Here is a 68528-nt window from a genome sequence, read left to right on the forward strand (position 1 = left end):
AAATCCAGCACTAGACAGCATTTCATCTCAAGAGAAGTTTCGTCCGTGAAAAATCCTCTCAGCAAATTCCAGGCACTCACAATGGGCATGCCTGTGTGCTAAGTCACTTCAGTGGTGTCCAACTCTTTGCAACCCAATGGACTCTAGCCCGCCAGGCTCCTCTGTCCATGGGCTTCTCCAGGCAAGAATTCAGGAGTGGGTTGCCATGCCCTCCCCCAGAGGACCTTCCCAATCCAGGGATCAAACCTGTATCTCGTCTCCTGCACTGGCAGACAGGTTCTTTACCACTAGCGCCACTTGGTAAGCCCCTTCACAATGGGATGTTACACCAAAGGATCAAGGGTGGATTTGTTCATTCTGGGTTTCCCATAGCGTCTTAAGGAAAACCCTGAATGAACTTTGTTGCCAACTCAATACTAACACCTTTCAGGAGCTACCCTTCTTTCTCAAGAGCCTTGGTGAGCCTGTTCTCATCTTGCCTGTATTTCTATTCCTCTGTCGGCAAGACATGTCTGTCTCTACCCTAGTGAATCCCACATACGGAGGTCTTGCTTGGTCATGCATGCTGGATGCTGGCTGCTGCTCAGTTTCATCTCCCAGTTGAGCAGAAGCACATGGGTCATGTGAGCTGTGGGACCTTAGGCACAAAGGTCACTTCTGTGTCCACAGCTCTATTTGCAGTAGCCTCTCAGGGCGGTCCTGAGGGACAATGAGCCAAATCAGGTGAATTCAGTTAACATGGCAGGATCCTAGTCACACAGCATGGCTCGTAAAACGTGATTACAATTTCTCAAAAAATTGAAAAGCTGTCCTCTTCCACTGCCATGAACCAATGCAGCCCCCTCCCTGCCTTGCTAGAGCATATCCACACTGGCGGGGGAGGAAAGCCTTTGCCCTGGTGTTTCCTCCTGTAGACAATCTCTCCTCAGAGCTGGTGAGGGCAGAATACCCCACATGTCTGGGGGTACAACTTGAGCCTTGAACTTGTCCTGACAGCCACTGTCAGCAATGGCAGGTCGCTGAGTGCCCAGCTCAAGTCAACTCAGGTTGCTGACCTCCTCAGAAAAGACTTCCCTGGCAGTCCAGCTGCTAGGACACCACGCTTCCACTGTAGGGAGGCGGCGTGGGGCATGCAGGCTCAATCCCTGGCCAGGGAACAAAGATATCACGTGCCATGTGACTTGACCAAAAAAAACCCAAACCAAACAAAAAAATACCACCCAAGACACTACGTGAACATTTTAAAGTGTAGAAACCCATCTCATGCAAGGCATAATGAGATATCCGATGGGCACCTAACGGAAATATCAAGCCAGGCATGTGACCCAGTTTTCACTGAGACCTACATTCCCCACCCCCAGGGCTTGGAAGTTTAATAGTCATTTACCCAAGAATCAAAAGGAGCCACGATTCAAACTTAGGGTTCAATTCCTACAAGAAACGATGGAGGCCCAAAATGTGCGACCCTTATTCAAGGTCAGTAAACCCAGGTCTGATTCCCAGACATAGGCACTTTCCAATATACAGTTTCGCCCCTCCCCCCAACCAACCGCCTTCTTTGAGTGGTGAAGGGGGGAAAAAACATCAGGTCCAATCAAACCTTCAAAAGCAAAGGAAAATTTTAACTCATTAAAATAAAACTAGGCAGCGCTGACATCAGATCTGTAAGTTTATTTGCTCAATGTACGACAGCTACATAATGACTCACATTCATGATATTCCATCACTGAGGAAAACTGCTAAGAATGGTCCGTGTGTGAAAGAATTCCTTAGAGAAACACGGAGTTGGAAAAAAATAACCACTGATTAGACCTTAAAAATAGTTCACTGCATAACATGACAAAAAGCACAAAGGCTCATTCAGAGAACATATTCGGTGTTCTCCTACACCGTAATAGTTATAATTTCACCATGACAAACACCAGACATTAAGATTAAGCTAACACTGGTGTTTCTTTTGCTCCCCCCCCAAAAAAAACAAAATGTATAACTGCATGTCACTATAGCAACATCCAAAACAGATCAATTTGTTACGATCACTATTTGGTAGAGCAAACTTTACCCCCAAAAGGAAAAATTAAATTAAAAAACTTTAAAAAATTTGAAGACTTAATTTTTTTTTGTCATAGGAATACATAACACCTACAGTATAAGTTAATAAATTTCAAGCTACTGTATAGAAATACAACACTAGCATGCACAATATTGTATCAATAGAGTAATGGAGGAGTAATCATTTCACTGGAGAGACAGTATCATAGGCAAGTGCATTTCTTTAAAAATAAAGAAAAGAAAAGAAACCATTCAAGCTGCTTAAATATCAAGTCTCCCATTCCCTCTTCATTTTTTTTTAGCCCTCAGATGTGGTTTTTATCTTGCATTATTCTAAAAAGCAGCCAGAGCCAAAGCTGAAATTTAAAAGAAAAATAGGTTTTGTAATTCCAGTAAATCATTTCCAAATGCCACAAGGGAAGGACACAACACTGCTCACTGGACATGAAGATAAAATTAAGGGAAGTCCCACCTGCCTCCCCCCTCCCCGCCCTCAATCTCTTCCCATCCATGGCATTGACCTTAGGCCCCTGCTAGGGCGCAGAAGCTCTAAAGCTCTCTTCTCTTAGTTCTTCTGGTAGGCTCAGTTAACTGGGACCCGCTCTTGCGCACATGGAGGGGGCCTTCTAAGGAAAGTCATGCTGGGCAGCCTGTGCCACGTGGCAGGGCATCGCCACTCTTCTATCTTCACTGTCACCTGGATCCTGGTCACTGTGTGCATCTCACAACTGGAAGCTCCATTTTGGTTTTAACAAAAGCAACTGTCAGGTTTTTCCTCAATTATGACTCATTCCTCTGCCTGCCTAAATAAAACAAAGAAACAAACAAATCTGGTGTTGTTACCTATCTCGGCAGTTCATGCTATCACTTGTAAAAATGCCTAAACGCACATGCAACAGGTCGTGTTTTCAGAAAGACTTATCCAAAATGAGAACGAAGGACCTAAGGCTGATGGAAACAAACTTGTGGAAAGAGTATGGTGGTTTCCATCAATTCTAAAACGTGCAAAGATGGCATAATCCAATTTCCAATTTCTATATTTTTATTAAAAGGAAAAAAAAAAAAAGAAAAAATTGTGGTCAAATAGGAGTTAAGAATTTATTATCTGATAATGATGCTATTTTATTTTCCTACAACAATTCTTTGGGGGAAGGAGTGTTTTAACGGAGGAAAAACGGATACACGAGGTTCCCAAAACTGGACAGAATGTTCATGGAGAGAGCTCTTCCTTCAGGATTTTTCTACCAGTTAGCTCCTAGCACCTGAATTTCCACACACTGCACCACGAACCTTCTCAAAATGACCGCCAGCTTCTACAACCCAACAGCTTTTCAACCCGTCCATGCGCATGCTGTGGGCACGAGGTACAATGAGGAAGACCCAAGAGAGGAGACAGATGGCAGTGCCACCCGAGGAAGCTGTGGCAACTGAAAAAACCCAGCACTTCTCTGAAATATCAGCACGATAAATGACATACAGACCTGAATTTTCTCTAGTTTTGTGGTGTTCAATGTTTCTATTAAAGTGATTAATCGTTTGTTGTGGTGGATTTAAGAAGAAAGAAGGACAAAAATCCCACAGCCACCTGCCAAGCACCTATTAACCAAAATCTAACAAGTAGTTCTGATTCTCCTCAGGCAAGCCTGTTGGCCTAGGAGACAGAGAACAGCAAAACCGACCTGGATAAGGCTGAACAAGGATGTAAGAGCCAAAATAAAGAAAAACACACAATCAATGGCTTGATGTTAACATATGGCTGTAATGTAGAAATACTGTAAACTGCAATTTAGTGTTAATACTGTCAACTAATCTGAAAACTGGCATGGCCTAAACCATAAACAGACCTTACGTTCTATCAGCTTGGGATTTAATATTCCATGTCTGCTAAGAGTACACCCTGAAAAACAAAATGCACAGCTAAAACAGATGAGCTAGGAAGTACCCAAAACTTAAAAGACGAGAGCATATGTACATAAAAATCCTTACTGGAACCACAGAACTTATTGAATGAGGGCCATTCTGTTTTAAGTTTTCTTTTCATCTTAAAACCCTATTTTCTAGCAATAAGTTAAATTAAAGACAGCCCCACTTGCATTAATCTACAGAACAGTCCATATGCCAGTGTGAGGCTGCTATTCCAAAACCAGCACAGCTAGCCTGACTTTCCACTAGTGGTATTTTGGCAAAAATGTCAAAAGAGGCGATCAAAGACAGGACAGGTCGTGGGTTTCTCCCTAGGAAGGTCATCCCTCCCTTTCCCTCCCCCACCCGACCCCCGACTCATGGGAAAAAAATAAAGACTGCAGTAGTAGCATCAGCGTGCGCTGCCAGTCCACCTGGGGGCCTTAATTGTTGCCTTCGCCGCCGTCGTCGTCTTGCTGGTCGCTCGTCCAGAGCGTGAGGTTGTCACGGAGCAGCTGCATGATCAGCGTGGAGTCCTTGTAGGAGTCCTCGTTGAGGGTGTCGAGCTCGGCGATGGCGTCGTCGAAGGCGGTCTTGGCCAAGTGGCAGGCTTGCTCCGGGGCGTTCTGGATCTCGTAGTAGAAGACGGAGTAGTTAAGGGCCAGGCCTAATCTAATGGGGTGAGTGGGCTGCATGTGCTCCTTGCTGATCTCGTGGGCTTCGCTGTAGGCCTTCTCAGACGACTCCACGACGGTCGCCCTCTTCTCGCCGGTGGCGACCTCAGCCAGGTAGCGGTAATAGTCCCCTTTCATCTTCAGGTAAAACACTTTGCTCTCATACTGGGTCTCGCTGCAATTCTTGATCAGGTAGTTATCCAGCAGGCTCAGCACATCCTGACATACGGCCTCCAACTCCTTCTCTATTTTTTCACGGTAAGCACGGACCATCTCTATTTTCTTCTCGTTACCGTCGGCAGATGTCTTCTGCTCGATGCTACTGATAACCCTCCAGGAAGAACGGCGTGCCCCGACTACATTCTTGTAGGCCACAGAGAGAAGGTTTCTTTCTTCATTGGACAGTGGCTCATTCAGCTCTGTCACCTATTGAAGAGGAAAGAGCGAGCTGTTATGGCACAGGTGATGGCAAGTTGGGCTAATCCTAACTTTTATGCTACTAAAACACAGAGACGGATCAGCTGATTACAGTCATCAACACACTGTGTGAGTACGTGGGAGGGAGATGGAGAGGGAATCAGCAGCAAGAAGGGGAGAGACTGCAGCTGGCTCAATGGTGCACGAACCCCCTGCCTCCTCCCTAGAGGAGGACACACATGCTCAGCTGTTTCCGGAAAGAACTATCAAGTCTAACACTTAGATGAAAAGCCAAATTTTGACCTAAGTTACAAACATCAACAGTTCTCTTGAGCAGCATTACATACACACCAATGCCAGGGATTTTAATTAGAGGTGCCTTTTATACCTCATCAGTTTGTTTGTTCGAAACAGAAACCAGAATGACAGCTTCCTCCTACTCTTGCCCTGTCCAGCAAACATGAGTCCCATCTCTTTTGGGTGAGGGTATCTTGCATACTCGGTGAGAAAAGAGAGTCACCGTCAAGTTGACTTTGAGAAACACAAGCTTTCTCTGCTCTTAGGAAGATATAAATTCCAGGCACTGGGCTGACTGATCACTGAGATATTAGCAACTTGGGAAACACATGTTTTAGTGTTTGGATACAATTACCAACAAGATGAAGAGAGGAGCAAAGCACTTCTGAGCTGAGGTGGCCAACAGGAATTAATGCTTCTCTCAACCGTGCATTTCTAAAGGGTCTCCACGGTCCCAAACACCAAGAGCCTTGAGCAAACAAAAGCGACAGCACACCTATGTTGCATGTTTCTATGACTACCGAACAACTGCATGTAATAAAGAAATTAGATCAAATGACTGAAACTACATTTTCTTAAGTGATATTACCTGATTTCTGTGATGTCAGAGCCGTACACTTTAGGCTCTTATTGCTCTTCCCTCTTTTTCCTCCCTCTTCTGAGGTCACATTTTTACTTGTTTGGTTGACTACCACATCCAAACCGGTACCTACAGTCACTGGCAGAATCAGAAAGCCCAGACCATGAGCTCTCTCCTCAGATTTTCAACAGAGATGTCTCCCTTCCTTCATCCTCTCAGGTGCCTGCGCTCGAGTAGTAACCTATTAATTGCAAGCAACTTCTGCTCTTTGTTCTTCCTCTGCCTAGAGCATTTACCTGTGTTCCTGCCTGGAAAATACACAAGAACCAGGTTCTATCTCCTGTGAAAGCCTGCCCACTCCACTCCTCCCACCCGCAGTTAAACTGGCTACTCTCTGTTTACCGCGTAGATTACAGCATCCACGTCATGTTCTATTACTGCCAGATATGAAAGGTGGTGGGACAGAGTCCAAAAAGATATGCTGGGCTGGGATTCCAGGAGACTTGTGTATGGATCACTTCCATGTGGTATACATAGTCCTCTTTTATAAAGGAAGGAGTCGAGTGGGAGACAGTTACTCGTAATGAAACTGGTTATGTGACTGAAACAGTTCCTCTTAGAATTAAGGCTTCCCTGGTGGCTCAGACAGTGAAGAATCTGCCTGCAATGCAGGAGACCCAGGTTCAATCCCAGGATCAGGAAGATCCCCTAGAGATGGAAAAGGCAACCCACTCCACTATTCTTGCCTGGGAAATCCCACAGACAGAGGAGCCTAGAGGGCTACCATCCATGGGGTCACAAAGAGTTGGACATGACTGGGCAACTAACACTCTCTCAGAATTAAGTCAGAATGTAAACCAGACTTAGAGGTTTATATGTTTGCTTACTAATTCTCACAACATCTGGCCAATAATACATACTCAACTACCTTCTAAACTTAGGGGTTTTGTATGTTACCTTTTTATTACACGTTACTGATTCCCCACCCTAATGTGAAGCACAAACAGCTCCAGCAGAGGTGGCCGAGGGGAAACAGGTGCACGCTGGGGGACGAGGTTTCGGGACCTCAGCAGTGAAAGTGCGGTGTCCTAGCCACAGGGCCCCCGGGGACAATGTCCCGCACTTTAACTCTCCGTGCAGAAGGCCTCTGCATTTCTTGCATCATCCAGGCTGTCTTCCTGAATCAAGCCTCGCCTGTCTGCTCCAGGTGGTTCTCCAGTCCTTAGCTCCCTTATATCACTTCCTTTCCCTGAACTTTAGTATCACATAGCCTGGAATAACTCCCTAGACTGGCTTTCCAACAGGCTGCGGCCTCTGTAGGCCTGAGCCCTGCACGCCACAGGCCACCCACCCATAGTCACTGAATGTGCAGATACTGAAGACTAGCTGCCGCTGGCTCGTGTAACCTGAGAACTGTCTCCCATGCAAGAAGCCCCAGTGCCTAAGGCCACTGGGGTCGCCTTCAGGCCTTTCCCCTAAATCATACCATATTTATTTCAAGAGCCAGCAACTATTTAAAGTCCCAGTGACCTCACCAGTTCTCTATACCGTTAAGTCTTTTGCTGCGGGGCTGTGGAGACCAGAGCTGGCCATTTGCACTTATGCAACGTTTGTCCACTTGCCTCAGACAAACTCGAACATGAAGATTATGAAATGCCAACATCACCTTTAGATATAGTAACTCAACCACATTTGGAACATACCCAGATGTTTTCTCTGCTACTGCAAAACTAAGTTAGAGGGGAAAACCTTTAACACTTAAAAAAAAAAGTCTGCTCAAAGGCACTAAGATGTCTCTAAAAACCTTAAATCAGGTTTTTTTTAAATCCTTAAGATTAAAATGACTTGCATGAGAGGTAATCTGTGGTTTTTAATTAAAATAGAGATCCCAACCATACTAGTTTCAAAAGTCAAGATAACTTTTAAGATCAAAAAAATTATTCACATAGTGTCCTAAAAAGGTTTACCCAAGATAGAATGAGTATTCAGTGTGGGAGGGGTGTGAGATGTGTATCATTTGGAAAGGAAGGCAGTGTTTTTCAAAACGGCCACTGAACTGTTTCTAAACACACCACTGGCCTATGTGGTTTCCCAAATGTACTGTCATGGCTACTGGAAAACGTGGGCAGTTTGCAAATTCTCCAGTTTTACATTCTGTTTAAAAATAAGATTAAGGTTTCTCTTCTCAACTCCTATGATACCAGCCCAAGTTCAAATTTCTTTCAGTGAGTTCAAGACAGCTTTTAGCAGAAAGGTTAGAAAAATCTGTTATTCTCACCAACAGTAGAATCAGAATGCCCCAAATCCCAGCTGCTAAGGTATCCAGATATTAATTAGTATCAACTGTTTTCCCCTAACAGTTTATGAGGGGAGAAACCTTCTCCCCCTAAGATTAGCAACTCTTGAGGGGGCAGGGGGCATATGGGACCTCTGTGCCTTTCTCTGTGACCCCAAAACTGCTTTAAAAAATTGTCTATTAAAAACATATATATATATTAGCAGACACTGGGTGTCACATTTGGCCCCTCAAGCATTTTTGGTCCTCCTGTGCTTGGAGTGCTATCATCTCAAAGGGCCAAGAGGCTATGAAAAGAGAAAATGAACACGCTACACCAAAAATAAAAGAAAAACACGAGAAGGTACAAGATGAGCATTGGTGTCCATGTTATCAATATTCTGAGCACACAGCAGAATAACCCACTGCAAGGAAATGCGCCACTGCTCTGCTTGCATACAGTTAACCATATAGCCTAGAGGATCTGGTGGTTTAGTCGCTAAGTCATGTCCAACTCTTGCGACCCTGTGGACTGTAGCCCACCAGGCTCCTCTGTCTGCGGGATTTTCCAGGCAAGAATACTGGAGTGGATGTCATTTCCTTCTCCAGGGGAATCTTCCCAACCCAGGAATCTAACCCCAGTCTCCTGCATTGCAGGCAGATTCTTTACCGACTGAGCTATGAGGGAAGCCCAGAGATGGCTTACTAAATATCAATTTAAAAAATTTGAAAACAATCTGAAGTTCATGTCGTGCATATCCGGACAAGACGCCTTCAATTTAAAGTACAGTGTGTGCAAAAGAAGAGTTAACACAACAGGCTTGAGATTGCTATCTTTAGAAAGGCCTGCTTGCGAAGCTGACCCTTGGCTAGCATTTGAGAACTAGGATTCTGGAAGGGTTCCCACTACCCCCGATTAAGAATGGCCCATTGGCCCTAAAAAGTTTGTCCAAACAATGTGTTCCTTCCAGAAGTCTTGAATTTGGTATGTGCGAGGCACAAAGTGCTCCGCAAACACGCCTCAGTAAGACCTCTGGGAACTGAGTCTCTAATGAGCTTCCTTCCCAATAGACATTTCACACACACAGTCCACCTCAGTCTCCAGAGAGAGAAGACTCTGAGACCTGGCTTACTCTGCTCTTCACCCCAAGGACCTTTTCTCTTGGCTGCTTTAGCTTTGCATCCTTCCATTGTAATAAATCATAGCCAAGAGTATGGCTCTGGGACTTCCCTGGCAGTCCAGTGGTTAAGAATCTGCCCTGCAATGCAGGGGACTTGGGTTCAAACCCTAGCTGGGGAACTAAGATGCCACATGCTACAGAGCAACTAAGCCCGTTTGCCACAACTAGAGAATCTGTGCACCACAAGTAAAGATCCTGCATGACCAAAGATCCTGCGTGCTTCAACTAAGACCAGACACAGCCAGATAAATAAATAATTAAAAAAAAAAAAGTATGGCTCTATATGCTGAGTCCTGGCAAACCACTGAACAGGGAAGGAGCCTTAGGGACGTCAATACCTATTCATTCTGGGAAATTTGATAACATGTCACATAAGGTCTGATGACAAGAAAAACACAGTTACAGGCCACTGCTTACCAGATAAGTCACCCGGCGCTCACCAGGCACCTAGCGTGCGTCACATCATCCCTCACTGTGCCAAAGACAGAACATCTGTGAGATGCCCTCAAGGTACTAGTTCATGAGGAAGAAACATAAATGTACTCATGTTAGATCACCAGTCACAGAGACACTCTCAAGGCAGCCAGAGTCTGCCTGGGAAACTCATTCGTTAGGCTTTTAAAAGGCAGCAGCAATGATCCTGGATAAAAATTGTGCTGCAGGGAAACATTCCAGGAGAGGAATGTCCCGGAAGAGTCAGGGAACTTCCCTGGCACACTCAGGGCTGAGCTCAAGGCCTCAGCGACGAGGAGAGCTGCTGGAGAACCTGGCCTTTCTGACAGCTGTCAGGTACCGTGTTCTCGCAATTGCCCCGACGTGGTGGACCTTATACTCAATAGGTGTGCTGCAGAGCAATGAATAGACTTTCCCCTCAAAATCAGTCCACTAACACAACAGCAGGGCAGGGACACGAACTCAAGTCCTCTGGTTTCAGATCCCGAGTCTCTGATGATGTAAACCCTGCCGTGTACCAGAGAAAGAAACTAGAACTCAAGTCCTCCACTTTCAGATCCCGAGTCTCTGACGATGTAAACTCTGCCGTGTATCAGAAAAAGAACTAGAACTCAAGTCCTCCGGTTTCAGATCCCAAGTCTCTGACGATGTAAACTCTGCCGTGTATCAGAGAAAGAACTAGAACTCAAGTCTGCTGGTTTCAGATCCTGAGTCTCTGATGATGTAAACCCTGCCATGTACCAGAGAAAGAACTAGTTTCTCCAACACAGGCGACACCTTGTTTTACTGTATTTCACAGTACTGCGGCTTGTGGAGACTGATGGTTTGGGGCAGCCCTGTTTCATCAGATTGATGGCTAGCAACTTTTAACAATAAAGTAATTTTTAAATAACAAGAACCTACTGCACAGCACAGGGAACTATACTCAGTATCTTATAATAAACTGTAATGGAAAAGAATCTGAAAAATATACACACACACATATATAAAACTGATCACTTTGCTCTACTCTTGAAACTAACACAAAACTGTAAATTAACTATACTTCAGTAAAAAAGATGTACTTTAAGACATGCTACTGCTGGGAACTCCCCCGGCAGTTCAGTGGTTAGGACTCCATGCTTTTACTGACAAGGGCCCAGGTTTGATCCAACTAAGATTCCACAAGCCGCACAGTGTGGACCAAAGACAAAAAAACAAACAAAAACAAAAAAAACTCAGCCACTTGCTAAAAGGAATTTAAAACCAATCGGTAATAGAAAAGTGAGCAAAACGAATTGTAAAAAAGGAAAAAATCATATATATATAGTTATATATATATATAAAACCCAAAGTCATTCATTTTATAAATGTTTTCTCCAATCAGACTGGCAAAACAAATATTTTGATGACTGACTGTGAAGGCTGACGGTGTGGATAAACAGGCACCACTACCATCCATTGGTGGATATCATAGATTAGTACAAACTTCAGGGAGGGCAATTTGGAACAACTATCAAAATTAAATACTAAAAAACCTTCTGACTCTGCCATTCCATTTCTAGAAATGGATTCACTGTGTCATTTCTAACAGTTAAACTCTGGAGCCACCTAAATGGTGGTCAATAGGAGTCTGGTTTATGAACATCCATACAAGGGAATTCTCGGTAGTCATTTTAAAAGTGTTTGTATATTCTCACTGTATCTCTAGAAATGTTTCTAGATATTTCTGTATCACTGAAAACAGAGTGGCTGAGAGGCAGTCAAGGTTGATAAGGTTCAATTTTTGACTACCAGTAGTACCTACTCAAACAAAACCTCTCCATAATTTACTCAGTTAATCACATCCACCAAACTTTTTCGAACCAAGTTTAAAAAAAAAAACAAACTTAAAGCCAGCAGTTTTATATAAGCAAGGTTACTAATGTAGTAAATTACTAACTCAAGCCCACATCTGCTGCTTTGCACTCACCACCTCACTTCTACCAAGAATACCTTTAAAAATAAACTTAGTTGCATAAAAATCTTTCATTATATCTTTACACAGATTAGGACTGATATACAGTAGTATATAAACCACAGATTTTCAGCCCCGTTTCATTGAATTAGTTACTAATTTAATTCTAATATTTTCCCAGTTTATTCACTACCTAATCTTATGATTCCCAAATACCACTGATATTTGATATTTGTGCAAGGATATCTGCTGCAGAAACAAGGACAGTATTATGAATGCTATAATGTGCATCTTCGTTTCATTCTGAGTTTAACAGAATACTTTCAGGGTTTCATTCTTAAATCCCGACTCTTTGTTTAAAAGATATTTCTTTTAATAAATACTCATATATTCCGTATTTTTCTAAATAACTTTTGTAGTATCAGAAATGAGTTCTTTGACCAAAATTATAATTCCTCTTTGGTCCTCCAGATAGCTCTTTGTGATTCAGTATTGTTATTTCCATTTTAAAGAGTAGAAAATTAAGGCTCAGAGCCAAAGAGTGGAACCTAAGTCTCATGGCTTAAAATCTCATATGCTTTCCACTATATGATCAGTTCTTAACCAAGGAGGAGCTTCTTGTAAATTACTCTCCCTAGCAGCCCTAACCCTCAAAGACTCAGTACTGCACGGGACCCACGTCTTTCTCCAGGTGAAGCACTGCAGGTGAACGTTCGTCAGAATGCTGAGTCACCACATGGCTCAGGCATTCCCCTCCTGCGGCTGCTAAGTCGCTTCAGTCGAGTCTGACTCTGTGCGACCCCATAGACGGCAGCCAACCAGGCTCCGCGTCCCTGGGATTCTCCAGGCAAGAACACTGGAGTGGGTTGCCATTTCCTTCTCCAATGCACGAAAGTGAAAAGTGAAAGGGAAGTCGCTCAGTTGTGTCCGACTCTGCGAGACCCCATGGACTGCAGCCCACCAGACTCCTCCATCCATGGGGTTTTCCAGGCAAGAGTACTGGAGAGGGGTGCCATCGCCTTCTCCCCATTCCACTCCTAGGGATACACAAAAGAGATGTCCAAGTGTTAACAGCGCCAAGGTAGAAAAAACCTTGCTCCGAGTCACCAACACCCAGACCCAGGTCCCACAGTCTTCCTCACGCTACATACTCCTCTGCCCTCATGGTTTCCCTATCGCCCCAAAAGCACTTCCAGAACGCATGACGAAGAATTTTCTGTAAGTCATCCTTTAAGCCCTAATTCAAATACCGCACTTACTTCCTGAAGCCTGAAAAACTCGCAGGCAGAACCAATTACGTTTACTGTGTTAGTAAGTTTCACCATGCACTTGTTACACTGCTTATTTCTCCTGCCTCAGGGTGTAACCCTGCACCTTGTTTCCGCCTCAAGACTAAAGTCCTTAAGAGCAGGGAGCACACTGCACTTATCAATCAATCACCACAGTACCTAGTCACTTCCCAATGTTTGCTAGGTGACATCAATGTCACAGGATGTATCCAGCCCAGACTAACTGCATGAATGGCCCACAGAACTCCTTCCAACTCTGTATGTGTGCGTGCGCTTAGCTGCTCTGTCGTGTCTGACTCTTTGCGACCCCTTGGGCTGCAGCCCGCCAGGCTCCTCTGTCCATGAGATTCTCCAGGCAAGAATACTGGAGTGGGTTGCCATGCCCTGTTCCAGTGGATCTTCCCACCCTAGGGATCAAACCCAGGGCTGCCAGACTGCAGATGGATTCTTTATCGTCTGAGCCACCAGGGAAGCCCGACTCTCTGTGTATAGCCCCTTCCTTTTAAGTATGACTTTGAGGCTCCTTCCATCAAGAACAAGCATGTACTTCACCTCTATCATCTGAACTTGATCATGCGACTTGGTCAGCAGAGCATTACCAAGTATGAGGCAAGCAAAGGCCCGAAAAGTGCTTGTGAATTGGGGCTCGCTGCCGGGAACCAGGCCAAGGAAGCGTGGTTCACCCGGAGACGAGAGACTATGTGCAGAGGCCTCAGCCTCTTCATAGTTCATCTGGCCCCGAAGGAGCCTCCAACAGACCCCAACTACCTGGCCAGTCCACAGAACTGAGACAAACATTTGTCTCCGGTAGTTTGATACAAACAAAAACTTAACTAATATTAAGCTGGCTATTGTTAGGTGCCACCAGCACCAAATACAAGAACAGTTGAACTTTAGGGTCAAGGTACAGGACTTGAAGCAAAAATAAGGCCACTTCATTAGCCCAGATTCCACCCATTGCTCCAGTCCGATCTCACTTTTCAACAACTGGGACATAAGCCAAAGCTCCGCAGCATGCCATTTAACCCCACACGTCAGGAAACAGATATGCTATGCTCCAGCACACCCTTGGCTAGCAGTCAAATAATCCTATTCTAAAAATTAGCTCAATCAAAATTAGCTTAACAGGTTTTTATACATACAAGCCCATACTGACTCCCTCACAATCATCTCCTCTTTCTTGCCTTTTCTTTGCTTCTCAGATTTCTTCTGGAATTGATGTCATGTTCCCTTTCTTTGGGATTGTTGACTTGTGTCCAGACCTCTGGCCGACTTCCTTATCAAGGCTATTCCCTCAAATTAATTATAAACAACAGTTCGCTTTGATCTCATCAATTCTGACAACTTATCTTCAAACCACACCTTTGACCTAAAACCTAAAACCATTCATTTTAAAAATTACTTTATATTGGATTTTCATTAATTTACCATGTTGTGTTAGTTGCCAGAGAAGGCAATGGCACCCCACTCCAGTACTCTTGCCTGGAAAGTCCCATGGATGGAGAAGCCTGGCAGGCTGCAGTCCATAGGGGTTGCGAAGAATCGGACATGACTGAGCAACTTCACTTTCACTTTTCACTTTCATGCACTGGAGAATCCCAGGGAGGGGGAGACTGGTGGGCTGCTGTCTGTGGGGTCACGCAGAGTCGGACACGACCGAAATGACTTAGCAGCAGCGTGTATATGGAGGGGAGCATGGCACCCCACTCCAGCGTTCTTGCCTGGAGAATCCCAGGGAGGGGGAGCCTGGTGGGCCGCCGTCTCTGGGGTCGTGTCGGACACGCCTGACACGACTCAGCAGCAGCAGTGTTAGTTGCAAGTGCACAGCAAAGTAATCCCGTTGTACATATACACATATCCATCCTTTTCGGATTCTTTCCCCATAGAGATTATTACAGAATACCGAGTTCCCTGTGCTATAGACTAGGTCCTTGTTGGCTGTCTATTTTCTATATAGTAGTGTGTATACGTTAGTCCCAGACTCCTAAGTTACCCACCCCCCAACAACCACCACCGCTGAAATCAAACTCCTGGGAGTCCGCTGGCGGTCCAGTGATGAGGACTCAGAGCTTTCACTGCCCTGGCCTGGGTTTCAGTCCCTGGTCAGGGAACTGAGATCCTGCAAGCCCATGTGGCACAGCCAAAAATAAATAGAAAATCAAACTCCTACCCTCTAATATTACCAGGCCTCACTCCCACCAACTAGATTTGCTCTTGAGCACTCTCCTTTTTCTTTCAGCCCCTTCCCTTTAGGCTTTGTTTCCTCCTTGTAAGGCAGATCCATCAAATTAAATTATTTCTGCATGAATATCAACTTTCCTAAGCCTCGTCCTGCTGCTGCACCATCCCTAAACCCTCACTCAATACAGCCACCCAGCCTGCTTTCTGCTCTTACACCCAAAACAGAGGGGAGAGAAGAGGATGGAGAGAGACCAACAAAAAAAGCCAGACTGTAGTCACTAGGAATTAAGGCTTTTTTTAAACCTCAGGCTGGGCCCCTCTTTCCTGTACTTGCCCATTAACATGTAGTCCAAGCTCAGGTTTACAGTAAGTAAATGACCCCTTTGAATTACATCTCCTACTTCCTGCAACACCAAGTTTCTGAAAACAAGTCTAACTTGTTACCATTTCTCCACCTTTCATTCACTCCTCAGCCCATTATTACTGTCCCAACTGTCTTCCTACTTCACACGTCCTGTGTTCTCCTGTCTTCCTCTTACATCTTGTTCCAGGCACCACAGAAGTGTGGTTCCCTAGGGTTCACATTTTGACTCTGACTCTCCATTCTGCCTGGATGACCTTATTGTGCCTGGTTTTAACTGGCATGGATTCATAGGAGATTCCCACTAGACTGTCAGTTCTATGAGGGCAGGGGATATTACATTCTCCAGGTCTGAGAGTAGTCTGGTCATTAGTGGTTCCTAAGTAATTTGTTTCCTTAATGGAGGAGTAATAAGTAACTCTGAGAGCTTAACCTATGCCATGCACTCTTCTAAGGGCTTTTCCTGAGTTAACGTGTAGCCATGATGTCTCTACTTAAATGTTTGCTCTTGAACACTCTTAAATGTTTCCTTAAATACAGCATGACAGCAACTGCCTTCATCTCCATCATTTCTCCTTCTATCTCCAGCCATCAAATTCTCTCTCATATCCGCCCTCACGGTCCCTGCCCTGGTCCTCATCCTTTTAGACTATGCCCTGCGATTATTTATCAGTCTTGCCCCACTCTCCTCCCATTCAATTTCCACACTGCTGCCACGGCTCTCAACAAACCAAAACTGGGATGAGGACCCCTTTCTGCTGAAAATCCTTCAATGACTGTCCGTAGCCTAAGAAAAATCCAAACTCTGTAAGGCCCTTTGTGAACCGCCCCACTCTGGACTCATTTCCTAACATTCTCTCAGGGCAACCAAGAGTGAGGGCGTGAGTCACGCAGCAGATTCAGCTGTCTGTACATTCTGAACCTGAACCATGCCACGTCTTCTGCCTGGACACTCCTGCCTCCAGCCGTCTCCCCTCCACACCCCCACCACGCCCATCCCCACACCCCTACCTCTGCTATCATTTCCAGGAACCGTCCCGACACCCAGGCTGACTTCAGTTGCCCTCCCACTCCACAGCACTGAGCTGTGACACTTCTCTTCCTGGGTATTGGATATTCCCACCCACTGAGGTTCAGTAATCCCCCCCTCTCACAGCTCTATCTCCCCTGGGTGATTTCTGGATCAGTCCACTTCTGGCAGTTCACTGAGCATCTACAAAGCATTCAAGTTAACATTCTTTTCTTCCTTTGATCTTCACTGATATCCCCTCGAAATGTGTTTCCAAAAAAAACACAAACCAACATGTTTCCACACTCCTGCTTGCGAATTCCACATAAGATAGTATTACTTTTGATGAACAAAAAAGTCACAGCTTCCTCCCATTTCTTTCAAGTGAGGGATACTCTTCCATTCAGCCTAAGTGGGCATACTTTACTTCTGGGCAATACCTGTAAGATTCCAATGGCAAAACCATGGTACTTATCTCCTTGTGCTAAAAATTACAAGTTCTCCTTTGGTAAATGATACTTAAAACATACCAAGATCATGGGACCAAATATTTTCTAAAAGAAACCAGGTTACACTCATATGCAGTCTTAGGCTCACATTTATTTATGATAAATACACTCACGTTTATCTTAGTGATGTCCTAAAGAAGTTCGTTCTGTATTTAAAATCTAGACTAAGCAACAACCGTCTCAGGGACAACTAAATGGAAAAGTATTAAATATACAACAGTTTGAAAGAATTTCAAAGCTTCTGCAAACAGTGGAACACTGACTAAAAATTAATGAAAACAGGTCATTGAGACAACAGCTTAAAGATCATCAGTCTCCATATATACACCCTATGACTCCTTTTTGAAAACTAAAAAGCCTTTAAAAAACAACAAAACTTTGAACTCAAGACTTAAGCATATTAAACATTTACGCCTATAAAATGGGACCATCACTTTTATAAAACTGTTGTGAAATTAAATGGGGAAAAATACAGCCAAAGTGATAGCAAATGTTCAATTATATTGGAATATTTTTATCTAAGACTGTGTAACTTAAAATATTTTTGTCTTCTCCAAAAGATCATAGTCAGTGCAGAAATCTACAGAACAGATGTGAAAAAAGTCATACCAAAAAGTACACTAGCTTTTATACTGCAGACCAGATGCTTAGTTTAACGCACCAACATTTCAGGGTAATGCTATGCCGTAACAAATTATAGTACTGATGTGATTTTCACAACAGATATAAACACTTGCTAAAAAACTGGTCTTAATCAGTCTTTATTAAAAAGTTTATGTGTATAAAACCAGCCAGATTAGGAAGAGAATAACCTGACCAAAATGCGAGAGTGCCATAAATCCAAAGCAAGAACGAGTGACAGTATCTGTTTTGGGGAATCTATATGCTAGACATAATTTTAAATAAGTAATACCAACAGAAATGTATTTTATGCAAGTTTTAAACTTCACTTCGTTACTACAGCTGCTTGAAGTTTTTACCATCTTGTTTTTCGTTCCTCAATAAATGAGTCTAGTTCCAAAAATCTAGCCTTTTTCTGCACGACTTTCAAATGGTAAAAAATAAAAAGGCAGTATACTCACCCATTATTACTGATGTCACTAAATTGGTCAACTCCATACTTCTGAGCACGGATTCAAATTCGGGATGTCTGGGCCCAGACGGCTAGTGTGTATACTTTCTGCTGCTGCTGCTAAGTCGCTTCAGTCGTGTCCAACTCTGTGCGACCCCATAGACAGCAGCCCACCAGGCTCCCCGGCCCCTGGGATTCTCCAGGCAAGAACACTGGAGTGGGTTGCCATTTCCTTCTTCAATGCATGAAAGTGAAAAGTGAAAGTGAAGTCGCTCAGTCGTGTCTGACCCTCAGCTACCCCATGGACCGCAGCTTCCCAGGTTCCTCTGTATGTGGGATTTTCCAGGCAAGAGTACTGGAGTGGGGTGCCATTGCCTTCTCCAGTGTATACTATCTACCTACCTACTTTTACTTATTCACACATACAACCAGTAGTATGCTAACTTTAAGGCAAAATGATTTTTAAAAAGATGCTTGGCAAGCAATGAGATGGAACAAAAGCAAAACTTGTTTCCCCACATCGTTCTTAACAAATCAACTGGGTTTTAGCGCTCCTATCGAACTGGTGGGACTTCCCTGGTGGCTCAGTAAACAACCCGCCTGCTTATAATGCAGGAGATGCGGGGTTTGATCCCTGGGTAGGGAAGATCCTCTGGAGGAGGGCATGGCAACCCACTCCAGTATTCTTGCCTGGGAAATCCCGTGGACAGAGGAGCCTGACGGGATATGGTGCAGGGGGTTGCCAAAGAGTTGGACACAACTTAGGGGCTAAACAACAATCAAATTGGTGATAACAGTCACAACTGAGAAAAGGTATCAGCCTCTCTTGAACCCTTTCCAATAAAGACAATAGAAAAGAAGTCCTGTAATGAGAGAACCCTTCTGTAAACCTACAGCCACAGCATCCTCTTTCCTCCACCCACTCAAGAGCCATCTAGTCTTTTTCTCCTCCTCACGAGCAAAGGCTGATGGGAAGCAGTGCTTTGGATGTCAACCGAAGAGAAACACTTCTCTGAAAATCTAGGAAAAACTTCATCTGCCATCTGGATTAAATGCTTTAAGCAAGAAACTACACTCCGAGGTTGCCAAATTTGAATGTAAAGCGATCTTGCCGGTAACTGGAACATTTGCGGGAAATAAGGGGTAATTTTAGGTCAATAAAAAGCCATCATGCAAGATGGTAAATACCAAGGGAACCAGAGAACAGTGAAGTATACAGATGGATGACTGGCCAATATGCTGACAAATGGTGAAATTGGTTATATGGGGTTATATCATGCTATTTATCTTTATTTTGCATATAAAGTTCCCATACTAGTTTTTATTTTTTCAACTTCTTTTTTAAAGGCACTCATTCCATCCATCCTCACTAAAGCAGCAAAAGGGAGGCTTGGAGCACATAAGCTAGCGGTTAAGCTTTCCCGTTTCAACCTTATTTTTTCTTTTTGGAGCCAAAAGGGCAACAAAATATCCTTGACCTTTGAACCATGTGTATGTAATATCTAGCTCAACAATTACATCGTCCAAAACTTTTGAGATAAAAACCACTACTGGTGACGGTTTCAAGTTCCTTAAAAATTCTCAGCTGTTCTTGCAACAATTCCACTTTTGGGTCTCTGTCCTAATATGCAATCTGTGTTGAAAGCTTTATCCACAAAGACTCTCATGCAATATCTATAAATTTGGAAACAGCTTAAATGCTAAACAAAAAATACTTAAAATCATGACACATCTGCAGGTCTGTTCAGCTATTAAGATACTGATTAACATCAAGGGAAAAATTCAAGGTACAAAACCCTGTAGAATGACATGATGGGAATATCCCTGGCATATGGATTATGGTGATACTTGTCATCCCCCCAAAAAATTTTTCTAGTGTCCTAAAGGCCAGATATTTTGTTATCAGTTGTCAGTTTCAATGGTGACAGCCTTCCAACAGCCAGACTCCCTTAGAAGATCACAGCATGCCCAAATTCAAGCTGGACATAGTCATCCAGCTTTCCTTGTCTCAGAATGCTGTTCTGCTGTTCTCATCCTATCCTGGATAATGCTCCTCATCCTCATGGATTGGGTCATTTTCAACCTACTTTAAAAAAATAAAATAAAAAATCCAGGGTCTGAACTCAACGTCTGTTTTTATTACACAGATGTAGTGAGAGTCCAGAGATGAGTCATACTTGCAACACAAGAGTATGATTTGAAAAGAACATCTATCCGTGGGTCTAGCCATGCCAGACAGGCCCTCAGGTAAGAATGAATGTCCTGGCGGGAGTGTGGGATTGGTTTGCAGGTTTCCATGCCGGGCCTCTGCTGCAAAGACACACTCATTCGCTACTTCACATTAGACCCGCACAAAAGGAGCACTGTGCTCAACCGAATGGCACGGATTGCAACCATCAGTCGAAAACTTTTAAGCTGATTTTGACATCCTGTAAGTACCTCGCTCATAGGCAACTTTTCCCCTAGATCTTGGTTAACTGAATATGGCAGCTTAAGTGTCATATTAGTAACTCCTTTCAGAAAGCTCAAGAGGTTTGAAATGATCTCTCTTCAAAACAAACCTGTTTTTCAAAGCATTCCTCCTGTTACCTCTTAGCCTTCTCTCACTTCTCACACCGCCACAGCTGCTCTTCACACTCGGCCGTGGGGAGGAGGGGAGGGGATTCCTCCCGCGCTACCGTCATTCCACGTTCAGCTGCCCACTGCCATCACTGCCATACTCCCAGCTCTGGCACCCCTCTTCTAGTAACAGAACTTTCAGGAGGGAAAAGCTGACACTACACCTGGATCCTGCTCACCAAGTCCGGCTTTACACCTCTCCAAAAATAAGACACTGCTACAAAGATTAAGACCAGTGAGTTTACTTGCAATTTTATGTCTCATATGTAAGAACACTCTCATTTCTACCTACCTATTCACAACCCAACTAAAGCTATGCACCCCATTAACAGTGTTCAACGTAGATAAAGGAAAAATCTACCTCCTGGGACACTCTTCTAAGTAATATGCTGACAAAAATTTGGTTTAGACTTATTCAGTTCTTTCAAAAAAGCGAAAAAAAAAAAAGGACTAGTCTTAAAAGATTTACAGATTTTTATTGTTTCTGCAAAATCATGGAACCAATCCAATGTAACCATTTATTTAAAATTAAACCTCTCCTTTGGGAATTTTTGTTGATTGCTCTTCCTGTAACTATTTTTCCCCCCTAAATTAGCAAAATCAAAAATTCAAGGATCTCTGCAAGTGCCAATCTAAAGTAAGATAACAGGGCTTCATACTAAACCAAAACTAATACCTAAAAGGGAATTTGGGGAGGACAACAGAAAAATGGTTATGAGAGCAAAGGCCATAAGGCAGCTTCTTGGTAGACTTTATAATCTAGAAAGTCAATGGGTGCCCCATAATCACAGTCGTTGAGTCTAACAAAAAGAGCTTAGAAAATAAGACAAAAGAGAAGACAATGGCTTATATACGACTTTTTTCTCTATTAAACGTATATAAGGCCTTTGCCTACTTTTCTTCCTCATCTCATGGAATCTGGGAGGAATACAGAAGTAATCAGATGCCCTACCAGATAAAAGTGTTAGAACTGATCATACCAGAGGCAAAACATTGCTCCTGGCCACTCAGAAGCACCAAAACAATATATTTAGCATCTTACTTATGAGAAGCCCATGTGTGAACAGCTCCTGACTCTCAACACTGCAGGAACTGCCGCCACACAGCAGGGCAAGTGTGTCTAACAAAGTCAGTCAGCCTTGGGGTGGAAAATGAGTGATCATAAGAACACCAGCATAACTCCTATAATCTCCAAATAGTCAATAATAGTTTGCTCAGATTTCAGGTAAACTGTTCTTATTTGGATGAGCATCACAGTTTTTAAGCTCTGGAACTTTTAAAATGGAAATACAAACCAAGCCAAAAGAAGTGCCCCCTCCTTTTTTTTTTTCAGTTTAGGCTGAAAAGGTTCAGATGTTAGAAAACAAAGACAAAGGGATACTGATTACCACTGGCTGAGAGTACTTCATTACTGACACATTCCTGAATCAGTAATCATGTGCTGAAATCCAGCCAGCTATGGCCAACCATGGTCACTTTTTAAAAATATCATTTTTCCCTTTTCTAGAGTGCTACTGAATAGTACACTTGAAAAGGGTTAGTTTATGCCCTGTGACTGTTACCTCAACAAAAAAGACTCAAATCATTTTCTCCACTCTTTTTGGTAATTTAACTAGAGTTTGGTTTAATAAATAAATAAGGCTTCCTCCAAGTACCAGAAGATGAAATCCTCCCAGGGTCTGCAGTTAATCTAATGAACTGTAATGAAGATGCACATTGAGCAACATCTTTTATCTCGATAAAAAAACCCATATGAAATTGTTTAAATAATTAGAAGAGGCACTTAGCAGTCATTTAAGTTATCGGGAAGGTGAACACAAAAAGCCAACTGTTATCTGTATTCTTCCACTCCAAAGAGAACAATTGAAGCCACATGACTTCGATTATAATAATGGCTGGCAGAACTCCACAAAGAGGCTACAGAGGTGTCATTACTCCATTAGTGATAATGGCTATTGATCTAGCCTCCTGGAAGAGCTAGTAGAAAAAAACAGAATATTTAACATAGTTAAAAAAAAATTTTTTTTAAGTATATAGATTCTGCTAGGAAGACATTTTTACATAATTAGGATAGACTTTTGCCACTAATGCCCCTCTGCCGCCAACACACCATAAAATGTTTATCCCAGTAACTTCAACATTAGTTGCCTAGAACCTTTTCTCCCCAGCCCCTCCCAAGGCAAATACCAGTAGCTCAAGAGGCTGTTAAAATCCAAAGGACAAGTCAGTATTGTCTAACAAGTAGGAAATATCTAGGTGATTGCTTCTTTTTAGATACAAGCCTACACGTGTCTGAAAAGACTAAACTTCCTTCTTTCCTCTTTTTCAAAATACGTATTATTTCTATCTTGGTTGCACACCTATAACTATCACAGGTCCCGTTTATTACTAGGGTACCTTCACTAGATAGGAATAAATTTCACCACTCTAGCATCTGGATGAGTTCAACCTTAGAACTCACTTTAGTGGTAGGACTGAGTATTTTCTATCTTCCTGTATTTTCCAAATTCTGTGGTGACTTATATAAACAAAGAAACAAGGCTTAGTTACCTTTTTAAAGCATCTACATTGTTTATTTAATCCTCACAACTGTTTCAAGTAGGTGTTGACCCATTTTACAGATGAGAAAAGGAAGGTCAGACGTAAGACCAATTCCTCAAAATCACAGTGAACAGATTTGCTTGGAAAAATGTCTGCTTTATTTTATAAAACTGTTTTCCTTCCTCCATACTCCATTAAGGAGCATAAGCATAGCAAGAGAAGCTTTCCAAATCTCAAGCTGGTGTCTGTAGCAGATTCTCATTCCCTCACGTTTACTGAAAATGTCCCAGTAGGAAGTCATAATCTTTTTTAAGGTTTCTATTAAAACTTGCCAAGTTAATAATCTGCAATAAACCCACATATACCCCTACACTATGAGTATAAAACATATTCTTGTTTTAAAATTTTCCATCTCTAGTCCTTCAATGCCCAAGGTTATTATTGAGATGAATGTTTAAAAACATGACTGTATCTTATAAACTTTCAAGAAAATTGGAAATAGGAAAGGTGAACAGGCATATCCAGAGATCCCTGGTGTGCCTGTGTCAGGATAAAGGACATTCTTCTTTGGGGGACCAATTCTCATCTGGCGGAAGAGGAAGTGCTCAATTCCACCTGGCTTATCTGCTAATTTCTGCATTACCCTGGACAAATGCCATTTGCATACTCCCTACCAGCCCTGAGGTGCATTGCAGCCTCTGTGTCATTGTGTGTGACATCACTGGGTTGCTATGGATATAGGTGCGAGGTCACTCGCTTTCCTGTGAAACTAGAAATATGGAAAAATTAGAAGAGTCTAAATAACGCGATAAATGATATTGATATCCACTGAAGTGCAACTTATCATTTGCACCTTATAAAGACAGCGACTGTGACAGTATATTAATACAGCAGTACTCCCAATTTCAGAACCAATCCTCTTCCTTAATGAGATAATCTTCTCTGCTAATGTAGCTGGTTTAAATGTAAAGGCATCAGCCTTGTCATCTCCTGTGAACCAGTAGAGTTATTCGAGAATTAATTAATCTGTGTAATGCCTATACCGCCTCATTAAAGAGGTTTCATGTGCAAGGTACACTCCTGTATCCGCTGCACACTGGAGATGCATTTTAAAACCTTTGTTACATAAGGCAGGAAGTTAGATATTAAAATAGTGAGACTGAAATCATTAGATATATATGTTTCATTTAGTAATGCTCAATATGTCCCCCTCTAATATCAAACCGGTTGACCGCCCATCAGATAAATGTAGCATTACTGACAAAGTGGTGCAATACAGGCAGGAATCTGCAAAATGCGACAACTGGAGATCAGTATTCTCTTTTCATCAGCATTGAAGATGCGCTAGCTTTTTTTTTTTTAAGCTTCAGATGTGTCTAACAAAACAAATTAAAACAAAAAAAAAAGACTTTTTCCCCTTTAAAATAACTCCTCCCCAGCCTCCACCCAGTCTAGGCTCTCTGCAATATGACAAATGCAGAATCTTCTGGAATGACTTGATACTGCCTCCCACCACCGCTTTGTTTGCAATATCAGATCAGAGAGAATATTTTTTCAACTTAAAGGAATTTCAACAGATGTGTGCCTGTATTTAAAAAAGAAACAGCATATGTCACAAATTGAACCAGTCGGCTAAATTCACAACCTTTATTTTAGAGACAATACCTACCCTTTCAGTACGAGCACAGTAAGAAAAAAAATGGAGATGACATATTGAGAACAATCAATGAAAACGCTAGCGAGACAAACGTGCCCCCCTTCCTAAAGGCAAGAAGAGGGCTTGCTTTGGGGAATGGAGAGAGGGGAGCCTTTTGTTAAGAAAAACGTGAGCATGGAGGTTTCGATTTTGCACCATTGAGTCCAGATTTTCAGGAGACCCTTCATTTTTTCTCGAGGAGGTTCTAAAGGATCTGTCTGCAGAAGGTAGTGGGAACATTTGGGGAGTGGGGTGGGTGGGCGGGGGGGGGAGTATTAGAAAACCCGGAGACCTGCTGAGTGAATGGGAAAGGCGCCGCCCAGACATCAGGGAGAAAAGAGGAACCGCATCCATGCGGTCCCCCGCCCCCACACGCCCAGGCTGTGGGAGGAGGGGGAAGTGGGGCACAAAGGATGCGCACGGCCCCCCGCTCAGGTCCCCAAGCCGACCCGAAGGCGCGGCAGCCAGAGACCCCGCTCCCGAGACCGGCCCCGAAAAGACCCCGCCCCAGCCTGGGCGCGCGGGGAGGGCCGAGGCGGCCGGGCCGCCGGCCCTAGGGGACGCTCGGGGAGAGGCCGCGTCACACACCTGGTCCTCAGCGTTGTCGGGACCCTCCCCGGCCCCCTCAGGGGCATCCAGACCTGCAGTCGCCGACGGGCGACTAGTCCCCGGGCAGAGCCCGCGAAGGCCCGCGGCCGCGAAGGGGCTGGGGCGAGGCGGAGGGGGAGGGGAGGGGAGGGGAAACTCACGTTCTTCATGGCAGCGGCCATGTCGTCGTAGCGCTCCGCCTGCTCCGCCAGCCGGGCTTTCTGCACCAGTTGCTCGCGGTCCACCATCTTCACGGGCTGGGTCGGGCCGGACGAGGATGATCCGGGACGGCCTGGAGGGCTCGGAGGGCGGCTGCGACGCGGCTGGAGCCCGTGTGCTGGAGGGACCGACCCACACGAGACGTGAGCGGCTCGAGGCGACGGGCGCGGAGGCTGCGACTCGAGCTGCGACCGCGGGACCGGGCGCGAGGCGGCTGCGGCGGCTGTGCGTGCAGCGGGCGGACAACCCCCTGCGGCCCCGCCCACGCCGCGTGACGCAGACGGCCCCGCCCACCAGCCCGCGCGAGGCCCCCGCCCCGGCCCCGCCCCGGCCCCTTCCGCTTCTCGGGTTTCCGCTCCCCGGCTCAGCTCGCTACCGCCTCCCGGGTATCCCCTTCTTCCCCGGTGCCCCTCGACAAGCCCCGTGCTTCACTTCATCCGGCTCGCTGCGCCCTAGCTTCTCCAGACGGTCCCCCACCCACCCTGGACCTGCAGACCCCAACCCTGCCAGGCCCCCGACGCGTGGGCCCCTGGGAGTTGTAGTTCTCCCTGGGATGGGGTAATATGTTGGGGAGATCAAGGACAAAGGGGCGGTCAAGACTACATCTCCCAGTGGTCATAGCGGGACAGATGAAGGAGGATTGAGGAGGTGGTGTGGGGCGGGTTGGGGAGGTCTAATTCCGCGGCTACTGGGGACCCCTGGCGGGGACTAAGGCTGCCCGAGTCCGAGCGAGTGCTGATTCACGGCCCCGCCCCATATTCTCCGGGAAATTACTGGGGGAGGGGGGCCAGGACCTCAGCCCTAGACCTTGTTTCCGAGATAAAACAGCAGGCCCCCGGGAGACTGGGAAGATGGGACGCATTCACTACTGATCCAAACTGTCTGGGTGGTACTCACCTCAGAGATGGTTGAATTAAAAGAGCCAAACCTTGGGGGGACTGCCACCCTCCCCCACAAGGTTCCGTCTCTCCTTCCCCGCCTCGAGGTTCTTGGACCTGACAGGTGGAAATGTGGAAAGACAAATACTGGCCAGGCATTCTGGTTAATACACGGAAAGGATGCAGCTGTTTGCAGCCTGACCCCTGGGGAGCCCTTTCTTCCTCTCCAGGGTGGAGCGTTACCAGAGCCAATGGATGCTTACCACTGAGTTCTGTCTGGGGGTTGACCAACACTTCTCTTCCCGCGTAGGATATACACGATGGGGTCAGGCTGACTAATTCTTGCTTACATGCTTCCCTTTTTTGACATTCCATGTAGCTCACATACCCCAAAGTTTTGAGTGCACATTTTATTTATTTGGTACTTATCTACTGAGCACCTGCTATGTTCCAAGCACTGTTCTAAGCAATGCGGTACACCAGTGATCAACAACACAAAATTCTGCCCAAGAAAATAGGCTAAATAAAGATAATGTGTAGAGTACGTTAGAAAATTATAACTAGTTAAAAAAAATTAATGGGCACAAAGTGTTGTGTATGAGAACTGAGAAAGAGGGAATTTCTGTGAAGGAATAGTCCAGGCTCTATGCTGAGCACTGGAGGAAGATAGCATGGAACCCTGCCCTCAAAGAATTCAGAATGTGTTAAGCACTGTTGTTTTGTTTTTTAATTCTTTCATGCTAGATAGAAAAAGGTTTTTTCTGTTGTTGTTTGGTGGGTTGTTTTTTTTTTTTTTTGGCCTGCTCCTAGGCAGCTTCCCAACCATGGATTGAACCCAGGCCCTGCACAGCAAGAGAACAGTCCTAACCATTGGACCCCCCAAGGAATTCCCAGGAAGAGGTTCTGAAGAGCTGGAAATATTTCCAACCCACTCCCTTAAAGATGTATAGGATTTAAAATAAATTAATTAATTAACGTGAAATGAAAAGCAAAAAAAAAAAAAAACTTTTTAAGAAAAGGAAAAGATCTGTAGAATTTGAAAGCAGGCAGAAGGGACAAGCAGGGGACTCAGAGGCAGATTCCTCCCTGACATATGTATTGTTAGACAGAGAATCCAGTGTGTTTGGTGCCTGAAGAGATGGGTAGTAGGGACTGGGGATGGAATTTGGGGAGTTCCAGAACTTGGGGAGCCCTGAATGGCAGGGCAGGGAATGAAGTCTTTCTTCCCAAATAAATAGAATACCTGTGAGAGATTTTAACCAGGGCAGGAAATGACCAGGCTTGCATTTGGTTTCCATTGTCGTTGCTTCCCAGTGCTGAGTACAGCGCCTGGCACAGCATCCGTATGTAGAATGTGTGAAATGAAGAAATGAATGAACACGCGTGTGTTCAGGGAGACTCCTCTGGCAGGAGTGGAGGAGATGGCCTGACTGAGAAGAGCCTAGAAATAGCTCTCTTCACCCCTCCTCCAACATGGGATCTGGTCCCTCCTCTCCTACTACACTACCCAGCAACATGCAATCCTGCTGGTGAATAAACCCTCCCACTTCCTTCTGTCTCTTACGTGCCTGTTTGCCAAGTCCTTCCTCTTCTTTTCTCTTCCTCCCTGCAGGACAGGCCTCAGTCTTTCTGGCCTGGGCATCCCAGGTCTGTGAGAAGGAACCATTACAGCTAACCCTGCTTGTCCGCAGGTGGATTAAATGGATCAGTGATTCAGGACCCAGAAGCTACATCTCGGGAACTTTCTGGCACATTTCAGGCTGCCTTTCTCCACCTCACTTCTTTCCCTGACTAGTTCAATGGAAAGGGGGGAAAAAAAAAAAAATCCAGGCCAAATCTGTTTGGGGAAAAAGTAAAGCTAATGCAAAGAAAAGGATGTTCTAAAGGGAAACAGGAAGGCTATCAGCAGTCTCCGTGTTGAGACCCATCTCTGATGGCCCTGCCTTCCTTTCCCTTTCAATTCTTTTTAAGACTCTAGGCTTACTGCTGCAGCTGCCCAGTGGCCCCAGCTGCTTAGAGGGCTGCTTTACAGGCATAGTGACATGACACAGAGCAAATGGCTTGGTATTCTGGTTTCCTCCTCCACTCTGTGTGGTACTGATGAAAGAAACGTGGAGCAAGGAGGTGGAGAACTAGCCGTTCTGCCTTCTGCCTGGCCCTCCGCTCTATGTGCAAGACCTGTGTTCTCTCTGGTTCTTAATTTCCTCACCTTTGAAGTGAGAAATTAAACTCAACGTTCCACCCAGCCATGGTGAGTTCTAGATTAGAGTCGGCCTGTTCCTCATCTGAAATGGAAGGCTATTCACAGTCTTTAGCTGTGGAAACAAGGAATCTGTCTACAGACCTGGGAGCTGGTTCAGTGCCAGAGCTGAGAGGCTCAGAGTCATCTTTGTTTTTTATTTTATTTTTAAATACTTTCTGGCTGTGCGGCATGTGAGATCTTCGTTCCCGGCCAGGGATCAAACCCATACCCTGAACAGAAGCAGCCCAGAGTCTTAACCGTTGGACCACCAGGGAAGTCCCCATCTTGGTGTTTTTAGACCTGGAAGCTGAGACACAGAGATCTCAGCTGTATGACTGGCCAATGGCCACACATCAGCGACCCCTAGAGCCTGAATTCAAACCCAGGCAGATCTTCTGGACTTCAGGCGGTAAGGGCACCCTTTCCTGCCCAAACCCTTGAGAGTCTCCCTCTCGGGAAAGGAGGAGCCTTGGCCTCTGGGGACCGACTTGACACAGGGGCACTGGGCAGCCGCCCTGTGTGGGTAACCCTTTGCTCCAAGTCCAGTGCTGGAGAATATGACCTTTAGAGGCATCCTCTTGGGGCTGAGTTGGCGGACAAACAGGCCAGCCGGAGACATTAGTGTCCTGCTGTTTCTGGGCAGTCGTAAATCACTGCAGCCCCATCCCCTGGCTCCTGGCTTCCTCCTGCGGCTAGAAAGCTCCCTGATTGGTGCGGAGGCAGCAACAGCAGCAGCAGCAGCAGCAGCATCTTCCGAAGGAGACCGGCAGTGCTCCCCACCCTGTCCTCTGGGAACACTTCCCAGCTGCTGCCCTAACAGGCAGGTCTGCAGTAGGGGCAGGACGCATGACAGATTCAGAGGCAAAGGACGACAGGGAGATCTCAGTGGGCCGCCTCTCTCCCTGAGGATATGGGAGCCACTAGTGGAGGAAGCCTGTGCTGGGAGGCAGGACCCACCGGTTGAAGCCTTGACTTTGATATTGATTCTGCCCGGTGACCTTGAACAAGAGGCTTTACCTCTCTGGGCCTCAGATTGTACATCTGTAAAATAACAGAATTGGATGGATGCTTCTTAAGGTCCTCCAGCCTGTCAATTACCCTACCCGAGTGTCTCCCCAGCGTCTCTAGTGTAAGAACTGAAAGATGGTTCTATATGTGCTTCCCATCTTCTCCTGGGCTTCCCTAGTGGTTCAGATGGTAAACAATCTGCCTGCAATGCAGGAGACCTGGGTTTGATCCCTGGGTCGGGAAGATCCCCTGGAGAAGGAAATGGCAACCCACTCCAGAACTCTTGCCTGGGAAATCCCATGGACAGAGGAACCTGGCAGGCTACAGTCCATGGGGTTGCAAAGAGTTGGACACGACTGAGTAACTAACACTTTGATCTCCTTCCCTCGCCTTGGCTTTGCCGTGTGTGCCACTCCCATTGCATAGGCATCGGAGTCCCTGCTCCCTAGCCTGGAGTTCACAGGCTTCTCCCGAGGTTCCGTCCTACCTCCTTGGCTACATCTCACATAGGACACTTGACTGGCATTTCCTGACCAGGCAGTGCCCTCTTCCGACTTTGGGCCTTTTCAAAGGCTGGGATAAGGATGGGAGGATGGGACAGGAATCAGGGGTGAGGGACCAACAGAGAAGCAGGGCCAGAAGACAGGCCACGCAAAGGTGTTGCCCAGCAGTGGATCTCAACTCCTTCAACTCTTACCCCCCATATTGTCCCACCTCTTCAGCTTTTAGACTCAGACACTACATGTTGAACTGACCACTCCCCTAGGAGCTCCCTCCAGCTCCCAGCACTGGTTCTAGACCTTGTCACTGCACTTGTAGGTATGGGACTTTGTCTTCCCCTGTGGTCTTACAAGTGGATTTCTCAGAGACTGATCCATCTGAGTCTGGCATGGAGCAGATGCTCGGGGAAGCTTTGTTCAATGAAAAAGGCTCTGCTTCAAGAATGAATCACCTGGTGATGGTCTTATCTCTTGAAGAGGACTTAAAAGGTTTTGCCTCCAAACAAATGGCCATGATCAAATTGTGGCCAAAATTCAGGAAGGCAGAACTGTAGACAAATCCAGGAGCAGATAGGGCCACAGCCAGACAGGATGGACTTGAAGAAGATCCAGACAGAGGATTTCAAAGACAGCTTGTTGACATGGGGCTGACAACCACAGAAATTCTCTGTTCCATGTGTCTGACCACTGCTCACCAAACCAGCTTCCCTAAATCTAAGGTCTCTCAGATCCCCTAAAACTGACTGGGCTGAAAGGAGGGAGAGATTGAAAAGTCTGATACATCTTTCCATTTTAAGTTTTGCATTCCCCTAAAGAGGCCCACTTCAAAGTTTACCACACCAAGGGAATGTTCATCTCCATTAAAAAAAAAAAAAAAAAGGCCTTTGTTGGATTTCCCTGGTAGTCCAGTGGTTAAGATTTCATGCTTCCACTGCAAGGGGCACGAGCTGGATCCCTAGTCGGGGAAGTTCCTGTGCTGTGTGGTCCGTCTCCATTCCCAAGAGATGGATTTTCCAGGGCAGAGGAGCCTAGGATAGAATCTTCTCCTCAAACTCATCTGTGTGAACTTGGGCCAAGTTCTTCTCCAATATAGACCTCCCACTACACCCCCCAAATCTCAAAGGGAACTCTCCATCATGCCCTCTGAATGTGTTCATGCCCTCTGAATGAGTAGAGGGGTCTGAAGTCAAGGTCTTGATGCTTGACTCCAGCAAAGAGCAAATGACTCAGCGGGGAGCCACAGTGATGGGGCTGGTGGCAACCTACCTACCACAGGGAATGAAGCAGGGGCTTTCTGTTTTTAGAAGATGCCAAGCTTCCCTGGTGGCTCAGACAGTAAAGAATCTGCCTACAATACAGGAGACCCGGGTTTGATCCCTGGGTGGGGAAGACCCCTGGAGAAGGAAATGGACCCCCAACTCCAGTATTCTTGCCTGGGAAATCCCATGGACAGAGGAGCCTGGCTGGCTACAGTCCATGGGGTTGCAAAGAGTCAGACATGACTGAATGACTAACAAGCTGAAGAGAGCCCATCAGTTTCGGTTCATTTCCAGGAGGCAATTTCTCCACCAACTGGAGCTGTCCAGTGATGGCCTGGGCTGAGTCTGGGCAGGGTGGGACTGGAATCAGGGGTGAGGGACCAGTAGAGAAGCAAGGCCAGAAGACCGGCCACTCAGAAGTAATGCCCAGCAGTGGTTCTCAACTTGGCTGTGCATCGCAGTCCCCCAACATTCAAGGGAGGAGAAATAAAACCAGTTCTGAGAAAGCCCTGAGGCTGGGAATCTCAGAATGGATCAGCTTCTGCCCTTTGGATTCTCCAGCCGGAGCAGATGTCAAGCAAGGGAGAGATGGGGTACGACTTGCATTTCAGAATGGCTGCTCTGCCAATACCTAGACAAGGGGAACTTGTCTAGAATCCAGAGTTCCAGGTCCAATAGAGTGGATCAAAATCTCCAACCGTGGGGTCTGGGAACCTGAAGCTCTCTGGGGGATTCTGCCACCATCAGTGGTCTGCCAGAGTGACCTCGAAAAACCCTGGGAACCCTGAAGAAGGCCAGGCTAGGCTGCTCAAAGAGGAAGTGGCGTGGCCATGAGGCCTCAGAGAGCTGGCTGAAGAGGTACGGAACTGGCATTTTCTTGCATTGGCCACTCTGCCGAGTCAGCCCAGCACTAATGCTTCCAGGCTGCAAACCCCACTTGATCATGTAATAGGAACGCGGGTGCTGACGCAGCGGGCAGACTGGAGCCCAGGCTGCACCAGGGGACGGGAGGTAGGCACAGACACTCAGCACCAACTCCGTGCTCTGAGCCTGGGGACAGACAGGAGCAAAAGGCACTCCCTCCGCAGCAAGCCTGAAGCGAATTGAGATGACTCAGGAGCATGGGGCTTGCCCTGTCTTCTAGGTTTCAGAACCAACCAGGTTTCCTCCCTGACTTCCCAGACAGATTGGTAAACCAGAAGGGACAGCAGGAGGACCTTGGTTCATCCAGTAGAGAAATCCCTTATATAGCACCCCACTTGCTGTGTGTTAGCCCTTGCGAGCACACCTCTGGCCACAGGCAGTTACCGTTTCCCGAAGCCCCGCTTCCTCTGTGGGACAACACTCAGTTTCCTAGGTCCTTTTCCCCATTGTCCCTTATTCTACCTTTGGATGTCATAAGAAAAAGGAGAGCCCTTCTTCTCCCCCAAAGCCTTTTACATTTAAGGCCAGAACAGGTAAAGCCCTTTTGTCTCCACACTGAACAAATTTCTCCAGGAACAAAGAGTAGATTTTAGCACGTTCCTTCCCCCCCACCCCGCCCCCCCGCACCACCACCACCTCATCTATAATGTCTTGTGCATGACAGGAATGGAGGGATGGCCAAAGAGATGGATAACCAAGATATATGGTACTGAGCTCCTGACCTCCCTCCTCGTCCAAGTCAAGAAACCTGTGCCCAGGGACTTCCCTGGTGGTCCAGTGGTTAAGACTCTGCACTCCCGATGCAGGGGGCCCAGGTTTGCTCCCTGGCCAGGGAGCTAATCCCATATATTGCAACTAGAAAAAAAAAGAGAGTGAGAGAGAAGAAAGAAATGTGTGCCCAGAGGGTTATACAAGGCTTGAGAGCACTTTATGACAAGTGGAGATTGGGCCTCCAAACCTGGGCAGGGCAGTCACACCAACTTAGGGTGAGCCAGGTGCCTGTATCAGAGGCTGCCTCAAAGTCTATAATCTCTCCCCCTAAGTCTTCATCTTGTTTCTAACACTCAGATGCCAAGGAAAGGCCACTAAGTGAGAAAACACAGGAGCGCACATGCATTTACCCCCATTCTTCCACACTATAGATGAGGGGTCCACGGCACAGAGAGGTTAAGTAACCTGTCTAGGTCACACAGCTAGTAAATGGAAGGTCTGAGTCATGAAAGAAGTTCACATGTCTCCTGTTCTTCACTGGAGGGGTGAAGGCAGGCCCGACTCCCTGCACACAGCTGGGTTTAATTCTAACCACTCCCATGGGAGGAGGCAGATAAAGCTGGGTAGGAGGAGGAGCCTGACAGAGGACGTGAATGACCTGCTCTCTCATGAGAGTGGGAAGGAGTGTATTCCCCAGGAGGATGAGTCAAAGTCAAGGCCCTCCTGGAGAAGCTGGAGGGACAGCAGTTTCCAGGCATCCTGCCCAAGGCAGTGGCTGTCCATGCTGGATTCAGGGACCTGGGGCTGCAAACAGAACACTGGAGACCGGCCAAACCAATGATGGGCTAAATAACCTTAAACAAATCACTCATCTTCTCTGGATCTCTGTTAATTCTGGAACGCAGAACTAATGATCCATCAGCACAGAAAAAGCCACTTGGGTTAAAAACTAAAACTTTGACAGTTTCTGCTCTTTGTTGAAATGATCTGAACTCTAGTCACCCTGTGCAAATCAGAAGGCTTCAAAGAAAACTTTGGGGATTTCCTGGGTTTGGGGGTGTCAGGGAGGGGAGGATAAATAAAACCAGTCCCGAGAAAGTCCTGAGGTTGGGAATCTGAGACTGGATTGGATCAGATTGGACCAGATTCTGCCCTTTGGATTTTTCAGCCAGGGGAGATTTCAAGCAAGGGAGAGGAGGAATCAGGTTTGCATTTTAGAATGGTCACTCTGGAAGCTGGAGTAGAGGGTAGACTGGATGGGGAGACCAGAGGAAGGGAGACCACTGGGGTAGGGGTGTTCCTATAACAGCCACTGTGAGAGGTATGGGAGTGAGGGTAGGGCAGCAGTGGTGAGCAGAGGAGATGCCCAGCGTGACTCCTAGACAAGTGGGTGGACAGGGAGAGTCCAATTCTCCTCGACAGAGCAAGGTTAAGGGAAAGATGACAAGTTCAGTTTGAGAGGTGAGATGCCCAGATTGGGTCCCAACATAGAAATTTGAGTTTGCAGTGGGTGGCGGACCCAAGGGCCTTTAAAGAATATAAATGGGGGACTTCCCTGGTGGTCCAGTGGCTAAGACTCTGCACTCCCAATGTAAGGGGGCCTGGGTTCAATCCCTGGTCAGGGAACTAGATCCAGTATGCTGCCACTAAAGATCCCAAGGGCCGCAACTAAGACTTGGCACAGCCAAATAAATAAATTAAATATATATTTTTTAATGAAGAGTATAAATGAGCAGGGAGTGAGGTATGGGATTGAGGCAGAAGGCAGATGGGCCCTGCCCACCCCCTCCTCCCAGAGTAAAGCTATCGGAGATTCATTCCCTATGGACTGAAACTCCAAGAATAGCAGGACAACTAAGGGAGGAGGCTGGGCCCTGCCCAGACCACATATTTCATTTCTCAAAGTCAGCAGACCTCCCTAACCACACGTGTGCAGAAAAGGTTCCTTGGAGGTCAAGGGGGAGTCATGTCAAGGGATGTTTCTTACCCAGACGCCTTTTCAGTAAAATCCATCTTGGCTAAGAGACATGTGCGCATACATGGGAGGATCCTGAGATGGACCAAATATAGACTGCGAACCGGGCAAATCAAAATGATTGGCCAAAGGAAACCCAGAACAAATGCCCCACAAAAGTAATTCTAACTGCCACGAGGGCGCGATTCAAGAACTCTCCCTCTGAGTCTGTCCATGTGCATATCTATCCACACGTACTGTACTGTTTCCTCTTAATAAATACTTTACTTGCTTCACTGCTTTCCGTTTTGATGGGAATTCTTTTCTGCAAAGCTGAAGGGCCAGGGCCCTTGTCACTGGTCATGGGTCTAGTAGCTAGGGTCTGATGCTTTCTCCATCGTGACGCAGCTTCAGTCTCTAGCTGGGAACCCAAGCCTCACTCCAAGCCAGTGCAGGCCGAGGCCACCCGAGATCAGGGTGGGTCAGTGAACACGAGCTCAGGAGACCTGGAGGGATCACCAGGAAGCACGAGATGTGACCTCACAGTGTCCAGAAAACTGGAAGGACACAGAAGCAGGCCTTTGCTGAGCTAGGGCATCTTTGTTAACCTTGGCAAGTGCAATTTTAGTGGAGTTGAGCTGTAGTGGCTCAGAATGGCAGGGGTTAGCAAGGTGGTGAATCAGAATTTGGAAATGACTGTTGTCTCTCTCTTTTTTCAATTTAATTTTAATTTTATTCTAGAGTACAGTTGACTTGCAATACTGTGTTACAGAAATGACTATCTTCATCAGTTATTTAACAGTCAGATGAAGGAGGGAGAAGCTGATATTGCTGGTGGCTCAGGACCGAGGGAGGGTTTTCTTTGTCTGCAAAAGGCTGGGGGTTGTTTAAAAGCCTCGGGGAGAGTCTGGAGAGAGAGAGGCTGGAAGGATGGGGGTGAGGTGGGAGGAGCAGGTAGATGAATTGATGTGGGAGAAGTCTGGAGCCCTGGAGGAGGGGTCAGCGGGGAAGGAAGGCAGGTGGAGACTTTCAAGTGGAGAGCAGGGAGGTTCCTGGGAAACTTCTTCTCCAAGAAGAAGCTGAAGTCATCTGCTGAGTCATGGGAGGAGGAGGGGAAGAGGCTGGTGAACAGGCTGAAGGTTTGAGGGAGCCTCTGGGGAGGGTGGGGGAGTGAGCTGGGAGAAGAACCAGCTGGGCCTGGAGGCCGCGTGCACCGGGCCCCCATCTGCTAGGCCCTGTGGTTTTCTTTAGCAGTTCTCACTCAGCGCTGCGGGTCAGGAGCTGTGAAGGTGGAGGTCAGATCACCCAGAGCAGGCAGTGGTCGGCTGTGGCCAAGAGACTGGGGGTCAAGAGGGCTCAGTATATCAAAGGAGTGGGTGCTAGGACTGGCCAAGGACATGGACGGGGCAAGGTGGGGAAATCAAGGCAGGAGGAGGTCAGAGGCTGGAAGGCTCAGGAACAGGGAAGAGCAGGCAGAGGGAGCAGTGAAGTGGAGGACCCAGGAGAGTGGGAAGCCCCCCAAGAGCAGCAGAAAACTCTGGGGGGTGGACAGGCGCTACGGCAAAGACTCCCTTGAGAGGCTCCGGTTGAAGACACTATGTCCTGTGGATGCTGGAAGTTCCCAGGATGAGGCAGGGCCTGGGGAAGGAGGAAAATGACCGCTAGGGGTCAAAGGCTCAGGAAGGCCACCCAGGACCAGGCTTTGAGGGCACAGGGATAGTTCACAGAGCTACAAGCTTTGGCCCCAAGGAAGGGGGTCTGCCCAGGGGGTTTGGAGGAAGCAGTGTGGCACACGGGGCAGCTAGTGGCTTGAACCTTCATGTCTTTCCATTCTGCCAGGAACAGGGCCCTGCCACCCTTGTATCTTGCTCCTGTAACTCTGATCTCTGGGCCAGCACTTCTACCTCGGGAGGAAGATGGGATGATTTGGGCCTCCTGAGCTTCACAACCAGAGAAGAGGAAGCCAAGGGCTTGAGCAAAGGGGAGTGTGGCCACGGTATTCCCCTGCCGTGTGCTTGCTTTGTCCACTGGGTCATGCAGGTGGCTGAGGACAGGCAGCAGGCAGAGTAGGGGCTGCCGTAATTCCCCAGGTGCTGAACGTCCTGGGGCAGGGAAAGATCAAGGAGGAGGCTGCGAGGCAGGCAATAAACAAAAAAAAAAAGAGAAAAGAGAAATAAACAGAGACAGAGGGACAAGGATCCCACAGGACAGAGAGACAGACAGGAAAGCAGGATGGCTAAGACAGAATTGTGGAGAGAAGGTGCTGAGCTCACTGGCCACGTGCCCATGGCTCATTCTGGAAGCCACTGGGATGGACCCAATCAGTGCAAGACGGATGGCTGTTCTGGGAAGGCAGAGGCCGCCAGGCCAGGCAGCCACAACATCCCTTCCATCTGCACCACCTGCTGCAGGAAGCCCAGTCAGGTGACTCTTGCTAAAGACTGAAGAGTGCCCCCAGGGTTTCCTCAAGGGCAGCAGGAAGTGGGAGAAGAAGGGGTCTGCTTTGGACACAGCACTCCCCGCCCCTCAACCCGTCTGCCTCTCACTAACTGTGAGGTCTGGCAGCCATTAACCTCCCTGCAGTCTTCATCGCCATCAGTAAGATGGAAACGGCCACCCAATGCTCAGAGGTTGTGACATGTCTTCACCTGCCCCACCGGGGACCTGAGTAACCTGGGCGTCAAGGCTGTCCTTCAGGTCTCACAAGAACTTGGAGGCAACTGACGTCTCTGTTCCTGGCATCATTTGAGGAGAGTTCCAAAAATCTGGCCAAGCCGTTTGGGGCAGAGGTAGGGAGTCAGAAGATTAGGTTGTGACCCCAGTTCTCAGGGCTGCACCACTGCTAAAAGTCAAAGTCGCTCAGTCGTGCCTGGCTCTTTGCGACCCCATGGACTATACAGTCCATGGAATTCTCCAGGCCAGAATATTGGAGTGGGTAGCCTGTCCCTTCTCCAGGGGATCTTCCCAATCCATATCCAGGTCTCCCATATTGCAGGCAGATTCTTTACCAACTGAGCCACAGGGGAAGCTGAACAATACTGGAGTGGGTAGCCTATCCCTTCTCCAGTAGATCTTCCCAACCCAGGAAATCACTGATATAGATCTCACCAATTAAAAGCTCCTACCCACCTCCCTAGACTTTCCAGGTGGCTCAATGGTAAAGAATACGCCTGCCAATAAGGAGACTCGGGTTCTATCCCTGGGTTGGGAAGATCCCCAGGAGAAGGAAATGGCAACCCACTCCAGTATTCTGGCCTGGAGAATCCCATGAACAGAGAAGCCTGGCGGACTACATCTTATAGTGTTGCAAAAGAGTCAGACACAACTGGAAGACTAAACAACAACCCACTTCCCCTCACTCCCAAACCCCAGCACTTATGCTGGCTGCCAAGCCCCAACGACACAGGGATGAAAGGACATGTATCATCGCTCTGTCCCACCCACCTAAGAGCTCTTCCCCAGATGGCAGCCCTCCACAACTGATCATCAGTGTTGCCTCCACACTGGCCTCATTCTGCCTCTCCACCATTTACTTGTCCCTCCCTTGATTCAAATGTTGGGTACTTATTAGGTGCATCATATGTGGTGGGTGAGACAAATAAAGACACATGATGAGAAGACGAGCCCAGGATGCTGGGAAGGGACATCAAGGGGACCCTAGTTTCATCTATTCAAGTCCTTGGCCTCCAACTCCAGCTTAAGTGCTTCCTCTTCCAGAAGGCTTTCCAGAACTTCTAGGAGTGACTTCTTTAAAAAAAAAAAAATTTATTTATTTAATTTGGATGCGCCAGGTCTTAGTTGCAGTATGAGGGCTCTTCGATCTTCCTTGCGCCACGGCAGCATGCAAACTCTTAGTTGCGGCATGTGGAACCCAGGCCCCCTGTATTGGGAATACAGAATTAGCCCCTGAACCGCCAGGGAAATCCCTAGGAGTGACTCCTTCTGCTTCTGAGCCCACATTCCTCCAAAGCTGCATACACCAGGGTCTTGCTCAAGGGCCAGGAATGTATATGCACAGTATCCTTACAGATTGTCTCCTCTTTGGGGTCAGAGTCCAGATCCTATTCACCTTTGCATTCTATGGAACCCAGCACAGTTGCAGGGGATCAGAGGTCAATGGATACAAATGTTTTTGAACCTCAGTGGAGTTCATCAGATGCATAATAGTTTATGTCTTTAAGCCTTAGTCTCTTCACTTGTTAAGTGGGGATAATAATTTTCACTTCCTGGCGAGGCCAGATGGATCAAATGAGATATTGCATGTGAAGTCCCTTGGCAAGCTGGAGGCTGCACAGCTCTGCGCAGTCGTGGGTTGTTGCTAATAATACTGCAATCTCGGGGCCGGAGTTGGATGCAGAGAGGCAGGGAGCAGGCGCCCCTCTGTCTGCAGCTTCTCCTGTCTGACAGTGGTGGAAAGGCTCTCGGAGCCTAAAACAACCCAAATGTGGGCAGCCAGACTGCGGTGGTAAGAGAAGCCAGTGGAAGCCTGGATACTCAGGTTCCAAGTCTGCCTCTAGCTCAGGGTGGTGACCTTGGACAGGTCAGTCCCTTCTCTGAGCATCAATTTCTTCATCAGCCAAGTAGGAATTAAATTCACTGGCTGGCTGGCAGCAGAGATGAGGTGAGGCTCTGGTAGGAGCTGGAATGCAGAGGAACGCCACACCAATGTCCTAGTATGTGGGGTCCCAGTGAGGTCTGCACCAACCAGTCTGTAGACATTACCCTTTCCCTTCCAGCCCAACTGGGTCAGATGGCAGCTTCTCTCCCTGGGAAACCAGGCATAATTTCTGGCCAGAGTGGTGCTCAAATATTTGTTGAATGGAAGAATAAATGAATGAACAAAGGGGACCCCACAGAGGGAGTGCCACTGTTAGGTTCCCAGAGCATTACAGCCCCTCTTGGACAGGTTAGCAGTTCATCCCTCTGCTCACGGTCTGCTTCTACCAGAGTTTGAACCATCATCACAGCTCCCCTGCATTAATGCAGCTGGTTTTCCTGTTTCCATCTTCTTCCCCTACTATCTACCCCTTCTCCACAGGATGCTTAGAGCGATCTTTTTAAAACTCAAATCCTATTATGTCTCTCTTCTGCTTAAAATCCTCTGGTTAGCTTCCTAGTGCCGTCAGGATAATCTTCCTAACCATTAATGAGCCTACAAAGGCTCTCCTTCCATCTCAATCCACTGTCTCCCTTGAGCCTCTGTTCCAGCTTCTTTTCCATTCCTCCAAGAAGTCCAGGCTCCCTTTCATCTGGTTAAAAGCTTTTTTCTTTCAAAAGCTTTCCCCGGTCCCTCCTTCTAGACTCGGTTGTTTTTGTTCAGTTGCTAAGTATCTTTCGACTCTTTACGACCCCATGGACTGCAGCATGCCACGATCCTCTGTCCTCTACAATCTCCCAGAGTTTGCTCAAATTCATGTCCATTGAGTCAGTAATGCTATCTAACCATCTCATCCTCTGCAGCCCCCTTCTCCTTTTGCCTTCAATCTTTCCCAGCATCAGGGTCTTTTCCAATGAGTCAGCTCTTCGCATCTGGTAGCCAAAGTATTGGAGCTTCAACTTCAGTCCTTCCAGTGGATATTCATGGTCAGTTTCCTTTAGGATTGACTGGTTTGATCTCCCGGCTGTCCAAGGGGCTCTCAAGTCTCCATGGAGTACTCATCTAGTTTTAGCGTTACACTGCTCGGTCATGTCTGACTCTTTGTGACCCCATGGACGGTATAGCCTGCCAGACTCCTCTGTCCATGGAATTGTCCGGGCAAGAATGCCCTGAAAACTGCCCCAGACTTAGCACTCTATTCTTCTCCCATCCAACTCTCACCAGTATTTCGTGCAATCACTGGTCTATCTCCTGCCTAGATTGTAAACTCTACAGGAGCAGAGACCTGGTTGGATGCACTGTTTGTTCCTTTGACACAAGGAAGGGCTCAACTATTAATATTTGCTGAGTAGCTGAGTGAGGCTGAGAGGAAGAAAGGCTGCTAGCAGTCTTTGAGAGTAAGATAAGCTTAAGCAGACAAAGACCAAGGGCAGAGGCCAGAGAGGTGCAGGGGAGGGGGCGGGGTGGGAGTAGGGAGAGACAGGGCCTAGACTATGAGTTTGATGAACAAACTGCTGGGATCCAGAGACCACCCTTCCTGCCCCTTGTCTACATCTCAAAGAACCTGAGGGTCAACCTTGCACGCCCAGGCCTTTGTCGGGGGCCCCCCTAAGCGGCTGGTCGTGAAACTCTCAGCCTAGTACGCATGTCTGCAGGTACCTGGGCCCGCCCCTTCCAAATGCCAGTTTTCATGAAAACTGGCCTTATAATTTTAATAGTCCTCTGCAGGGTAATCCTCCCCTAAAACAACAATAAAGAGCTCAGCCTGGCCCGATTGGGGCCGGGTGGAGTGTCAAATGCTCTTTGTAAACTGAGAATGGCCCCACAGACTAGAAAAACTCGCCTTCACCCCAGGTTCTTGGGCGCTCTTCCTGACCCCGCATAGGTGGCACCAGGCTTCCACCCCAGTACCAGGCACACCCGCCTCTCCAGTAGCGGAGCCCAGCAGGCTCCCCAAAGCCCCGAGGGGCGCGCCCGGAAAGGGCAGATTCTCAGATAGGAGGGGAGGTGGTGCCTTTGCCTTTGGCTCCGCCCCACTCGCACGCCGCAGCTTGCTGTGATTGGCTATGTCAGTCCATGGCTCTCCAATCAGGAGGCTACCCCGGAGCCAGAGGTGGGGCTTCGGGTCTTACGCAAGGCGGCTCCTAGGTTCTCTCCTCTTGGGCTGTCCACCCCGCCCTGCCCCTCCGCCGTGACTCAGCAGGAAGGCGCGACCCGACTGGGCCGGAAGGGCCGAGCCAAGTCACCCCTCCAGGTCCACGCCACTGAGCGTGTGGGACTGGGAGGAGGATTTGGGGGCAGAGGTGAGAATCCCTAGACCTGATCCCTGATCTTTGTGACCCAGAAAAACGGATCCTTCTCTGACCCTGCGTTTCGCTTTTGTACAGTAGCGATAAACACGTCCAGAAGCCAGGAGACACGGTCCTACTAGTTAGTAGGAAAAGCATGGGGCTTTTCTCGAGTTTTGACAGTTCAGGGAGCGAATCTCACCCTCTTAATTATCTGCCTGTGTGATCCTAGTCCCTAAATCCTCCTGTGTAAAATCATAGAAAGATGTTTATTTCCATCACTTAGGTTGAGACAGTGAAATGAGACAATGAATAAAATGTATATGAAACCACTTAGTTTCATAGGTGGCTGCAGAATTAAATTAGAACCAGCTCTGATTAGCGAAACAAAAGGGACAGTTTTGGAAAGCTGGTCCTGGAGGCTAGGCAGTAGACAAAATAAACAGTTCTGCCTAATAAATGGGCAAGAACCCAAGCGAAAAATGGGCAAAAGGACTTAATAGACATTTCTCCAAAGATACACAAATTGTCAATAAGAACAACAACAACAACAAAAGACACTTGTCATAATTAGTCTTTAGGGAAATACAAACCCAAACCAGGAGATAACACTTCACAGTCACTAGGATGGCTAGAATTTTTTTAAGGGGATGGGGATAACAAGAGTTAACAAAAATGTGGAGAATTGGAACCCCTGTGCAGTGCACATGGGAATGTAAAATGGCCCATCCACCGTGCAAAACAATTTAGTAATCCCTAAAAATGTTAAACATTGAATTATCATTTTTGCTATTGTTTAGTTGCTAAGTCGTGTCTGACTGTGCAATCCTATGGATTGTAGCCCACCAGGCTCCTCTGTCCATTGGATTTCCCAGGCAAGAATACTGGAGTGGGTTGCCATTTCCTTCTGCAGGGATCTTCCCAACCCAGGGATCAAACCTGGGCCTCCCATATTGCCTGATTGTATGTCTACAAAATGTCTAGAAGCCATCGGGACAGAAAGTGAGGCTGCCAGAGGCCCCAGGGGTGGGGAAATGGCGAGTGACTGCTAATGGGTATGAAGTTTTTTTGGTGGGGTGATGAAATGTACTGGAATTAGATAGTGGTGATGGTTGCACAACCTTGCAAATAGCTAACGGACCACTGAATTATACACTTTAAAAGGGTGAATGTTATGATATGTGAATTATATCTCAGTAATGCTGTTGTTTAAGAAAAGGCAAAAATGTAGGAGTCAGAGGGCTTGCAAACGTTGGGGTAGGAGACAGGGAGGGTCTCATTAGGGGTAGGCTGTTAGGGCTAGAGTAGAGAAAATCAAAATAAAAATGACGTGGGAACGTGCCTGTGTGTGCAGTGGTGGTGATGGTGGCCCTGTGTGTTCATGTACAAAAGGGCTCTTTAAAAACAGGATATATAGGGACTTCTTGGTGTTCCAGTGGTTAGGACTCTGAGCTTCCACAGCAGGGAACCTGGGTTCCATCCCTGGTTAGAGAATTTGTATCCCACAGGCTGTGTGGTATGGCCAAAATAATAATAATGGACATGAGTTAAAAAAAAACAACAGGGTATCTAATTTTTAATTTTCAGTTGTTTGGTTCTTTAATGTTCTTTATATTTATTTATTTGGCTGTGCTGGGTCTTAGTTTCGGCACACGGGGATCTTCGATCTTTGTTGTGGCGTGCTGGATCTTTATTTTTTAACATTTATTTATCTATCTATGGCTGTGTCAGGTCTTAGTTGTGGCATGTGGGATCTTCCGTTGCTGTACGTGGACTTCTCTAGAGTTGTGGCACTGCATGGGTTCCAGAGCCCACGGGCATGAGGGCTTAGTTCCCCCCAAGGTGTGTGGGATCTTAGTTCCCAACTACGGATCAATTCTGAGTCCCTTGCATTGGAAGGTGGAGTCTTAAGCGCTGGACCACCAGGGTAGTCCCTCAGCTGCTTGTTGAATGCTTGCTCCAGTCAGTGGCCGGGCGTGCACCATGCGCAGCCTGGAATCGGGGGAACTTTGGGGGTGAAGGGCTTAGTCAGTGGACAGGTAAAGGGGGAGTCACAAAGGAGGTAAAAGCAGATGCTGCTGCTGCTGCTGCTAAGTTGCTTCGTGTCCGACTGTGCGACCCCATAGACGGCAGCCCACCAGGCTCCCCCGTCCCTGGAATTTTCCAGGCAAGAACACTGGGGTAGGTTGCCGTTTCCTTCTCCAACACATGAAAGGGAAAAGGGAAAGTGAAGTTGCTCAGTCGTGTCCGACTCTTAGCGACCCCATGGATTGCAGCCCACCAGGCTCCCCCGTCCATGGGATTTTCCAGGCAAGAGTACTGGAGTGGGTCACCAGTGCCTTCTCCAAAAGCAGATGGGAGATTCAGAAATCAGTAAAAGTCAGGGGGACTTAGCAGGACCTAACCTCCATAAGGGGCTTCCCTCATAGCTCATTTGGTAAAGAATCTGCCTGCAATGCAGGAGACCGAGGTTCAATTCCTGGGTTGGGAAGATCTGCTGGAGAAGGAATAGGCTACCCACTCCAGTGTTCTTGGGCTTCCCTTGTGGCTCAGCTGGTGAAAGAATCTGCCTGCAGTGCAAAAGACTTGGGTTCAATACCTGGATTGGGAAGATCCCCTGGAAAAGGGAAAGGCTACCCACTCCAGTATTCTGGCCTGGAGAATTCCATGGGCTGTGTAGTCTATGGGGTCGCAAAATGTTGGACACGACTGAGCGACTTTCACTCACTTCACTAACCTCCATAAGAATTCCTGAGATTTTTGGTAGGGATCCTTGGTATCCTATTTTAATGGGCCCTTTTAATTAATCTTAAGAGGCAAGGTGCAGTCAGGAAGTTGAAAGAAGCAGGAGATGGCCAAGAGGCTCATTACCCTTAGAATAAAACTCCTTCCTGTGGCCCAGAAAGCCTTGAGTGGTCTGACCCTTACCAGCTTGTACCTGACTTGTCTCTTGGCACTTTGCTCCAGTCACATTGCCCTTCTTGCTGGTGCTTCTGCAGGCCAGGCTAAATCCCTAGTGAAGGACCTGGAATGGTCTACCCTAAACCTTTTCATGGTCAACAAAAGGCTCATGGCTGGTTCCCACCCAGGCCCAGCTCGTCTCACCTCCTCAGAGGCTTTCCCTCACCATCCATTCCCTCCTAAAACACCCTGCTTCATGTTCTTCCTAGCACGAATCACTGCTCCAAATCTCTTGGCTGTTGATTTGTTCAGTGGCTTATCACGGGACTTGCCTTGAAGGTAACCTCTAGGCCCTGCAAACAGAAACGGGTCTAGATCTTTCTGGGGCTCTGCAGCCCCAGAGTCCAGCCCAGTGCGCAGACTAGCACATGGGTACTCCAGAAATATTTGCTCAGGTCCTCTGTTCACTGGCCAACTATTATTTGAGCACCTGCCGTGTATGAGGTCTTGCACACAAAGTTGAACACAACAGCCCCAGCCCCAGGAGGACACAGCCAAGTCAGAGCAGTCTGCTGAGATGCAGGGGTTGGTGCTGTCCCTGGGCAAGTACACGGTGAGATGGGGGCTCCTAGTCCTGACTGGATGCGGTGGTGGGGGGTACCCATGAAGGCCTTCTGGAGAAAAGGAAAGCTGAGCCATGAGGCTAAATAAGAGTTGACTAAGGGGGAAGGAGGGGAGAGGGTGACGTGTATTCCAGGCAGAGAGAACAGCATGTGCAGAGGCCCGGTGGGAAGAAAGCCCAGACATTAGAGGAACTGAAAGTAGTTCAGCCTGGCGAGATCCTGGCACCAAGTGGTGATGGATGATGTCAAAAACACAAGCAGGGCCAGTCTGTGCAGGAGACTTTGTAGACTGAACTAAGGAGTTGAGCACATGGCCTTCCCTGGAGGTCCAGTGCTAAGACTCCATACTCCCAATGCAGGGGGCATGGGTTCGATCCCTGGTCAGGGAATTAAGATCCTGCATGCCATGTGGTGCAGCCAAGAAAAAAAAGAATCTTAACTTCCAGTCCTACATCTACTCTGCAAACCTGGATAAATCATTTCCCATCTTTGAGCCTCAGTTTTCCTTGTCTGTAAAAAGGGATGCTAATACTTCCCTTGAGTTGAGTACCGATGAAAGCACTTTGTTAGATGGGGAAGGGGTGTCCAGGGGTGGGAAGCTGTGATACACCTCAAGATAGTGAATGTGGGTGTACCTCAAGTCAGTCAGTCAGTTCAGTTGCTCAGTCGTGTCCGACTCTTTGCGACCTCTTGGACTGCAACACGCCAGGCTTCCCTGTCCATCACCAACTCCCGGAGCTTGCTCAAACTCATGTCTTATTGAGTTGGTGATATACCTGGAGAGGTAATAACCATGGGCTGTGCAAAATGATAGCGTGCTAGACTCAGGTCTGAGGCTCTGGGTGGCTAGAACATCCCTGTTTCTCTGCCTGACTCCCTCCGTTCTTTGGTGCTCTCACGGGAGATGAGCCCATGTCCTTCTACTCCACCATCCAGAACCAGAAGCCCGGAATTCTTCCTGAATTCTTCAGCATTGTCATTCCTTTCCCTCCTCCAGCCCTCATCCCTCCAATGACACAGTGGGTTGCAGGGCGCTCCCTGACAAATGGAGACAAAACCAACACTGCCAAGAGCTGATGGAGTTTGGAGCTTAAGTGTCTGCCTTCCTCTTTGGCTGGCAGCCAGGACTTGGGTTTGGAGCCTGTGGGAAGCAGAATAATGCCTTCCCCCCAAAGATGTCCATGTCCTAATCCCTGGAGCTGGTGAAAATGTGACTTTACATGGTTAAAAAGATTGTGCAGATGTGGTTAAATTAAGGACCTTGAGATGGGGTGATTATCTTGGATTATCCAGGTGGGCCTGATATAATCATAAAAGACCTTTAAGGATGGAAGAGAGAGGTGGGAGAGTCAGAAAAAGATGAGATGATGGAAGCTGGTGTTGGAGTGATGCAATTGCTGACTGGAAGGAGGTCTTGAGCAGGCATGGGATGCAGGCAGCCTCTAAAAGCTGCTAAAGGTGAGGAAATGGATTCTCCTCTGGATCTTCTAGAAAGAATATTGCCCTGCCAACACTTGAATTTAGACCAGGGAAACCCATTTCCGACTCGTGACCTCAGGAACTGTAAGATGATAAATTTATGTTGTTTAAAGTTACTAAATTTGTGATAATTTGTTACAGCAATGAGAGAAAACTCATACAGAGCCTGCAGGCTAATGTGGAAGGCAGGATTTTTTTGGTCAGACAGTTGCTATTAGCAAGTCATGCACCCTGGGGCTGAGAGAGGCTCTGGCAGGATCCCCCACTTCTCTGTGGCCCTGGGGCTCCAGGTGAGGTACCCCAAGAGCAGCCTTTGGGGAAGCCCCAGTGCTGCGTCCTTTTCCGCATCATTCTTTCTGCCTCCTGTCAATTTTTTTTCTCTTTTAGTCACTCCACTGCCGTGACCGCCGTGTTTCGTGACCTTGAGTAGACCCCGTCGAGGACCCAGATTTCTGGGAACGTGAGGATGGCCCAGGGGACCTTCTAGGGGCATTCCTGGCGGCCTGACACTGTGAGTCAGCGTCTCCAGGATGCGATGGGCCTGCGGAAAGCTCTCTGATGATGCTCTTGACCCGCCCTCCATCCCCCAGCAGGTTTCCTCCAGAGTCCTAACCAGAGTCTTTCCTGCTGCCACAAACAGTGCACTTACGCCCCAACATTGACCTTGGTTAAAAGACGAGGGGCGGGGAAACAATGCTTTATTGACTTGGCACCTATGAACGGGTGGCTACAGGCCCCCAGGGTTCTTTGCATCTGCAAAATGGAGGCTGTGTCGTGGGGGCAGCAGAAATCAGAGTTGCTGGTTCCAGCTGCAGGTTGGGGCCACTGTCATTGCTTTGGCCCCTTCCAGTCCCCTTGTCCAGCCAAGCACCATCTGGCCCTCTTTAGCAGGCCAGGGCAATGACCCCAGTTCTTCTGCAGCCCTTGGCAGTCTAAGGTCAGAACTGTAGGCCTCTCCTGCCTTCCCTCTTCTTGAGGATTCCAAGATGAGTAGAGGCGGGAGGGAAGGGATATACCCCATTTACAGCTGAACCTTCTGGAGCACAGACCAGGAAGGCTGGGTAAGGGTTCCCGTAACGGGACCCCTGCCAAAGAGGACAGTTAGGAGTTATTCACTTCCCACCACTTTCTGTTTGAGCTGAGCAGACAGTGGGAGCTTTCATTGAACTGGGCCCACCATAGGTGATGACAGTGAGGTCACATACTAAGTTGATGGGCCATGCTCCCCTAGGCAGGACCACACCATTTGGGCAGGCTCGCTCCCAGGCAAGGGGAGGGCAGGGCAGAGTGAACCACTGCTGTCACAGGAGGAGGACTTCCTGGAGGAAGAGGGGCAGGCCGCAGTAGGCTCCCAGAAGAGGTGGTCTGCAGAGCAAGCTGGGTCACGCCGGCTGGCACAGGACACTGGCATCCTCGCTGTGGTCACAGTTGTGGGCATCCCAGCGGATGTGAGAGCACAGCAGCAGGGCACTCTCGTCCCCACGGCACTTGACATTGTCCAGGAGAATAGGGCCTTGGCCTGGGCCAAAGCGGGCCTCACCAGGGGCTGCCAGGGCCTGGCCACAGCCCAGCTGGCGACACAAGACGCCAGCTGCCCGCAGGTCCCAAGCATCATCACAGACAGTGCCCCACTGCTGCCCTAGGAAGAGTTCCACACGCCCCTCACATCGGTGGGCTCCGTTGGCCAGACGTAGGTGTCCTGTTGGGGGACAAGGCCTGGGGCTGGAAGGGGCCGGCCCAGGCCAGACCACACCACTCCCAAGCTACACCAGGGGAGGGGTAGTTAAGGGGAGACAAAGGGTGGTGGTTTGGGACACCTCACTGCCCTGGGAGCCACTGGATGAGGGCAGACAAATGAGATAAAATAAGATGGGCATCAGGAGAGTGTGTACAAGCCCTTGTGGGGCGCTCTGTGCATGCTGTGAGCTCCATGTCTGCTCTCTCCTTAGTTGTTTACAATCCCAATACCTCAGCCCTATGGCTGTTGACAAGTGAGATTGTGTCCCCGAAGGTCACCATTTCCCCTCCCTTCTGGACTCCCCAAATTAAAGCCTGAATTCTTTCATTGATCTCCTCAGGACAGGAACCCCGTCCCTTTATGGTCTTAATTCTAGAAATCTCTCAATTGCTCTAGCTTAAAACCCCCCTCTCTCTTTCCAGACATCATATCTCTATTGATGAGGCCTGAGACTAATAGGAAAGGACAAGAGTTCTAGGACCTGGTGCAAATCTGCTGTGTAACCTGGGGCTGTGACTTCCCTCCAGATCTGGTCCCTCCTACTCTGATGTCTCCACCTCACTCTTAGGGACTGTGAACACCTACCGTCCCTGGGCCGAGGAGTGGGCACCCGGGTGGTCTCAGCACCCTCCTGCTGGACTAGCTCCTCTGGACCTGGCTCAGCAAGGACAGAGAAAGAGGTGGCTGTGATACTAGGGAACCAGTCCCTTGAGACCAGGTCACCTCTTACTCTCCAAGGGAAGCCTGATCTAGGATCAGAAAGGGCTTCATAGGCCCCCACTCCTTGGAACAGAAACGGGGGTTGTGTTTCTCACTCGGCCCAAAGCAGAGCCCTCTGTGGCCAAAGCTACCCACCACCAGGGCACCAAACAAGGGCGAAAATATAAATTCCCACATCCGTCAATAAAGAGACGCATTTTTAAATGTGTCGGACTCTGCAACTATCCCTTTTCCAGTGACTTCCCAAGGGACAAACGTATGCGCCCGGAAAGCTGATCAACTCTCATTGCTAACTAGAGCCTTTCGGATCCTTGACGCAGCACAGCAAAAGCTCCCCGACCACGCCCTTAACTGACTCTCCCACACTGTGCTCCCGGACTTCGGACTCAGCTCGGGCCCCGCCCCGCACTGCCGCAGAGGGCGCTCCCTTCCCGGCCCCGCCCATGCCGCGCAGCCGCAGAGCGAGTGGGCTCCACCCGATGGTGGGCTCCACCTCTTACTGCGGAGCGTGAGCACTCTCCCGCCGCGCTCACGCTGCAGTGCTGAGGTGAGCGCTCACGCGCGACCCCGCCCACTTCCCAACGAACCCCGCCCTGCCCTCGCCTCAGAGCGGGCCTCCGCGAGGCCCCGCCCATCCCCACAGCCTGCCTCCGCGAGGCCCCGCCCATTCCTCAGCCTGTTGTTCCCGCCGGCACCGCGGTACGCGCCAGCGCGCGGCCCCGCCTACTTCACAGCAGGCACCGCCCATGCCTAAGTAAGCGCCTGCGCGCGGCCCCGCCCACTTCTCAGACGGCGCTCCGCGTCGCCTTTGCTGCAGTGCACATGTGGTCCTGCTGCGGCCTCACCTGAGCAGAGCGCGCCCGCATCCTCATGGTGGCCGCAGTTGTGCTGGCCCCAGCCCAGGTGGAAGCAGTCGCTGAGGCGGGCCTCCGTGCCGGCGCAGCCCACGTTGTCCAGCAGCACGGGGCCGCGGCCGTAGCCGAAGTGGCCGAGGCCCGTGGCGCCCAGCGCCGGCCCGCAGCCCGCCTCGCGGCAGGCCACGCGCGCGTCCGCGAAGTCCCAGTCATCGTCGCACACGGTCCCCCAGCCCCCGGCGTACAGCACCTCCACGCGACCGCGGCACGGGCCTGGGCCACCCACCAGCCGCAGCCGCCCGCCTGCGGGGCGCACAGGCCCGCGGCCAGAGGGGCTGGGCTGGGGCCGCCGGCTCCCTGGCAGAGCCCCGGCCCCACCCCCTCCCACCCGCAACGGAACACTTGCCCTGCCACTTACTTTTCCCTGCCGCCCAGGCGGCAGTGGTGAGCCTTGCGGGCTCCCTGGAAGGTAGGGCACCGACTCCTGTAGCTGCAGAGACAAGGCATCTAGAGCGTTTGAATGGGAAAAGGGGACTTCTGGCCTGCAGCAGGGCACAGGGCGCGCCTACGGAGATGTACGACCTCTACCACGCTTTCACCCTACTCAGCCTCAATTCTAGAGTTACCATGTTGTCTGCTGTGGTGGGGTCAGGAAGCTTGAAGCGAATGAATCAAATCCTTCTTACAAATTTCAGTGCCAACGATAGTTCCAGCCCTCATTCCAAAAGTACTTCTATCCTTCATTCAACTTGTATTTCAATTTTCACAAGTCTCCTCGATTTCCAACCTCAGCACCCCACTCCACCCAGCCCCTGCCAAATTTTATTTCAGAGCTTCGAAGAAGTGCCTCCTCCCTCCCTGCTGAACTTTCCAGAGCTCTGGATTTCATCCTTGCTCCATCTGCTCATCCGTTCTCTCACCCACCTCTTTACCATCTGGTCAAAAGCCCTGGCCTGCTAGCCCGGGCCCCCTCCCCATGGATCCAGACAGTCTTTCCAATTCCCAGTCCTGCCCACCTCACCCCTATCATTCCGGCCTGGAGGGCAGGGCTCCTTACCCTCTGGCTCTGTGTGCCAGGCCCAGTCCACTCTTGTGGCCGACGGTGGCAGTGCTGTGAGAGTCGGGTGGCCCAGGACTAGAGTAGGAGAGAAGGGAGTGGGGTCAGAGGCCAAGGTTCTGGTTCCTGTAGAGGATGAGAGGGTTTCCCTGGAGAAAACAAACAGATTTTACTTCCAGAGCTGGAGGCTCAGCCTCAGCTGGGGTCCAAGGAAGTCTGCCCCGCTTTGCCAATTCTGGTCAAATATTTATTTGTGCTACCTAGGCGTACACTCTACAGTTTATACAACACATTCACAGGCGTGTTTCCATTTCTTTCCAGGGTTCTCAGAAGCCCAATGTGTGTCCAAGTCGGGGAGATAAAGAAGGCCTTGCCCACCAGGGAGGGCCATGTACAGTCCTGAGGGGCTTGCAGAACAAAACTCACTATCCCCATCTTACAGATAAATAAGATTAGAAGGGGCAAGGGGCATGCTCAAGATTAGGCAGCAAGGTTAGCTGAGGCTTTGCCAGGGCTCACTCTGCCTCACTGGGCCTCAGCTTTCCCATCTGTAAATCGGGATTGATGGCTCCTGGTTTGCCGTGAGGCATGGGCAAGCACTTTATATCTGGCAGAGTGGAGTCCATCTGTAAAGTCCCATTAACAGCCCTATTATTTCTATTTGTTCAGAAAACTTTTCACTGCGGAAGAAAGACCAAATGAGGGGAAATACTATCATAAGAGAATCAGGATTGAAAGAGATAGGGAATTCTGGGGACACTGGCATCGCAAAGAGTTGGACACGACTGAGTTACTGAACTGAAGTGAACTGAACCTGAGTTTCAGTGAAAGAATTCTAGAGTATCTCTAGAGCTATCTTAAAGTACTATTACTTTACTCTGAAGTATTTCACAAAGAGTGCTTAGTAATCAACAAGTGTAATCAACAAGAACCTACTCTATAGCACTCAACATACTGTAATAATAACATATATGGGAAAAGAATCAAGAAAATCCAAGTATATACGTGTATATACGTATAAGTATAAGGGTTCAAAGAGTCAGACGTGACTGAGCACGCACACACATGTATAACTAAATCAGCGTGCTGTACACTGAAAAGAATTACAACATTGTGAATAGACTATATTCTAATATAAAATAAAAATTAAACTTAAAAAGAAAATACCAACAATTAAAAAAAAAAAAAGACTACTTAGAGCCAGAAACTCAGCAGTGGCCACAGGACTGGAAAAGGTCAGTTTTCATTCCAATCCCAAAGAAAGGCAATGCCAAAGAATGCTCAAACTATCACACAGTTGCACTCATCTCACATGCTAGTAGAGTGATGCTCAAAATTCTCCAAGTCAGGCTTTAACAGTACGTGAATCGTGAATTTCCAGATGTTCAAGCTAGTTTTAGAAAAGGCAGAGGAACCAGAGATCAAATTGCCAGCATCCATTGGGTTATCGAAAAAGCAAGAGAGTTCCATAAAAACATCTGCTTTCTTGACTATGCCAAAGCCTTTGACTGTGTGGATCACAATAAACTGGAAAATTCTGAAAGAGATGGGAATACCAGACCACCTGACCCGCCTCTTGAGAAATCTGTATGCATGTCAGGAAGCAACAGTTAGAAATGGACATGGAACAACAGACTGGTTCCAGATAGGAAAAGGAGGATGTCAAGGCTGTATATTGTCACTGTGCTTATTTAACTCATATGCAGAGTACATCATGAGAAACACTGGGCTGGATGAAGTACAATCTGGAATCAAGATTGCCAGGAGAAATATCAATAACCTCAGATATGCAGATGACACCACACTTATGGCAGAAAGCGAAAGAGAACTAAAGAGCCTCTTGATGAAAGTGAAAGAGGAGAGTGAAAAAGTTGGCTTAAAATTCAACATTCAGAAAACTAACATCATGGCATCTGGCCCCATCACTTCATGGCAAATAGATGGGGAAACAGTGGAAACAGTGACTGACTTTATTTTCTTGGGCTCCCAAATAACTGCAGATGGTGACTGCAGCCATGAAATTAAAAGATGCTTGCTCCTTGGAAGAAAAGTTATGACCAACCTAGACAGCATACTGGAGAAGGTAATGGCACCCCACTCTAGTACTCTTGCCTGGAAAATCTCATGGATGGAGAAGCCTGGTAGGCTGCAGTGCATGAGGTCGCTGAGAGTCAGACTCGACTGAGCGACTTCACTTTCCCTTTCCACTTTCATGCATTGGAGAAGGAAATGGCAAGCCACTCCAATGTTCATGCATGGAGAATCCCAGGGACGGGGGAGCCTGGTGGGCTGCCGTCTGTGGGGTTGCACAGAGTCGGACACGACTGAAGCGACTTAGTAGCAGCAGCAGCAGACAGCATATTAAAAAGCAGAGACCTTACTTTGCCAACAAAGGTCCATCTAGTCAAAGCTATGGTTTTTCCAGTAGTCATGTATGGATGTGAGAGTTGGACTGTAAAGAAAGCTGAGTGTTGAAGAATTGATGCTTATGAACTGTGGTATTGGAGAAGACTTGAGAGTCCCTTGGACAGCAAGGAGATCAAACCAATCAATCCTAAAGGAAATCAACTCAGAATATTGATTGGAAGGACTGATGCTGAAGCTCTAATACTTTGGCCACCTGATGCAAAGAGCCGATTCGTTTGAAAAGGCCCTGATCATGGGAAAACTTGAAGGCAGGAGAAGGGGATGACAGGATGAGATGGCTGGATGGCATCACTGACTCGATGGACATGAGTTTGAGTCAACTCTGGGAGTTGGTGAAGGACAGGGAAGCCTGGTGTGCTGCACTCCATGGGGTCGCAAAGAGTCGGACACGACTGAGTGACTGAACTGAACTGAGTGCCATAAAACTCTGGAGACATATTTAGACTACTGTTAGACAACTCTGGAGCATTGGCGGGGTGAAGTCACTCAGTCGTGTTCAACTCTTTGCGACCCCATGGACTGGGGCCCACCAGGCTCCTCCATCCATGGAGTTTTCTAGGCAAGAGTACTGGAGTGGGTTGCCATTTCCTTCTCCAGGGGATCTTCCCAACCCGGGGATCGAGCCCGGGTCTCCCGCATGGCGGGTAGACGCTTTACCGTCTGAGCCACCAGGGAATCTCAACTGGTGGGGTAATACTGCAGTATTACATAGTCGTGGAGTCTACTAGAATTTTATGAGGCACTTCTAAAGCCGTACTGAGAAATAAAAAATTAACTTGGGGGCCTTTTTGAAAGAGCTCAGGGACACATCAAGCCACTCAACATCCCGCTCCAGTCCAAGTCCCCGCTTCCGGTCTCCTGCTTCAGAATACGGCCCCGCCCCGCCCCGCCCCGCCCCGCCCCGCCCCCAACCCCGCACCTGCGCAGAGCGCGCCGGCGTCCTCGTGGTGGCCGCAGTTGTGCACGCCCCAGCCCAGACTCAGGCAGGCTGCTAGACGGGGCTCGCCGCCTTCACAGTGCACGTTGTCCAGCAGGATGTGCCCCGTGCCGTAGCCGAAGAAGGCGTTGGTAGTGGCTGCCAGGGCCGCCCCGCAGCCCAGCTGGCGGCACACCACGGCCGCGTCTGGCAGCCCCCAGTCGTCGTCACACACGGTGCCCCACAGGCCACCGTGCAGGATCTCCACTCGGCCTTGGCACGGGCCTGCGCCCCCCACCAGGCGCACGCTGCCCTCACCTGGTGATGAGGGCGGGAACCAGGAGCATCTCCCGCAGGGCTTTGCTGCCCATCCCAATCCAGTGGTCTTCCTATTGCCTCAGGCCCTCTGCATACCCACAATACATGGTGTCCCAGGACCTAACACCCAGGAAGACCTGCTCACCCACTTACCCACAAAGCACTGCCTCCTCACAGTCTAGGGGCGATTTGGGGATCTGAGGATAGAATCCTATGACTCTGTCACTTTCTGCCTGCCCTTGTCCACGCTCTCCTAAACCGTATAGAATGTGCTGATTCCTTACTTCACAAACAACTCTGCCTCCAGGAAGCCCTCCCTAATCTCTGATGAATGGGATCCTCTTCCTCCTCTGGACTGCCTTGCCTTTTTATCTGTCCTTTAAGAGAATTTTTCATTTTTCATTTTCTTGCTCTAAGATCATTATCAACATTTCTATATATAGTATATCTGACTCTCCCATTGGATTAGGCTTCAGCCCCCACCTCTTTTGGAGAAAGAAATGATAATCCACTCCAGTATTCTTGCCTAGAGAATTCCATGAACAGAGGAGGCTTGAAGGCTACAGTCCATGGGGCCACAAAGTGTTGGACACGACTGAATGACTAACACTAGCCCACCTCTTTTATTTTCTCCAACCTTGTGCTATTTTTATCATGTCACTAGAATGAATCCTCTTTCCCTATCCAGATAGTGAGCAGCATGTGGGGTGGGGGTGCAGGGGGCAGAGCAGGGGTGAAGGAGTGACCAAACTCACCCATCAGTAATCCCTCTCTTCCCACTGCCTAGGGTAGGATTTGGGAGATTCCTCCTGGATCCCTCTCCTAAGACCCAGGTGGTCCCCCACATTGCTTTTACTTACCTTTTCCATTCTGGGGCGTTGTAGGGGGTGCCCTGCTGGTTAACACTCTCCTTGTTGGGGTCTGCGTGGGCAAGAATTCTGGGAAAGAAGCAGGGTGGCAGAGAGGAAGATGTGGATATTTCTGTTCTCCATCCTCACACACACAGATATGTGAGGGGCAGTGTATGGACCCCTAAGTTTCCTGATCTCTGGGCTTCTGGCCACACAAAGGGTCAAAGCTGGGGACTCTGGGTAAGAGAGGAGAAAGGGCCTCCTGAGTCCTGAAAGCAGTAGCTTTAGAAGAATTTACTTTAGAGGATTTCTTTCAGTTCTTGGTTTCCTTAGTTTTTAAAGCAGCATCACATCACCTGAGAATTTGTTAGAAATGCAACATGCAAATTCTCAGGCTCCATCCCAAATCTGCAGAATCAGAAATTCTGGGATGGGGCTAGCATCATTGTATGTGTGTGTGTGTGTGTGTGTGTGTGTTTCCTGTGTCCTGCAACATGCAGGGATCTTAGTTCCCTGACCAGGGGCTGAGCCTGTGCCTCCTGCAATTGGAGCGCAGAGTCTTAACCACTGGACCGCCAGGGAAGTCCCACCATCTGGGTTTTATAATGAGCCCTCCAGCTGATTTTCTTAAAAAACAGAACTACTGCTTTCGAGGTCAAAGCCTCCCAGAGATTTGTGGCAGGTCTATGGCAAATGGGCCTTAAACCACCAGACCCCAACGGTCTGGATATAAAACTGGGAAGGGGGCTCTCTGCTGGGACGATTGAAGCCCTCTGTGGAAGCAGTGTTGCTGGTTTTCAGCAGAGGTCATACCATAAGCCGGAGCATGGCAGGGCCCAGGCTCCCGCCTGCCAGGCTGGGGGTCTTCCCCAGGACCATGTACACACTGCAGCTGCTGGCTTGGTCTTCACTGGAACATTCTTACCTCTGGGAAGTCCCTTCACGTGTCTAGCCCACAGCCCTGCTGCCCGGCAGTCTGTCTGCCCTTCTAGGTCACAGGCTATCCTGCTCACCATCACACAAGACCGCCACGTCCTCATAGTGGAAGCAGTTGTGCACGCCCCAGCCTCGACTGCTGCATTCACTCAGGGCGGCTTCCTGCCCGCGGCACTCCACGTTGTCCAGCAGGATGGGGCCTCGGCCCTGGCCGAAGGCGAGGGGCCGGGGCACAGGCAGCGCCAGGCCGCAGCCCAGCTGACGACACACCACATTGGCATCCACCACATCCCAGTCGTCGTCGCAGACGCTGCCCCAGGAGCCCCCATGTAGGACCTCCAGGCGGCCCCGGCAGCGGCTCGGGCCCCCCACCAGCCTGAGTTCTGTGGAGAGAGTTGATCTGGCACGGGGTGGTGGTGGGGGTCACTTGGGCCCTACCTAGAGGATGCCCACCTTGCCAAGAAGCCGTGGGGACCTTGGGCTCAGTCCCTCCTGGGTCTTATTTTGCCCTTTCTGTAAAATGGGGACACTGGAGCTGTTCCTTTGCATCTTGAGTAACAGCGGTCTTCTGAGCACCTGAGTGCTTTGGGAGTGAGAGTTGGGGGGAAGGGTGGGGGGAGAGGCAGGGGCACCTACCTGGAAAGGGCAGTGAGGTGGGCTGTAGGGCACCAGCTGGAACAGAGTTAGGAAGAGCATTGGCCCCTCAGCCCCCTCCCTTGGCCCCAGGAACACAGCCTCCCCCCCAACCCTCCCCTCCAGTCCTCACCATCACCCCCTTCCTCGTCACTACCCCTGCTTTGCCAAAGCCCCTGACTGCCCCAGTTGGTCTCCTAGCTTCATCCCTCTCCCACTGGTCCATGGGCCGCCCCAGAGAGATCTGCCTGAGACCCAGACAGGCTGATCACATTCCACTGCTGAATTCCTCAGAGCTTCCCCTTTTCCTGCAGAAGTCCTGGACCCTAAACTTTCTCTGCAAAGCCTTCTAGAATCTTCTGAGCAGCCTCACCTTCCTTCTTAATCTTGCATCAGTGTGGTCCCCAGGTCTGTAATCTTGCCGTCTCCTCTGCTCACCCTGCTCATTACAGCCCTGCAGATGGAGCCCCCTCCTACAGGAAGCCTTCCTGGAGCTCTCAGCTAAAAGGGCTTTCTTTTTCCACTGAATCTCTGGGTGTCATATATATACCCCTTTCCAGGCCTTCTGCCCAGTGATGTGGCCAGGTCTATGTCATCTTGGTTTTCCCCAGAGCTCCCTGCCCAGAATCTGTTACTCCCCAGATGTTTAGTAGCTTTGCCTTAAGGGTGTAAATTAACTTTGGGTTTCATTCTGATTTCCCACTAAAGAGTTTACCTATGTAAGTCTTTCTGTTTCCTTTGGGTTTCTTTCTTTTTTTTTTTTTTTTGGTTCTGGTTTTTCGGTCATGCTTTGTGGCATGTGGGGTCTTAGTTCCCTGACCGGGGATAGAACCCACACCACCTGCACTGGAGGCATAGAGTCTTAACCACCGGACCACCGGGGAAGTCCCTATCAGTCCTGCTTCAGCTCTCACATATGTACATGTCAGCACTGGGCTCATTGCTTTATGTGGCCTGGCTCACTTAATCATTAGGACAACTTATGGGGCAGCTTAGATTTTGCAGAAGGGAAGACTTCAGGTTTAGTGAGGTCAGGCCACTTGCTCAAGGCCAATAGCAAATAAAGGGTGGAGCAGGGATTCTAACCCAGATAGCCACACTCCTCTTCACCAGACAATTCTGAGCACATGGCCTAAGAAGGAAACTGGCCTGGCATGAGAAGTTAATACCCCATAGTAGCCCTTCATTTGTGCACAGGCTTGTCAGACATAGCCACATACCTTACCTTACAACCTCTGAGGCATGTACTAGTGTACCCATTTTACAGATGAAGAAACTGAGAGTCAGTTTCTTTTTCCCTAAGTTAGGTTAGTCCCGAGGTTGTTTGATTCCATCTGTTCTACCAGCTGGTTTTCCAACAGCGGTTGGTGAGCCTATGCCCTTTCCCTCCTTCCCTATTTCTAGGATCCTCACTGCCTAGACTCTGTGCATCGAGCTCTCGCCTTTAACACTGAGCCTTCCACTCTCCAAACTCAGACCTTAGCTTTCATCAACCTGGGGCAAATGTCAGAGCTGGAAAGAATGTTGGAAAACACCTTGTTTACAGGCCATGTCCCACCATAATTTCACAACTGGGAAAGCTGAGAGTCAGAAAAGGGAAGGGGAAGGGTCAGGGGAGTTGGGGGGCACTCACCCAGTGGCAATAGGAGGAGGAAGGACAGGGCTGGGGGGAGAGGGGAAGCGGCAGCGCTCCTGTCTCTGGAACCCCATCCCCTGCTCCTCTCATCAGGCTGGGGACCAGTGTGCATCTCTGCTTCCTTGTGTGTCCAGCCAATGGGTGGTCCTTCCAATGGTCCCATCAAGATGCAGTGAGAAGTCACAGCTGGAACATCTGGAATTAAAGGTTCCAGGTCTCTTCTTCCAGCTGGAAGGGCCCAGGGAGAGCTTTGTGTGTGTGTGGTGGGGGAGTTGGGGGGAGATAGATGGACATTTACTGTTGCATTAATTTTTCCCTTTTGCAGTGCATTCTGTTTATGGCAAAGGATCCTGGCTTTCCATTGATCTGGAACAATATCAGGTTTCCCTTGAAAGTTCATTAAATTTTAAAATAATTATTTATTTATTTTTTGCTGCTTCGTGGCTTGTGAGATCTTAGTTCCCCAACCAGGGATTGAACCCGGGTCCCAGCAGTGAATGTGTCAAGCCCTAACTGCTGGACTGCCAGGGAATTCCCTACAGTTAATTTAAATCAGAAAAAAAAAAAAAAAGAGTCAATGTAAAGAAAAAAACATCAAAGAGACATGGTTCCTATGAGTCACAAATATGCAAAAATGGCGTAGGACTGGAAGTTTAAATGCCATTTGGGATGCTCTGCCCTTTCGAGGTAGGAAGCCCTGGGAGATTATTTTGTTTAATTTTGGATTGAAGTTTACAAGCCAAGAGGAGCATAAATCCTAAGTGTAGAGCTCAGTGAACATTCACACCATGTAACCAGCATCCCAGTGTGTGGATAATGATTGGATGGTTGTGGTGGGGGCGGTGAGGGATGGCTGGTTTAGAAGATGGTTCTGTTTGAGGGACTTTCCTGGTGGTCCAGTGGCTAAGACTCCATTCTCCTGATGCTGGGGGCCCGAGTTCGATCCCTGGTCAAGGAACTAGTTAGATCCCACATGCTGCAGCTAAGACCCAGGGCAAATAAATTTTTTTTTTTTTTTAAAGAGAAGATGATTCTGTTTGGGATACACAGAGACTGCGGTGCCCAGGGACGTGGATGCCCCTCTCAGCAGGAACACCGCCCCCGGCCCCATCTTTCCTTGGCTCTGCCTCCATCCTGGCGGACAAACAGGCTGGTTGGGAAGAGGATGAAAATCTATCTGGATGTGGACACAGGGTTTTCAATACTCCATTCATGGGGCCCAGTACAGCCCCCAGTGGAATAATCAGCTTTTGTCCTTCTGGGGACAGATGGGAGATGGGAGTCGAGAACTGTGAGGAGGGGAAAACTGTGGTCCAGGCTTTGCTGAGGGGAATCCACAGTGACCTGGGCCTGCCCCTGCCTCCCAGGCCTGGGGGCCACCCACCTCTCAGGCTGCTGAGACACTAGCCCCTAGGTCAAGGAAGCCCCCGCTCTGTAAGTGTGGGGACAGACGGCTCCCAGGGAAGCTGGAGGGGAATCCTGAAGTCCTCCTGCTCTACCCGCCGTCACCCCAGCCCCCGGAATGAGAGAGGGGGACCCCTGATCTGGATCATCACTGACCTCAAGTCCCAGATGACCCAAGAGCTCTCAGTGGGCCTCATGGAGGCTGCCTCATCTCCAGCTCTGAGCTTGGTCCTGCCTTACACTCTGGAGACCTTGGTCAAAATAAGGCTTCACCATTGCCAGCCCCTTAGATCATGGCTCCCTCCCTACGCTGGAGTGGTGCTCCTGTTGCCTGAATTGTCTCTTTACGGTGCAGGCAGGCTGCATCCACGGTGGTTCCAAGCATTGGTTCCACAATCTACCAGCTGTGTGACCTCATCTCACTGAGCCTCGCTGTTCTCACCTGTAAAATGGGGCTAGGAATACACTTAACCTCTTCCAGTTTTTGCTAGGATACATGAGCTAACGTTGATAAAAAGCTTAGCCCAGTGCCTGACCCGCTGTAAGTGTGGTTGCTGTTACAAAAGAAAACAATTACTGTTTCCCCATCCAGACTGGGGACCGTTGAGGGCAGGGATCAGGGCTTATCTAGTGGCAGCACCTGGCACAGGATGGATACTAAGGAAACGTTGAACAACTGAATGAAAGTTAGGGCTGCAGAATCACAGCACCAAAGCGATCAGAAAGGGCCTGGGAGATCATTACAGACAACTTCATCTCTGACCAATGGAAAACCTGTCACACACACTCATACTCACACATGCCAGCTAAAGTGAAGAAATTCATACCTGTGGGAAGGTTCTAGGCTCTCTCTGTTCCTTCCTTTATAGTCAATCCGAGGTCAAGTCCCTTTTTCCTGCCTCCAGAAGTTTAGGACGGGGAAGGATCTCCCAGATGCAAAGCAACGCAGACCTTTCTTCTTTTCTTTCCAAAGCTGGGAGGTGAGCAGAGGTGAAGTCCCCCGTCCATGGAGCTGGCTGGTGGCCCCAGCCTGTCCCCACTCGAACTTGTGGGGAGAGGGAGGCAAAGAGAGAGCGGAGGTGGCCTGCAGGGTCTGGAGCAGCCCCCAGAAGGGGGACCAGGCCGAGGAGGAGCTCTGGGGTGGAGGGGGGCAGACGTGGACACTCAGGGCCGGGCAGCCCCTCCTCCCCCCTCCCCCACCCCAGGGTTCAGGTTTCTGAAAGGCCTGGCTAGGTCTCCACCCCTTTGTAGAGATGCCAAAAGCATGCCTGTCTCCTGTTCCTGGGACTGCCCTTGACCACGTCCCACCAAGGGGGGTTGGAAACATCGATCGATCCTAGGAGCCTGAGTGGGCTTCCCACCCAGGCAGAACCTCTGATTTTGCTTCCAGGCTTTTTGCCTTGTTATGGTTCTTTTGAGTCTGGTACCTTTGGGACTTTGTGTTAGTCACTCAGTTGTGTCCAACTCTTTGCGACTGTATGGACTGTAGCCCACCAGGTCCCTCTGTCCATGGAATTCTCCAGACCAGAGTACTGGAGTGGGTAGCCATTCACTTCTCCAGGGGATCTTCCCAGCCCAGGGATTGAACCTGTGTTTCCTGCATTGCAGGCAGATTCTATACTGTCTGAACCACCAGAGAAGCCCTTTGGGGCTTTTTAAATTCCTGGTAACAGATAGTGGCATGTGGCTTACTCTGTAGCTCATAGCTTCAGTCAAATGCTGTGCCAGAATTCTGCACCATCCTGGGGATGGGGTGGGACTACAAACTCTCAGAGCTGGAGGGGTCCTGAGAAGCCCAGTAGGGTGGTTCCCAGACCTGGATGTGCCTTCACATCATCCCCGGCCATACTTTAAATATATGTACAGGGACTTCCCTGGTGGTACAGTGGCTAAGACTCTCTGCTCCCAAGGCAGGGGGCCGGGTTCCCAAGGCAGGGGGCCGGGTTGGATCCCTGGTCAGGGAACTAGATCACACCAGCCACGCCTAAGAGTTCACAAAGCCACAACTAAAGATCTGTGTGCTGCAACGAAGACCCAGTGTAGCTAAATAAATAGGTAATAAATATTTTTAAAAGTACGTGTATATACATATATACACACACACACAGATTCTTGCCCTTACCACTTTTGCCCCAGAGATTCTGATCCAGCAGCTGAGGGTGGGGGGTCCCCCAAAAGTGTATTTTTGAAATTCCATCGAGGCTTGAACAGGTTGGGGGAGCAGGGTTCTAACCCAAGCTGTTTATTGTGCAGGTGGTAAAACAGATACCAAGAAAAGAACACAGAAGCACGTGGCTCTGGAGCCTGGCCTTGCTTCCCGCTTCTCAGGAGAAGAAATTTCTCTGGCAGGAGGTCTGCCATCACCCCGCTCCCAAACCTGTACCCCCTCACATGTCCACTCTCGGTCCTCCCGTCCTCCTGCCTCCTTCCTCCTCCCCGGGCCTGAGGACCTGTTCCCCCGCAGTCCAGACTCCATCTTCTGCTTTCCCAGGGACCTCTCTCTCTCCATCTGTGCGTCTTCTCTCGTCCGTGTTTGGCTGCTCTTTCCCAACTAGACTCTTCGCATGGGACTTCTAAGCAAACTCTGGTCTCTGTCATTTAAAGCGAACAACAGAAAACCCTTTCCATCTATGTTGGTTGGGTCCTCAGGGTAGCAGTGGCCTGGCCCGGTATCCCCACCCTGCTTTGTCACTGGTGGGGGACGCCGGGGAAGAGTGTATCCCTGGCTCCAAGGTGCTACAGATGGAGGCTGTCGGCTGATTGCACTCCGTGGGGCTCATCAGCTCCTCTCTTGCAGGGAGATCCGAGCAGAGCCTTGGCATGGCTGCCCCCAGCCTCCAGGTCCCCTCCAGCTGTTGCCCCTCCCTCTGCTCCCCATCACAGCCAAATCTCCCCCCAAAGCCATCTGCTTACCCACCTTCATTTTTTTTTTTTTTAACCTCTCACTCAGTTGGCTTCAGTCTGCTTTTGGTCCTTAGCATGCCAAGCACCAAATCCTTCCTTAGGTTAACAATGAAGACATGCTTCTCCCCTTAAGGGGCACGACCGTGTCCCTTCTGCTCTCTCAGGATTGGAACATCTTCTCATGGCCCTAGCCCGGCTAAGAATTCTATTACTGTGTAACGGGGCCGGGGGGTGTGGTAGGGGGGCAGTGCCAATGATCGTTTCTGCTCTAGTCATTGTGTTACCTGATACTGCAGAAGTGTTTTTTGGTTTTCATTTTAATTGAAGCATGGTTGCTTTACAATGCTGTGTTAGTTTCGGGTGTAGAGCAAGGTGACTCAGGTATATATGTTCTTTTGTTTTTGGCTGCACTGGGTTTTCATTGCTGCGAGAGCTTTTCTCTAGTTTGCAGAGAGCAGGGGCCACTCTCTAGCTGTGGTGTGTGGGCTCCTCATTGCGGTGGTTTCTCTTAATGCGCACGCTCCAGTCGTTGCAGCTCCCGGGCTCCGGGGCACAGGCTGAATTGTTACGGCCCGTGGGCTTGGTTTCCCCACGGCATATGCAATCTTCCCAGACCAGGAATTGAACCTGTGCCCCCTGCAGGCGGGATGGGTGGATTCTTGATCACTGGCCCACTTGGGAAGTCCTATATATATATTCTTTTTCAGATTCTTTTCTTCTACAGGTTATTACAAACTATTGAGTACGTTTCCTCAGAGGTGTCTGACACTCTATCAGTTAGATTGTTTTGGCTATGGAAGATGCAAATCAAAGTTACTCAAAAAGAGGAGGTTTTTTTGCGTCACTTAGGAAGAAAGTGAAAGTCACTCAATCGTGTCCCACTCTTTTCGACCCCAGGGACTCTAACCCGCCAGGCTCCTTGCCATTTCCTCCTCCAGGGGCTCTTCCCGACACAGGGATCAAACTGAGGTCTCCTGCACTGCAGGCAGATTCTTTACTGTCTGAGCCACCAGGGAAGAGGGAAGGCCATTTCAGGACTGGCTAATTCAGTGGACGGACATCATCAGGGACCCAGGTCTATTCTGCCGTCTTCAGCGAGTTGCTCCTCCCTTTGGCTGGTTTCCCTTAAGACTCAAGATGGTGGCCTCGGTTCTGAGTAGCTCATGCATATGACAATGTTCAGAGCCAGAAAAGAGGAAACATCCCCACCTCGTGTCCTGTCTTAAAAGCTTAGAAGACTTTCCCAGAAAACCCAGAGGAGAAATCCCCTCACGTCTCACTGGCCAGATCCAGTAACTTGCCCGTCGCAAAGCAGGATTGGCAAGTAGATGGGAGCCCTCGGCTCAGTGCTAGCCTTTTCCTCCATTCATACTCCTTGTCTAGGAAACTTTGAACAAGCTCTGGGTGTGCAATTTATTGGTTTTGAGTATACTCACAGAGTTGTACAATATCACTGTTATCCAATTACGGAACATATTCACTACCCCGAAAGAAACCCTGTGCACATTGTCAGTCAATCCCTTCTCCCCCTCCTCCAGCCCTTGGCAGCTGCTCATCTGCATTCTATCCCTACGGATTTGCCCATTCGGGGACATTTCCAGGAAGTGAAGTCCTCTAATATGGGGCCTTCTGTGTTCTGCTCCTTTCACCTAGTATAGTCTTCAAAAGTCATTCGTGTCATAGCATGTATCTGTATTTTATCCTTTTTTATGGCTCAGTAATATTCCACTGTATGGGTATACCACCTAAATGAATAGAGATATTCCTATCTAGAATATGTAAGGAACTCTCAGAACTCAACATTAAACAAACCGAACACACACACAAAACCAATAATCCAATTAGATGATGGGCAAACCACAAAGAGACATTTCACCAAAGGAAGTATATGGGTGGCAAGGAGCACATGAAAGGTGTTTAACATCACCAGCCATGAGGGAGATGCAAATTAAGCCTGGGATAAGCCATCACCACACACGTTTCAGAACTGCTAAAATAAATAGTGACAGTACCAAATGCTAACAAGGACATGGAGAAATTGGATCCTTCATACATTGCTGGTGGGTACGTAAAATGGTCCAGCCCTCTGGAAAATAGTTTAGCAGTTGCTTTAAAAACTGAACATACACTTAACGTACAGCTTAGGTAAGAAGAAAGTGAAAGTGTTAATCTCTCAGTCATGTCCAACTCTTTGCAACCCCATGGACTGTAGCCCACCAGGCTGCTCTGTCCATGGGATTTCTTCAGGCAAGAATACTGGAGTGGGTTGCCATGCCCTCCTCCAGGGGATCTTTCCAATCCAGGGATCAAACCCAGGTCTCCCACATTGCAGGCGGATTCTTTACCGTCTGTGCCACTAGGGAAGCCCAAGAATACTGTAATGGGTAGCCTGTCCCTTCCCCAGGAAATCTTCCCTACCCAGGAATTCAACCGGGGTCTCCTGCACTGCAGGTGGATTCTTTACCATCTGAGCTACCAGGGAAGCCAGGAGGGTTTCATGGGGCTTCCCTGTACATTTCTTTTCTTTTTACAAAAATTTATTTATCTGGGTCTTAGCTGTATGTGGGGTCTAGTTCCCTTGCCAGGGATTGAACCTGTGTCCCCTGCACTGGGAACACAAAGTCTTAGCCGTTGGATTACCAGTCCTTCCCTATACATTTATTTGTAATTTCCTGTGAATCTATAATTAGTATTTCAACATAAGACATTTTTTTAAAAGTCTTAGATGACTTACAAAAACAATACAGATTACCCTTGCAAAATAAAAAAGTTTTTAGCACTTCTCAAAATGTGTGTGAAAATGGATTCTGACAAGGGGTTTTCCCTGGTGTGAGAAACGCCAGGTGCCCAGGGGGTTGATTCACCGATTTACCTTCTCAAAGATCCTATGGAGGAGACTTACCTGACCGTCCAGTGGTTAGGAACTCCGAGCTTCCAATGCAGGGGGCACGGGTTTGATCCCTAGTTGGGAAACTAAGATCCTGCATGCCGAAGGGTGAGGCCAAAAAAAACCCAAAAAGATCCTTTGGAAGCAGCTGGGCTTGGCTGAATAGTAGGAAAACCTGGTATAAGATGTGTGAGTAGATCTCCACGAGGGCCCCAAATTCTGGACCGCCTTTCCCGAGTGGAGCAGCTCTTCTGCCCCCTGGGAGGGTGGTGGCATCCCAAAACTTTGATGACTCCGTTTAGGATAGTCATGACAAGAACTCCTAATTCGTTTCTTCTCTTTTTTTGGCTTGAGTGGCCTGTGGACCTTAGTTCCCAGACCGGGGATCAAACTCAGGCCCACGGCGTTGAAAGGGCACAGACCCTGAACGAACCACTGGCTGTTGCTGCTTAGTCGCTCTGTGAGACCCTGTTGACTGTAGCCCACCAGGCTCCTCTGTCCTTGGGATTCTCCAGGCAAGAACACTGGAGTGGGTTGCCCTTTCGTCCTCCAGGGAATCTTCCCGACCCAGGGATTGAACTCACATCGCCTGCACTGGCAGTCAGATTCTTTATCACTGAGCCACCTGGGAAGTCCCTTGACTACTAGACCACCAAGGAATTCCCCTGAGCACCTCCAACAGCCCCGCCTATTCGGAGGAAATCTGTCGAGTTAAATCATACAACGGCCCACATCACCCTTCCTTCTTGGTGTGTTTTTCTAGGCTGAAGTGGGAGTCCGTTGCAACACGTTGTTGGGAAATGAAAGTCCCATTGTGAGATACGTTTGCACAGTGACAAAATGCAGTTTCCACAGAATACCCGAAAGTGAAATCAGAGGATAGAGGAGATAGGCCCTGTATCGCCCCCTTGAGTCACTGAAAGTTCATTCTTTGATCTTTCCGTGGACTTCGGCCGGGAGCGTGTTTGGGGCAGCGCTGGTGCTGATGGAGAGTTTGGAATGACCAGAAGTGGAGGCCATTATGTTTATCCAGCCCTTTGTTTCAGAAGCAGCCTAAGGGTTGCCAAGGCAAAAAGATCCCGAGGGATGTGCCTTGTATTGGGCAACCAATGGTGTAGAGGAAACTTCTGGCAGCAGCTGCCGCATTCTGAGAATCAAGCAGGCCCTCTTGGCTAGAAACTGGATTTTTTCTTTAAATGAAATATTTTAAAACTATTTTATTTTATTTTTAAGCAGAAAAATATATTTAACAAAAAACTTACCATCTTAACTAGGTTTTTTTGTTTTGTTCTTTTTTTTCTTTTTTCTGGTTCTACCATGTGTGATGCAGGATGTGGGAATCAAATTTTGGTTGCCCAACCAGGGCTCGAACTCATGTCCCCTGCAGTGGAAGTGCAGAGTCTTAACCAATGGACCACCAGGGAAGTCCCATCGTATATACCTTTTGACCCAAAAATCCACTTCTCAGAATTGATCCTAAAGAAATATCTAAGCAGATATGGTAAGATAGATGGACAAGGAAGTTCTAGTGTAACAGCAGAAAAAGTTACAACCATCCACATGTTCAGCATGAGGGCATTGGTGGATAAATTGTGGTTACCTCTGTACAGTGCTGTTCTAAACAGCCATCAAAAAGAATGGAGTGATTTTCAGCATGAAAAATGTCCTCCACATCTTATAAGAAAAAGCGGATTGTGGAACAGTGTAGAATATAATCCCCATTTAAAGTGCATGTTTAAAATACTCTTTTAGAATAATTTTAGGTTTACAGAGAAATTGCCAAAATAGTACACAGATTCCTATAAATTCTTCACCTAGTTTCCCATAATGTTAAGAATCTTACACAACCACAACACATTCGTCAAAACCGAGAAATTAACATCGGTGCGTTAATATTAACCAGTCTTTATTTGAATATACCACGTTTTCCACTAATGTCTCTTTTTTTCTGTTCCAGGATCCAATCTAGGACACAACATTGCATATAGTAAGTGTATTTTTAAGTGATTTTTATACGCATAGAAAAATTGTC

The 68528-nt window shown here is 48.4% G+C and overlaps 2 protein-coding genes and 1 non-coding gene across 4 annotated transcripts; 1 reads left to right on the forward strand and 2 right to left on the reverse strand.

Moving 5' to 3' along the window:
- Positions 1-1651: 1651 nt before the first annotated feature.
- YWHAG (tyrosine 3-monooxygenase/tryptophan 5-monooxygenase activation protein gamma) lies at positions 1652-27018 on the reverse strand. 2 transcript variants are annotated; one of them, XM_069571297.1, is made up of 3 exons: positions 26749-27018; positions 25794-25969; positions 1652-5054 (listed from the first exon to the last, which is right to left on the reverse strand). In XM_069571297.1, the coding sequence occupies exons 2-3, from the start codon at positions 25878-25880 to the stop codon at positions 4398-4400; spliced, it is 744 nt and encodes a 247-aa protein (XP_069427398.1). In that variant the 5' UTR covers positions 25881-25969; positions 26749-27018; the 3' UTR covers positions 1652-4397. The 2 variants fall into 2 exon arrangements, with proteins under 2 accessions (XP_069427398.1, XP_069427397.1); XM_069571296.1 differs by lacking the exon at positions 26749-27018 and having other exon boundaries at positions 25794-26550.
- Positions 27019-33425: 6407 nt separating this feature from the next.
- On the forward strand, positions 33426-33498 carry TRNAG-CCC (transfer RNA glycine (anticodon CCC)). The gene has a single exon. It is a non-coding gene; the product is annotated as a tRNA-Gly (tRNA).
- A 14398-nt stretch (positions 33499-47896) lies between these two features.
- On the reverse strand, positions 47897-61897 carry SSC4D (scavenger receptor cysteine rich family member with 4 domains). Its single transcript, XM_069569410.1, has 11 exons — positions 61533-61897; positions 59299-59496; positions 57669-57704; positions 57110-57415; positions 56106-56183; positions 54931-55245; positions 51585-51662; positions 50946-51017; positions 50519-50830; positions 49539-49607; positions 47897-48914 (listed from the first exon to the last, which is right to left on the reverse strand). The coding sequence occupies exons 2-11, from the start codon at positions 59462-59464 to the stop codon at positions 48598-48600; spliced, it is 1749 nt and encodes a 582-aa protein (XP_069425511.1). The 5' UTR covers positions 59465-59496; positions 61533-61897; the 3' UTR covers positions 47897-48597.
- Between the last annotated feature and the right edge of the window lie 6631 nt (positions 61898-68528).

The sequence above is a fragment of the Ovis canadensis genome, chromosome 24 (genome assembly GCF_042477335.2).
Source record: "Ovis canadensis isolate MfBH-ARS-UI-01 breed Bighorn chromosome 24, ARS-UI_OviCan_v2, whole genome shotgun sequence".
Taxonomy (NCBI): domain Eukaryota; kingdom Metazoa; phylum Chordata; class Mammalia; order Artiodactyla; family Bovidae; genus Ovis; species Ovis canadensis.

What these genes read in the sequence shown, in the direction of transcription:
- SSC4D (XM_069569410.1), bottom strand. Translation starts at nt 59,464, where the DNA reads ATGGGACCATTGGAAGGACCACCCATTGGCTGGACACACAAGGAAGCA. An exon ending in CCTCCTCCTATTGCCACTGG is followed by an intron (nt 57,705 to 59,298) that starts GTGAGTGCCCCC and finishes ACTCTGTTCCAG; the next exon opens with CTGGTGCCCTACAGCCCACC. An exon ending in CACCTCACTGCCCTTTCCAG is followed by an intron (nt 57,416 to 57,668) that starts GTAGGTGCCCCT and finishes CTCTCTCCACAG; the next exon opens with AACTCAGGCTGGTGGGGGGC.
- YWHAG (XM_069571297.1), bottom strand. Translation starts at nt 25,880, where the DNA reads ATGGTGGACCGCGAGCAACTGGTGCAGAAAGCCCGGCTGGCGGAGCAG. An exon ending in TGGCCGCTGCCATGAAGAAC is followed by an intron (nt 5,055 to 25,793) that starts GTGAGTTTCCCC and finishes CCTCTTCAATAG; the next exon opens with GTGACAGAGCTGAATGAGCC.